This window comes from Helianthus annuus, chromosome 4, assembly GCF_002127325.2.
Source record: "Helianthus annuus cultivar XRQ/B chromosome 4, HanXRQr2.0-SUNRISE, whole genome shotgun sequence".
Classification (NCBI taxonomy): Eukaryota; Viridiplantae; Streptophyta; class Magnoliopsida; order Asterales; family Asteraceae; genus Helianthus; species Helianthus annuus.
Window position 1 is genome coordinate 119,276,057 of NC_035436.2, and position 71,129 is coordinate 119,347,185.

A 71,129-nucleotide genomic window follows, 5' to 3' on the forward strand; every position below is an offset into this window, starting at 1 on the left:
TAAAAACATGATAAAATTACTCTTAACATGTATGTAATCATAAAAATACATATAATAAATGATAAAAGTACCCTAAATATAAAAATATATAGCTAAAAATATTGGTTATTAAGAGCTCTAAAAGTTCTGCAATTATTTAGAGTTCTGAAATGAACCCAACCCATATATGTATACACACACACACTAGTGTGAGGTTCAATGGGAAACATTAAAAAAGTGGGGAACCAGGGAACAGTGCATTTAACATGTTAAATATATCATAATAATTCAATTTAAAAAATCATTTTTTGTAATTTTTTAAACCTTTTTAACTGTTATTAAGCATTTTTTATCGTTTTAGTTTTTGAATTTTTATTAAAAAGGCTTCTACTTGTATTTATATGCAAAAGATATGATTTTTTTCGAAAAAAATAATTTTTAACATGTTAGATTGAAAAACCTCCCAAGAGTGAACTACGTGAACAGATCTTGACTGCTGATTAATATGATCTTGATATTTTAAAGGGGTGGCATGATTGTAATTAATAGGTTAGATTTTATTTGTTTTATTAAAATCAAAAGGGTAAAAGTGTAATTATATTAATTACTTATTTAAAAACCGGAAAGAAGATTATTTCCAATAATAAGAGAGTAAATCCCGTAAACATGCGTGATTAGGGTTTACCCCATGCGTGATTTCTGATTTTGTTCATGCGTGACTAGGGTTTGATTTTTATAACATGCGTGATTTTTATAATACCGTACGTTAACCTTCCCCTATATATATATATATATATATATATATATATAGGTAGAGGATCCTGTAAAAAGTGCTCAAAGTGTGAGAAGTGTAAGAAGTGTATTATAACACTATATATAATACTATATAACACCATATAAACACCGTATAACAATATGTAACAACATATAATACCATATAACACTATGTTACACTATATATCATTATATAACAAATATAACACTATACATCTATCATAGACATGCTATCAGACAACCTATAGTGTTATATTTGTTATATAATGATATATAGTGTTACATAGTGTTATATGGTATTATATGGTGTTACATGTTGTTATACGGTGTTTATATGGTGTTATATAGTATTATATATAGTGTTATAATACACTTCTTACACTTCTCACACTTTAGGCCCTTTTTACACTATCTTTACCCTATATATATATATATATATATATATATATATATATATATATATAATTGAACTTTATAATTAACGTTATTGAACTTTATAGTTGAGATAAACCATTTAAATTTACTGTCTTTAACCATAAAAATAGAATACTTTAGTTGAAAGTGAAACAAACTAATGTGTAAATCAATATCTACCAAGTATGAAAGAACTGTGTAATAGGGGTGTTCAGAATTCGTTTCAAATTCGAAAAATTCGAAATTCGATTCGATTATCAAGAATTCGTTTCGCTTATAAGAATTCGAATTCGATTCAATTCGAGTCAAGTAAATCGAATACGAATCGAATACGGATTTATAATTTCAAATTCGAATAAAAATTATACATTTTTATATAATACATATATAACTTCTATTGGGCTATACTATAATTTATTTCAAAATTTATTCCAAGTATTAAAATTACCCATTACCAAACCAACTACATGGCCATAACTAAAACCTAAGCAACAAATCTATCAATAGATTTTTAACCCTAAAAATATAAACTTGTAATTGAGGAGTGGTTAGTCCCTACTTCTTGTTTTGAATTTAATTCTTATGGTACTTTATTTGGAACTTTTTAATATGATATCGTGCTTTATGGTTGCTTTAAATTTATGTTTCATCTTAATAGTTTTTTACATGTTTTAAAAGAATTTGAATCAAATCGAATTTATTAGAATTCGAATATTTAATCGAATACGAATTGGGTTTTTATTCGAATACGAATTCGAATCGAATTCGGTATGTTTTAAGCGAATTCGAATCAAACACGAATTCAAGGGAAAACAAAAATTATTGGAATATTCGATTCGAATAATTCGAAAATTCGATGTACACACACCCCTACTGTGTAATAACTGGGGATAACCATACTCCAAAAAGATGCTCTTTTTTACACCAAAATAGTGTGAATTTTGGTGTATACATCTAAGTAATTTTGGTGTAACAAAAAATTACTTACTCGCACAAAAATGCATCAGCTTCATCGATAAAAAGCAACAGTCCCCTATTAGATTTTTTGGCCCAATCAAATAATTGATGTATTTTTGTAACAGCTTGAGAACCTAACGGTGCCACATCTCCACCAGTCATCAGCGCATAATCAAGCCCCTAAGACATTTCAAATCGTATCGTATAAGATATATAGAAGAACAAAAATAATAGATGCAGAAAAGGCTGAAAATTCATACAGATTTTTTTGCTAATTCTCGGGCTGCCATTGTTTTTCCGGTTCCTGGGGGGCCATAAAAGAGCATATTCCTGAACGGTGCCTGATGAGCTTTTGTATTGGCGGTTGCACCAGCCAATTGTTGAATTCGCTTCTGCAGAGACGGATTAAGAATCACATCACCAAATGCATTTTGGGACTTTGACCCGTGTTGTCCACCATGTGATAGAGTGCTCAACCCACGTGAAAAAACGCCGGACCATGGATATCTCCCTCTAGAAGATTCCCTAATCAGTGATGGTTGTCCCAATATTCTGTCTACGTAGCTCCACACCACCCTAGCACCTTCTCTGCATTATAAAAAAAAATAATACTTTTATCAATATGAAATTAGACCAACAGTGCATATAATGAAATTAATATGAACCATGAAAATATCGGAGTGTATACCTTGTTGTGTAGATCCCTGCAGCAAGAGCTGTGACACCACCAACAGCTACTACCAGCTTGTTTTGATCAGTTAATATTGTACGCAACCCCCCTAAAAACAAATTATTTACTTGCCTCGTTAATCAATAAGCATACAATCAATAAATATAGAGTTCTGACCAGAGGCCAGGCAGAAACATTCTTGTCATCTACTTTTTTAAGAGTAAATGCCATTTTTGGTCCCTGAGGTTTGGCCACTTTTGTAACTTCCGTCCAAACGCTTTGTTTTTTCGCATCTGAATCCAAAAGGTTCGAAATCTTGCCATTTTCATCCGACTCGTTAACTCCATCCATTTTTAACGACAAGTCAGGGGTATTTCCGTCATTTAATCTTGCCATTTTGATTTAAATAAACAAAACAAATAGCTAAAATGACGAAAATGCCCCTGAATTGACGTAAAAAAAATGGATGAAGTTAACAAGTCGGATGATAATGGCAAAATTTTAAACCTTTTGGATCCAGATGCGGAAAACAAACCTTTGAACGAAAGTCGCAAAAGTGGCCAAACCTCAAGGACGAAAATGGCATTTTACTCTTTTTTTAAAACAATTACCTAGTAAATAAAAATAAAATAACTACATACTATCAATAATAATCAAATTTTTTGAACAAAATGATTTATAAGTGTTTATGCATGAAAAAATATACTTTGAAGGACTATCGACCCGTAAACTGCTTCCTTTTGAGTCAATTATTTGGTTTTGACCCGTTTGACACCATTCATAAGAAAACGGGTTAAAATGTCACCGCTTCATCTTTTTAAATCCTTTTAACGCATCAATACATGAAGCCAGTTCTTTTTAAAGAATAAAAAAAGTACCTCCAATGTGCTCAAATGTAGTGTTAATTGCAGAGACCCATTTCTCTCTTTCTGCATTTGCACGTTCTACCAGCATCCGTTTGTTCACGTCTTCTGCCAATTTAGCTTCATGAGCTCTTCCTTCAGCTTCAGCCATAGCCCTGATTCTAATTGTTTCTCTCTCAATTTCAGCTTTCTCTCTTTCCGTTTGTCTTTTTTGTGCTTGAATTTGTTCTTCTGTTGCTCGTCTGGCTTGTTCTTGCCTAACTGATGATTCTTCTTGCATTTTTACCAGCTCTTGATTTCTTGTTCTGTGATGCTCGTTTTCTGTCTGCAGGTTAATTGTCAGTTATTCCGTGCTGATATAGTAATATGAGTGAGTTACTTGAAAAATAAACCAAAATATCACAAAGGCAACGTGCCTGCATTCTTTTCCTTGCCAGCTCATCCTCATAGCGAGCCATCTGGGATTTTATTTGTGCTTGTTGCTGAGCTAGCTTTTTCTGTTCATCATATATTACCTTTTGTCTCTCCTAGCAAACAATAATAGAAAAATGATCATTCAAAACAAAGTGTTTACATGAAAACTTATGTGTAACATGTCAAAGATGAAAATATAACAAAAAATGATCAACCTTTAAGTTGTTCTTTGTAACTAGATTGCTATAAGACCATCGTTATACATGTTATAAAATCACTAAAAAAACCAATTCTAAAGTCAAGTTTGTAAACGGCCTAAAATTACATTAAAAGTTCATAACTATATCTTAAATGTTTACCAAATCAACAAACAAAGAAACAAATCCATAAATCATCACCAAAGCTATTTGCCAAGGTCCTAGTTCTACGCAAGATCCTTGGTTGTAGAAATCGTTAGTCGCTAGTCGGCCGGTGGGGTGGGGACTAGCGATTAATCGGGATTAATTATAATTAATCAGGATTTTTAAAACCATCCTTAGAGCATCTCAGCTTCTTACGGGACAAGCTTTAAAGCTGGATAAGTGTTACCTATAAGATATCCTCAAGCATGTATTCTGTCTCACATTAGTATTAAAGATTCTTATACTAGATTCAAGAAAGATGAAAAAACTATTAACATGCACACTTTAAGTAACATCCACAGTGCACATAAATATTAGAATTACAAAAAAACTGTATAAAATATTAGATTATACTTCACATTCATGTATCATAACTTACAGTTTCTGACTGAGCTTGCATCGCTTTAAACTCGGCCATCTTGGTCGCTAAATCCGCCTGTCTAGTCTCTTCCTGCTTCTTCATCAATTCAAAAACCTAAAAAACACCACCAACCACATATTACTACAAAAGCTAATCTAAAATCATCATGTAAGAAGCTCAATCACTATTAAACATTGTACAAACAGATCAAAACAATAAGAATTTGAAAATTAGGTCAAGAAATAAACCTTTTTGGCATCCTTAGATGCGGCAATTGTTTTAACAGCTGCGGCACCTCTTTCCAAGGCCTCCGGATCAAATCCGGCCGAAGTTGTTCTCGGATTGTTGTTACGAACACGCGGTGCTGCCTCTGCCGGTGAATCATTCTGCGGCGGAGATGATTTCGGATCAACGGCCGGCGACGGTGACGGTGACGGTGAAGAAGAGAAGTAGGGGATGTTAAAGAGGCCTGCTGTAGAGGTTTTTGCCATTGCTGTATATGTGTGGTTTTGTTTAAGCGTATGGGTTTTAACGGTGGATTGAAGCTTGAAGAAGAAGAAATGTTGATGGAGGATTTTTTCTTTTTATGGTGTTTCTAACAAACCGCTGGCGGAATATATTGTTAGGGGTTTATGTAGGGTTTCGGATTTTTTTCAATTTTCTTTTTTTTTTTTTTTTTTAATGAAAGCCAGCTTTTAGTTAGACCAAATTATTCCACATGAGGCTTGGAGAATTCACATTTCTTCCATCTTTTTTTACTCTATGATTTTACTAAAAACAACTATATTTTCTCTCTTTTCTCAATTAAATAATATTCTTTTAAGAAAAGGATCAAATAGAAAGTTTATTTTGGCTAGGAACTCAACATCAGTTCCATTCTCCATGATCGTACTCTCGAACTCAACAATCACGTCTTCCCGATCGATCTTATTCCTATGCGACTTGGTAGTTTCGATATCATAGTAGGCATGGTTTTCTTTGTGAGAATCGTGCTGAAGTCGTTTGTTTCGAAAAGATAATTCGTTTCTCTCTTTCGAACGGTGATCAATTATGTGTTTATGGCGAGGTATCCTCGAAGGAACTAAAACTTATGTCGTGCATTCAAGCAAGCAAGTATCTCCGCAAGGAATACTTGGCTTTCTTAGCCCACATTGTAGTAGCGGAGGAGGAAAAGAAGCCGATGGAAAAGGTACTTGTGGTTCGTGATTTTCCTAATGTCTTTCCTGACGATTTACCTGGTCTACCCCTACTCGTTTTTTTTAACGTCCAACATAAGAATCGCCGGGTACTCCGTACGTGGCACCCATTGGCCGAAAGGTAGCCCGCGGCAGCCCAACCTGCACGCACGGAGCCCCTAGCCCACCATGCCACCAGTTTCAGGGAAAACCCGACCTTGCACCCGCCCGAGGGCACGACAATGCAGAGCCGGTAAAACCCGGGTGGATCAGGAATCGAACTCGAGACCATTCAGCCAAGAGTCTTTCCCTCATTTCCATAACCACTACGCTATAAGCCCAGGGTCGGTCTACCCCTACTCGTGATATCGACTTTCAAATCGACCTTATTCCTGGAGCTAACCATGTTGCTAAAGCCCCTTATCACCTCGTACCCTCCGAAATGCGTGAACTTTCTAGCCAACTCCAAGAGTTACTTGATAAAGGCTTCATACGCCCTAGGACATTTCCTTGGGGCGCACCTGTCCTTTTTATGAAAAAGAAGGACGGATCGTTCTGAATGTGCATCGATTATAACAAGCCTACCATCAAGAATCGCTACCCTCTGCCCCGAATCGACGACTTATTTGATCAACTACAAGGCGTTACGTGCTTCTCAAAGATCGATCTACGCTCTGGTTATCATCAATTGCGTATTCAAGAGCAAGACATTCCGAAAACCGCTTTTCATACCCGTTATGGCCATTATGAATTCGTGGTCATGCCTTTTGGTCTCACCAACGCACCCGCGGTCTTCATGGATTTGATGAACCGTGTGTGTAAACCCTTCTTGGATCGTTTCGTCATCGTGTTTATCGATGATATCCTTATCTACTCGAAGTCTAGAGCCGAACATGCACAGCATCTCCGTTTAGTTCTCGAGCTTCTCCAGGGGAATCGCCTCTACGCCAAGTTCTCCAAGTGTGAATTTTGGCTCGAGGAGGTTCAATTCCTCGGTTACGTCGTTAATAGTCAAGGAATTCATGTCGATACCGCAAAGATAGAAACTGTCAAGAGTTGGACCACACCGAAAACCCTGTAACAACCCTCACTAAAAATTAATATTTAGTATGATAATTATGCAATAAGGAAACCCTAATTAAGTTTAGTATGATTAATTAATCAGTTAATCAATATTAATTAAGCTAACAAGATTAATTAAGCTAAGTAAGGTCTATTAAAAATAGATATATATAAGGTTGTATAAGAACGTTTAATATTAATAATAAAATATATTATTTTATTTTCCTTACTCCGTTTTTAATGAAACTTAGGTTAAAACGTAGATAAAAATATGCTCGTTCTATTGACATATTCGTCGTTTTATAAAACGTTATATTTTAAAAGTTATACAAGAAAAACGAGTTAAGCAGCTGAAATAAAATAACTAAGCTAGCTAGCTAGCACGTCAAGCTAGCTAGCAAGCACGTCACTATCCCACATCGACGAAATTATGTTGAGGTGCCTGCCTGCTTGCTTACTATAAATAGGAAGCTTAGGATTCATTTTTCTTTGCTCATTTCTCTTCTTCTCTCTATACGTTGGTGTTCTAACCAATAATCACTCGATCGCTATTACGATTAAGTTTCCGAGCGATCAATATATCCAAAGGATGTTTAAGTGCCGCCCACATTGGGTTATGCTTTATCTATCGTCGGTAATCCGATGACTGAGCCGAAGCATTGTACTTTATCGTTGTCGATAATTCGATAATGAGCCGAAGTATTATACTTTATCGTTTGTCATTATTGATAAATGAGCCGAAGTATTGCACTTAGACATTCATTAGAAATTGATCTCGGGAAATTATCGTAACTGCTGTATTGATCATTAACCCGGTTTTTATGAAATTCGTTAAGGTTCGAATCTCATGACTACCGTTAAGGTTTGATTTAGGTTTTTACACCAATACGTATTCTATTCTGTTAAACTACCAAAAATACTCCCAACTACACCCTTACAATCAAACAAACTATAAAATCATCAGAAGATCCGGAATAATAAAGTGCATGCCTAATTATCGGAAGAAGTAGAATCAGGAAGTTTGTTAATTAAATCCTGCATGTTGATTTGTGAGTTATTCCTCTTTTGTAAATTCTTTTCTCACAGTTTGTGAGTTATTCTCTTTTTATAAATTCTTTTATCACCGTTTGTGATTGTTTACAATACTCCAAATTATTTTCAGAATTATAACTTACAGTGATTAAGTTTATGTGAATCACCAAATTACAGCCGGTATGTGGGGTATTGTATACATTACTTGATAATCGTCACCATTGGGGCAGCCATTGGGTGATATGACCATAATCACAGATACCATTGGACGTATGGGCCAATGGATCGAGTGGTAAAGTACTGTGGGTAGTTGGTTGATATCAGGATACATTGTAAAAGATCTTATCACTGTGAATTATAACAAATGTGTCGTTTTCAGTAAAATGAATAATTCACTCAGTATTTCCCGCTGACAAAATCTTTTTAAAACGCGTTTCAGGTAATTACAGTAGATTGGAGTAATGATTGGATCCGGCACTAAAAGACTTCAAGAAGTGGCTTATTTTATTAATTAAATCGAATTAAGAAATATTGTTTTTATTAAAAGCTACCTTTGTAAAACATGGAATTTATTCCATCTTTTTAAATAAAATCCGGTGTTTCTAAACTCTGATATTTTTCCTAACTCACGGTCCTGATGAAATTTCCGCTGCAATGTTTTTCAAAATAATCACCGGTACCACTGGACTGCTCACGACACCGATTCCGGCTAGATGGGGTCGGGGGTCGTGACAGAAGGTGGTATCAGAGCTAAGCCACTGCTTTAAGCCTATAAGTGTTGTGATAACAATACTTAAGCTTAAATATAAGAGTTAGGAAATTGCTATTAACTTAACTGGTAGCACATCTGATAATATTTAGACTTGAACATAAGAAAAGATGCCTTAGTATAAGCTAAGCCACTTGTTTACGCAAATAGGTGTTATAATAATACCTAAGCTTAAAACGGAAAAGTTAGAAACTTAATATTGTTTAATAGCACTCTGAATGATATTTAGACTCGAACTTAAGAATTTTGTCTTAATATAAGCTTCAAGATAAAATTTCTTATATGAGTATAAAGAAGTATAATTGGTATTTAATAAGAATAACGACTAGCAGGCAATAACATTTAATTGCTATTTATTCTTGTGTATTGGTATTACTTGGTCAAGAATAAAGATATATTATGGAAATACAAATTTCCTTGATTCTGGATAAAAGCCCTAATAAAAGAGGCACTTTTAAAATTTTGAAAAGATACTATTTATGGGAAATAGAAAATTTTCTCCGGCAAAAACTGGGTATAGAGTAGCAGACTCTCCAGCTTGTCCGGATATACTGAAATTACCGCTCCGGCGCGAACCGGATAAGACGGGATAAATGGTATGTCAAACCAGTAACAAGATTTCCCTAAATACTATCATGACCAAATATCTGACTGGTTTTTGGAAATATGAATCTATTATATACATTTAACCCTATGAAAGGTATGTATATTACAACATGTGAAATATATAATATAGATATGTATATCTATAAGGAATTCCAAAAAGTTAATTAAGAATAAAGCACAAGCATATGTATATAGATTTCTTTATCAGGAATCTTTCGCATATATCTTTAATTTTGATGTCAAACATTCTTTCGTTTGATCATCTACCTCGTAACTCGTGCAACAAAATAATACTGGAAACCCATTAAGTTGGGACACCATCAAAAATATAAGAATTTCCAATACGTTACCATAAACTACTAACGCCAGTAAGAAGCTGGTAAAGTTAATGCACAAGAAAACATATGAAACTTAAATTATACATCCACAGATGTCGAAGTTTATCACACATGACTTCCAAAGGCAAGATCTTTGAAAAATATAAATTAGGCACGATGATACCTACACTAATTCCATCAGTAAAAGAACTCCTAAATCAAAAAATCGGCACTTTGCCACATGATCTTACAAACGATCAAAATGTCGCTGAGGTACGTTGGAACAATATTTCACAAACATCGGTGCATAGTCTAACCTAAGTCATAATTATTAGCACTACAAAAGAAGTCATATATTTTTGCAAATCCCTGATTTCATTTCATTTCATTCGACATTCTCTGATAATGTTATTTAACAAATAGTTATCACACAAAATTTCAGATAAGAAGTTCTTATATTTCTTTCGTTGCAATTCTAACTTCTGCCTATAATAAGTTGACTTTCGTGTTCTTTTAATGGTCATCATACCATAAAGAATTCTTTCATAATAGCAAATATTGATCCATTTCGTTTCTTGGTAAATCCACACGATACACATGCACTATTTGTTGCGCATGTGGTTCATTTGAGTTATAAGACCCTAGGAAGGCATCCTTTCAATTTGTTGTTTTATCAAAAGTTCAAATATCGTTCCGCTATACTTGATCTTTGCATTATAAACCGCGTTTTTACAAAGCAATGACTCTTTAATATCGAATCAATGAATTTATTGAAAAACTCGATTTTCTTTTGAAAGGGATACATGGTTTCTTTGTGATCATGTTTGAACTTTCTTATTAAAACTCGTTTTATCCAAACCCAGTTAACTTGCTCGCAATACGTACTCAATTCAAAGTCCCATATGATGGATTGAAGTTATCATATTCAAAATAGTCCTAACAAGCACTTCAATTCTCTTAAACCATAATATGCTTGTTTAGTCTTCGAATTCATCAAATCATCTCTTTGATCACGATCACTTTGTGATGACATTTTCACAAAATTGAAGATTGCGTTAATCTAAGATTTAATTATTTATTTATATTGAATCCGCTTTATTGATTTATTTTATAAAAGCAATCTTAACACAATTATGTGCTAAAATAATGATCCACCATTTCATGTCCTAAATTCCGTAGTCCTTACAACCAATCGAGCCTTTCGTAATATTTCTTACCTTATCATCATTAATCGAAAAACATTGTATAAAGTTAATTAATTATATATAAAAAACTTACAATATAGTATTTCTGTAATTAAAATTTTGTTAAAACCATTAAGGTAAAGAAATTATATTTTTACGTATAAAATTTTGTTTAAAGTATATTCTCATTTAAGTTTATGCCTTTATCATTGGTAATTAATATTAGTTTTACTATTAGTAATAATATATTAATAGTAATAGTGTTAGTATTATTTTCAGATACTAGGATTATTATCAAGGGCAAGTATTGGATAGCCTAGCCTTAGTTAGGCATGGACTGGCCACCTATGCTTAAACAAGGCAGCGCTATCCAATATCCGCCATGATAATGACTAGTTAATTAAGTCATCATACTTATTTAGTAAATCTTAATTATATATTTTACTTTGTACTGTAAAGAGAAAACATATTTTTCATAAAACGATACCAAAATTAAAGGGACAAATAAAATAATTATGTATCACATATTTTGTGATAACTATGTACCATAACACTCTAATAAAGAAAATAACCATATAAGAATAATATAGTAGTCAGCGACTACATTGGGTTAGAAGAACATTGTAATACATAAAGAATAGTCACCACAACATTTGTAACTACCTTTTTCAACGCTATATGTTTTCAAAATAAAAATAAGTAATCACATAGAATTGACCCAGTATTATATAAAATATTTTACAAATACTTTTACCCCTGTTATTCATAACTTTCATTTAAAAGTTATAAATAATAGTGATTCTTTTACAAAATCATAATACTAAAATATTTTGTAAATGGAATAACTTTACTACAGTATTTTGTAAATATAAGTTATTTTACATAGTATAATAAAAACTAAAATAATATTTATTTGAAAATGGTAACTATTTTGTGAAACAAATAATATATATTACACTTGCTTTAGTAATATAATATAATAGTTGGTCATGCCAAAATAACTTGTTCTTATTATCTTTCCATCTCTATGGCATAGTATGAAAAATATAGTTACTAATAATATACTATCACATTATTTCACAATTTAAAACAACTTGGAACTCTAAACAATAATACACTAACTCTATTGTTCTTTGGTTTATCTTTGAAATTCACTCATCTCAGCACATTGATTTTCTCATATCATAAATATTTGACAAATCATTTTTCATGCTTTTTCCCGTCAATTCTAAGTCTTCCTCAGTTGTCAATCAAGTAAGATTTCTTTTAATAAATTTTAGTGATTCCAAAAATCCTACACATTTATTTTAAAATCTATTTATCATATATCTTTTGGCTTAAACCCAATTACCTTAAAAAACTATACCATTTCATCTCATTCGTTTAAACATTTCATCTTTTGAAATATCTAGATTCGCTTCCTTGAAACTCACAATTTCGAAAACGGTGAATTTATTCGGTCATCATTATTGAATTCTTTCAATCACTACAAACGCTTTGTAGCATCCGAATAGAGCTGTAGCCTGTGTTAAACCCTATTCATAAGTCGTTCGTTTGATTTGTCATATTCTTGGTACAATTATGTACTTAGATTACAATACACTAAATCCTGTTGTCCATTACCATTTAAGTAAACAATACTGATTTTCGGATAATCATTAACAAATTATTTTCCATACTCCCATTTACCAATAGATATTTATCGAATCAGAATCTCCCTCAATTGATTAAAGTAAGTTCATTTTGAATATTAAATCCAACTGTTTCTATAAATTATTTTTATTTTTAAAATGTTCATACCCCTCAAAATATCTTTTGACTCCATTCCACGATACATTGCTTCTCCTAATTAAAAAACAAAATTCCAAGAAAATGTCATCGTCCAAATCTCGAGGACGAGATTTTTATTAAGGTGGGGAGGATGTAACAACCCTCACTAAAAATTAATATTTAGTATGATAATTATGCAATAAGGAAACCCTAATTAAGTTTAGTATGATTAATTAATCAGTTAATCAATATTAATTAAGCTAACAAGATTAATTAAGCTAAGTAAGGTCTATTAAAAATAGATATATATAAGGTTGTATAAGAACGTTTAATATTAATAATAAAATATATTATTTTATTTTCCTTACTCCGTTTTTAATGAAACTTAGGTTAAAACGTAGATAAAAATATGCTCGTTCTATTGACATATTCGTCGTTTTATAAAACGTTATATTTTAAAAGTTATACAAGAAAAACGAGTTAAGCAGCTGAAATAAAATAACTAAGCTAGCTAGCTAGCACGTCAAGCTAGCTAGCAAGCACGTCACTATCCCACATCGACGAAATTATGTTGAGGTGCCTGCCTGCTTGCTTACTATAAATAGGAAGCTTAGGATTCATTTTTCTTTGCTCATTTCTCTTCTTCTCTCTATACGTTGGTGTTCTAACCAATAATCACTCGATCGCTATTACGATTAAGTTTCCGAGCGATCAATATATCCAAAGGATGTTTAAGTGCCGCCCACATTGGGTTATGCTTTATCTATCGTCGGTAATCCGATGACTGAGCCGAAGCATTGTACTTTATCGTTGTCGATAATTCGATAATGAGCCGAAGTATTATACTTTATCGTTTGTCATTATTGATAAATGAGCCGAAGTATTGCACTTAGACATTCATTAGAAATTGATCTCGGGAAATTATCGTAACTGCTGTATTGATCATTAACCCGGTTTTTATGAAATTCGTTAAGGTTCGAATCTCATGACTACCGTTAAGGTTTGATTTAGGTTTTTACACCAATACGTATTCTATTCTGTTAAACTACCAAAAATACTCCCAACTACACCCTTACAATCAAACAAACTATAAAATCATCAGAAGATCCGGAATAATAAAGTGCATGCCTAATTATCGGAAGAAGTAGAATCAGGAAGTTTGTTAATTAAATCCTGCATGTTGATTTGTGAGTTATTCCTCTTTTGTAAATTCTTTTCTCACAGTTTGTGAGTTATTCTCTTTTTATAAATTCTTTTATCACCGTTTGTGATTGTTTACAATACTCCAAATTATTTTCAGAATTATAACTTACAGTGATTAAGTTTATGTGAATCACCAAATTACAGCCGGTATGTGGGGTATTGTATACATTACTTGATAATCGTCACCATTGGGGCAGCCATTGGGTGATATGACCATAATCACAGATACCATTGGACGTATGGGCCAATGGATCGAGTGGTAAAGTACTGTGGGTAGTTGGTTGATATCAGGATACATTGTAAAAGATCTTATCACTGTGAATTATAACAAATGTGTCGTTTTCAGTAAAATGAATAATTCACTCAGTATTTCCCGCTGACAAAATCTTTTTAAAACGCGTTTCAGGTAATTACAGTAGATTGGAGTAATGATTGGATCCGGCACTAAAAGACTTCAAGAAGTGGCTTATTTTATTAATTAAATCGAATTAAGAAATATTGTTTTTATTAAAAGCTACCTTTGTAAAACATGGAATTTATTCCATCTTTTTAAATAAAATCCGGTGTTTCTAAACTCTGATATTTTTCCTAACTCACGGTCCTGATGAAATTTCCGCTGCAATGTTTTTCAAAATAATCACCGGTACCACTGGACTGCTCACGACACCGATTCCGGCTAGATGGGGTCGGGGGTCGTGACAAACCCCGTCTGAAGTTCATTCTTTTCTCGGTTTGGCGGGTTACTACCGCCGATTTATCGCTGATTTCTCTAAACTCGTTGTTCCTCTCACTGTCTTAACACATAAAGACAAAGCTTTTGTTTGGGGAACCGAACAAGAGGATACCTTTCAAACTCTCAAGCTTATGCTTTGTAACGCTCCCGTTCTCGCCCTACCCAACGAAAACGACGACTTTGTTGTTTATTGCGATGCCTCTAACCTAGGTCTTGGTTGTGTTCTTATGCAATGAGACAAGGTTATCGCGTATGCGTCTCGACAACTCAAGGTCCATGAGAAGAACTACACAACCCACGGCCTCGAACTCAGTGCAGTTGTTTTTGCGTTAAAGATTTGGCGATGCTACATGTACGGTACCAAGTTTACGGTCTTCACCGACCATAAGAGCCTACAACATATCTTGAACCAGAAAGAGCTGAATATGCGCCAATGCAGATGGGTTGAACTTCTCAACGACTACGATTGTGAGATACGTTACCACCCAGGCAAGGCAAATGTCGTTGCTGAGGCTCTTAGCCGACGAAGCTATTTACATACTGTTCGCGACTTTCAAGCCCAACACGAACTCGAAGCCCTCATTCGCGACACTCAGCACGCCTGTTTTCTCGAAAACACTTTGAAGAAAGAGAGAATATGCGGAACCGAAAATCAGCTGGTGAATAAACCGAATGGTATATTTCACTATCTCGACCGCATTTGGATCCTCAGTCGCAATAACCTTCGGGAGATATTGATGACTGAAGCCCACAGATCCCGATATTCCATTCACCCTGGTGCTGACAAGATGTACCAGGACCTTCGTTCCAGGTATTGATGGCCGGGAATGAAAAAGGACATCGCGCTGTACGTTTCGAAATGCCTAACTTGCTGGAAAGTTAAGGCCGGACATCAACGACTCTCTGGCTTACTCGAACAACCCGAGATCCCGATGTGGAAATGGGAGAGTATTGCCACGGATTTCATTACGAAACTCCCTCGCACGCTATCTAGTCACGATAGCATTTGGGTTATCATTGATCGTCTTACGAAATCTGCTCACTTTTTACTGATACGAGAAGACTTCAAGGTAGAACGATTAGCACGAATCTATACCGACGAAGTCATTTATCGACATAGGACACCTCGTGACATCATCTCTGACCGCGATGGTCGTTTTACCTCGCGTCTCTGGGAGACATTCCAAGCCGCTATCGGTACGACTCTTAACCTCAGTACCACATTCCATCCCCAGACCAACGGTCAGACTGAGCGCACGATCCGCACCCTTGAAGATATGCTTCGTTCGTACATTATAGATTTTGGTGGTAATTAGGATTCACATTTACCTTTAGTAGAATTCTCGTACAATAACAGTTATCACGCTAGTATTCAAATGGCACCCTTTGAGGCATTATGTGGTAGAAAATGTCGATCGCCAATTATATGGCACGAGATCAGAGACGCACAAATCACTGCTCCCGAGTTACTGCAAGAGACGACAGACAAGATCCACCAAATAAGGGACAATCTCTTGAAATATTGGAGTCGTCAAAAGAGCTACGCCGATAATCGCCGCAAGCCCCTTGAGTTTGAAGTTGGTGATCACGTATACCGAGAGGTTTCACCTTGGAAGGGGGTGATCCAATTCAGCAAGAAAGGGAAACTAGCGCCACGATACGTGGGTCCTTTTAAAATTCTGGAAAGAATTGGCAAAGTGGCCTATCGACTCGAGTTACCGGAGGAACTCAGCAACGTACATCCGACTTTCCACGTCTCGAACTCAAAAAGTGCCTAGCTGAAGAAAATCTTCACGTACCTCTCGAAGATTTGCAAATAAACGAGACTCTACACTGTGTGGAACAGCCTGTAGAAATCAGGGACCGAGAGACCAAGAAACATCGACGCACTCGCATTCCCATAGTGAAGGTTCGCTAGAAAGGCAAACGCGGCACCGAGTTCACTTGGGAACTCGAAAGTGATTTGAAAGCTAAATATCGGCAACTCTTTGTTACGTCTACTACTTAATTTCGGGACGAAATTCCCTAAAGTAGGGGAGACTGTAACAACCCGTACTTTGGATATTCCCACTTTTATCGTATTTTCTTCGTAAACGCTTGTACTATTGGGATTCGATTAACGCTATGGGTTAAACAATATTTTCAACACATTTTAAACGCATATTACAACGCTTACTTAATCACAATTGTCGCATTTAAACGCTATCTATAACGCTTATCACCTAGACGCTTATCGCAACACAAACTCAAAACGCAGATTTGGTTATGAATTTACATTATTATGTGTGTTATTTGTGTGATTATTTGCTTAGAATGTTATATGATTATCAACGCAACGCTTATACGCTCAAACGCTCACTCGCAACTCGATAAAACGCAACACAACGCTTAACAAACGAACCAAAGTTGAAAAACTAACAAACGCAAACCCGGCCGTCCGAATGGTCATCCGCCCGGATGGAGCCATCCGGACACCTCCACTTGCACACCGACTTAATCCCTCGCCCTCCTCTATAAATACCTGCCGTACACCCTCATTTCAACACTTTGACACTCCCATCCGCTCCCAACTCTCAGACGCGATTCAAGGCCTTTTTGTAAGCATTTTCTTTCAAATCTTCGTTAATCTCCACCTCTATTCACTTCTAGTCCATCTTCTTCATCAAAATCACACTCACACAAACGCACACTTTAACTTTTTCTCAAAAACCCTTGATTCCAGCCATTTCGAATACGGTTTCCACTCATTTTGCTTAGGTAAACTGTGGTGGAGCATCATTAACTCGAGATGGGATCAAGTATGAAAGATTTCAACGTTTCTTAACTTATTTCTAAACTTCTTTTCAGTTTTTACACAATATTGGAGGAATCAGGACCCTGTCAGACTCTCGACTCATTCCATAGTCGAAAGTCGGCTTGAAAACTGGTTTCCACCAAAGAGACGGACCGATTAACGGGTCGAACATGAATCTTCATCAAGAACAGAACATTCGATCGCATGGGCGAGGCCCATCCGTCCGAATGGACTGAGCCTGGTGTTTTCTGTTGTTCGAATCCGTCAACACGTCCGATTCCGTTTACCAAAACCGTTGATTAAGAAAACTTTTACAAAAGCTTCAGCTTAGCCATCCGCCCGAATGGCCATCCGTCCGGATGGAACCCGTCTGGATGACCTAACCCTGATAAATATCCATTGTTTATTTTTGTTGCCACGGCTGTTAAAACATTTTTAATCAAAACTTCGAAAATTTTAATGGTTCACAAACAACCACGGACTATCCGCCCGAATGGCCATTCGCCCGAATGGCCACCCGTCCAGATGGAACCCATCCGCCTGGATGGACTAGACCCATCCGTTCAGATAGCCTGTTGAACACTTAACCTACTTTTACCCCACTCGACATTCTGATTTCGACCGTGTCAGCACTTGGAAGACTTATGCTTCTGTTCCCATACACAGGCTGACCCAGCGCTCCCTTTATTCCAACCCAGATTGTGTTTACTTGCTAAACACACACTGTGAATATACTCGAACCCTTTTTCATTTAACACATTTTTGGGTGTTACATACGTTCTCTATCAATACACAACACACAACGCAAACACTTTATAAACGCTAACCGCTCCCGCATGTTATACGTGATTTGTTGAATGCTTGTTACTATGCTTATACGGTGTTACACTAGACCGCCCTGTGTGACAGGGGTTGCTAGGGATCACATTACTTTACTTCACGTCTTCGCTTCGGTGAACATGTGTCGCGCATACTCTACAACGCAGTCTCGTGGTTATGTTGTATCATTGTTGATAGTTACATGCTTCGCCCGTTACGTGTTACATGCTAGTTATGCGTAAACGCTTTTCATACTATTATCTATGGTAAAATTGTGTACTCACCTTTACTTTATGTATTGACTTTTATTTTAAAGTATGTGACAGGTTGATTGGATGTTATGCTGCAAACAAGTTAGGAAGTCTAGAAACTCACCAAATAAAATCTGAGTTGTAGGAATGGAATTTGTTTTTGAGATTGAATATATGTAATGACTGTTATGAATTATTTGTTTAATAGTATGGGATATTGAACCTTATAAATATTGTCATTTAATAGTTGTTATGGATTCTCTTAAACTGTAACACCCCAAAAACCTACAAGTATGTATATTATGTAGTTAAATAAAAATATAAACCTAGTTAGAATGTAATTTGAAAGAATAACCCAAAAGAGAAGGTTTAGTTAATTAAAGACGAATTGTATAAACTTGAGGGACCAAATAAGGGAAAAGGGGAAAGTGATTTTCTTAAAATCAAATATTAACACACACCACACACACTTCAGTGTGTGTGTGTGTCGACTGAACCAAGGGGAAACAAACCCCAAGCCCTCAAGTTCTACAAATTCAGTAAATTGAAGCAGAATTCTTGGTCCAAATCAATGCATGTTTGCATAGAAACGATCATCTAAGCTAGACAAACGATTGGTAAGTCGAATTCCATGATTTGGTAATTTTTCATGAATGGGTTTTGATTTAGTATGAAGCTTTCTTTGAAATTGATTATGAATGTATGTTGGAATTACCTTATAGAGGGCCAAATCATGTTTAATTTCTGATTTAGTTAAAGATTTGTATAAAACCCACTTGCAAATGTGATGATAAGAAGAATCATAAAAGTTCTATGTTAATTGGTATGATGACTAGAATTGGTAGTGTTCATATCAACGGATTGTTAGTTAGAAACAATTTATGAATGAAAGTTGCATAGAAAATTATTAGAATTTGATGTTCTTGATGAAGTTGATATGAAATAGTTAAGTTATGCTCATAATACTTGTACTCTATGCTTGATAGGTAGTACGCACGCCAAGTGTTTGTTAAAATGCTTGAAAGAAATAAGTCTCATATTGATGCATTGTTACATTGATTAGGACCTAGACAACCTTGAATGATAATGCATATCTTAAGAACGGATTTCAAATATGACATGAGATTAAAGTATGTGAATTCGGAATGTAGGAATAAAAGAAGAAAGTTCAAATCAATCCGGGTCGCAAGCGAAGGACGGCAAAGGTAAGTTCTTGCTTACATTGTGTTTTAGCATGTAATGTGGTTATATCCTATTGTTCAATGGTTGGAATTGTTTTAATTGGGACATGTTGATGTGAGCCGTATATGTAAATTATATAAGAGTCGAATGAGTTAAAAAGGGTAGGATGAGAAGTTTAGAGGAGCTTATGTCCGAAAGAAGGTTTAAAAGGCTTACTTGTGGTCTATACTTGTAATTGATGTCGTATGAATTTTGTAATGAGAATGTCTAACGGTTTGCTTGTATGTAGGTAAATCTACTTGTTAAATGGCGTCACTCGGATCGAACACACTCATGAAGCACGCTTCCGCAAGGATATTAGCTTTGGTCAAAACTTTGTTAAATGTACTTTTTGGTAAAATGGGTCTTTTTGTAAGTAACAAAACTTGTTTGTTGTTAGATGTCGAACTCGTAGTCGAAGACAATGTTAGTTGTTTATGAATGTTGGGTTGTAAGTTAATTTAACATCTTCTAGTTAGTCATGCTATGGTTAAAATGCAGAAGTTTTGCTTATGAATTATTTGACCCGTTCGGTAATTTTGTCGAATGAAGCTCGTTAGTGTCTTTTATGTTTTGGCCCTTACAAGTTGGTATCAGAGCCTAGGTTTGAGAGATTCGAGTAGGCTGTGGTGCTCGAACTCAAACCGAAAGCTCTGGTGAAAGTGTGTTCGATCCAAAGCGCCACGCAAGTAAGTGATTTAAAGATTTTATGCTTATAGATAGAAATGGGATTGGGTTATGGTTTAGTTGCTAGTATAATATGGTTGGGAATGTTAAGGTGCTCTATGGAAGGTTTCGGGGCTGCCCGGGACCATTTCGGGTTGGAAATAGGGGCTGGGAATGAGAATTTTGGTTTTTCAGCGCCTGCACATCAGAAAGGCCGTCGGCGACGGACCCCTATACCGTCGGCGACGGTACCCCTTCACCCGACGGCTTATGTTCCTGCCTACGGGCTAAAGTCAGCGACGCAACTTTCTGGGGACCGTCGGCGACGCACACCTGTGCCGTCGGCGACGGCCCCTCCCTGTCTGCTTTTCCTGAATTGTTTGTTTGTTATGTAAGGACCTTTAATTCAGTCTTAAATCTTCGTTTAACCTAAAGAACACCTCAAATTGTTCATGAAGCTAAGAATTTAAGATAATTCACATGTTTTAATGACGAATGTGTAAAAGAACGGAAGTCATGTATATAAAAGAATGAAGTAACTAATGTCTTAGAATGTTGTAAGGAAAGATTTAAGAAGTTTATGACTTATGAGGATGAGTTATTAAGAATGAATAGTATATAGAACGATGAGGAGAATGAATGTGATAATACTTGACACGAATGTTTATTTGTAGATGGCAAGTGGAGGAAATACGCATACTACCGAACGTATAACTCGAGATGAGTTAAACAAGATGATTTCCGATGAAGTAACGAAGGCAATTGATTCAAATGTTTCAAGGCTAGCACAAGAAGTGGAGGGTCAAGTATTAAGTACAGTGGAGAACATGGTCACTAGCAAAGTAGAGGAGTTGAAAGAGATGATAACGGGGATTCAAGGCAAGAAGGAAGTAAGACGGTGCACCTACAAAGATTTCATGGCATGTAAGCCTACGACTTTTAACGGGGAAATTGATCCCATCGAATGCCAAAGATGGATAGCCAACATGGAAGGGGTGTTCATTCGAAGCCATTGCGACAAGGAAGACCAAGTCATGTTTGCCACGGGGCAACTCATGCGAAGGGCTAAAGATTGGTGGGACTCGTATAGTAAGGAGATTGGAGAAAATCGAGTTCAAACCTTGACTTGGCAAGAATTCAAACAGCCTTTTATCAAGTACCATTGTCCACAATCAGCTGTGGATCGGATTCAAGAAGATTTTCTCCGATTGCGACAAAGGGATGAATCAGTTAATGAAATCACGAACACTTTCCTCGATCAGCTGAAGTTTTGTGAAGAGATAGTTGGGACAGAAAGGAAGAAGATCATTCGTTATCATGGCATGCTCAAAGCTGAAATTCGGGAGTTCATAACTCCTTCAAAATGTGAAACCTTGGACGAGATCATTGATTTAGCAAGGGATAGAGAAATCGAGATAAAGAGGCAAGATGAACGTGGGGAGAAAAGGCAAGTTGAGAAGGGGTCAACTCAGGGCTCATTCAAGAAACCCAAAACGCAAGATCAAGGAAAGAAGGAGGCTTCCAAAGGCGGGTTCCCACGATGCAAAACATGTGGAAAACCCCATTCTGGTGAATGCTTATTGGGAAGGAAGGGGTGTTACAATTGCGGGCAAGAAGGGCATCCGTACTATAACTGTCCGAATCCTAAGAGGGTGTGCTACAATTGTAATGAATCGGGCCATGTGAAAGCTGATTGCCCAAAGCTCAAACAAGGGTCGAAGAAGGAAGGAAAGAAAGAAGAAACCACGAAAGCGAAGGGAAGAATGTTTCAAATCTCCACGGAAGAAGCAAGAGCTCACCCGAATGTGGTCTCAGGTATCTATATGATAAACTCTATACCCACGTATATATTATTTGATACCGGAGCTAGTAGGTCATTCATTTCTAGTGAGCTTGTATGTTCCCCTTTATTCACGATAGAAAGAATGTGTACACCTCTCGAAGTAGAAATTGCCGATTGTAAGAGTTACCTCTTGCACGAAATATGTAGAGGTTGTAAAATCACCTTAGATGATGAAGATTTTGATATTGATTTGATTCCCATGGTTTTGGGAGAATTTAAAGTAGTGGTAGGTATGGATTGGTTATCCCGTTATCACGCGGAAATTTTGTGCGAAAACAAAATTATTCATGTGACATCCCCTAAGGGGAAACGGGTAACCATTCATGGGGAAAGGGAAGTAGGAGCAAAATTTTGCACTATCCTAGAAGCAATTAAATACGTGAGGAATGGAAGTAAAGCATTTTTAGCCTATGTAGTCGATACCAAATTAGGAGCTTTAAAACTTGAAGATACTAAGGTAGTGAATGAATACCCGGATGTATTTCCGGATGAATTGCCGGGACTTCCACCCGAGCGGGAAGTCGAGTTTCGTATCGAATTAGAACCGAATGCCAAACCAGTAGCCAAAGCCCCTTACCGGTTGGCACCCGCGGAAGTACGGGAATTAATGATCCAATTACAAGAACTTCTTGACAAGGGTTTCATACGCCCTAGCGTATCCCCGTGGGGAGCGCCTGTTTTGTTTGTTAAAAAGAAAGATGGGTCGATGAGAATGTGCATCGACTACCGTGAACTTAACAAACTCACGGTGAAGAACCGATACCCACTTCCGAGAATAGATGATCTCTTTGATCAACTACAAGGGGCGAGTTGGTTCTCAAAAATCGACTTGCGATCGGGCTACCATCAAGTACGAGTAAGGGAAGAGGATGTACCTAAGACTGCGTTCAGAACTCGCTACGGACATTACGAATTCCTGGTAATGTCATTCGGGTTAACTAACGCTCCGGCCACTTTTATGGATCTAATGAATAGGGTATGCCGAAATATGTTAGACCGTTTTGTCATAGTGTTTATTGATGATATTTTAGTATACTCTCGTAGCGAGTCTGAACATGCAAGTCATTTACGTCAGGTACTCGAGACGCTTCGAAAAGAAAGATTATATGCTAAGTTTTCTAAGTGTGCGTTTTGGCTTAGGGAAGTGCAGTTTTTAGGACATGTAATTAACGAAAAAGGGATTTTAGTGGATCCCTCTAAGGTAGAAGCCGTGATGAAATGGGTACCTCCGAAGAATGTAGGTGAGGTAAGAAGTTTCCTAGGTCTAGCCGGCTATTATCGGAGATTTATCCAAGACTTCTCCAAAATAGCCCTCCCTTTAACTAAACTAACAAAGAAAGAAGAAAGGTTCGAATGGAATGATGATCAGCAGAAAGCTTTCCGAATGTTAAAGGAGAAATTGTCAAGTTCCCCCGTTCTAACGCTGCCAGAAGGAACGGAAGACTTAGTGGTTTATGCAGATGCATCTCATCAAGGGTTGGGTTGTGTCTTGATGCAACGGGGCAAGGTCATTGCCTATGCATCAAGACAACTAAAGCAACATGAAATTAACTATCCAACCCACGATCTCGAACTGGCGGCGGTAGTGTTTGCCTTAAAAATTTGGAGGCATTATTTGTATGGAACGAGATGCACCATTTATTCGGACCACAAAAGCCTTAAATACTTCTTTGAGCAGAAAGATCTCAATATGAGGCAACGAAGGTGGCTAGAGTTGATCAAAGATTACGACTGCGACATTCTTTACCATCCGGGAAAAGCTAATGTTGTAGCGGATGCGTTAAGCCGGAAGGAGTACCCACCACCCATTCGAGTGAAATCGATGAGAATGATAGTTACACCAACCCTTCTTGAAACGATACGAAAGGAGCAAGACGAATCCTTGAATAAAGGCGATCCGAAAGGTGAAAGAACGAAAGGGTTTGAAAGTGAACTTGAAACAAACACGAGCGGATTAAGAACAAGGTTTGGGCGAGTTTGGATACCGCGATACTGTGAAGCAAAGACCTTATTATTGGAAGAAGCACACAAGTCCCGTTACTCAGTTCATCCGGGAGCCACTAAAATGTACCAAGATTTGAAAGAAAATTTTTGGTGGCCGGGAATGAAACGCGACATTGTCAAGTATGTATCTAAATGCTTGACATGTTCTCAAGTTAAGGCGGAACATCAAAAACCTTACGGGAAATTACAACCCTTAGAAATTCCGGTGTGGAAATGGGAGAATGTGGCTATGGATCTTGTGACCAAACTTCCAAGAACCAAGAAAGGGCATGATGCAATATGGGTCGTTGTTGACCGCCTCACCAAAAGCGCCCATTTTCTACCCATTCGAGAGACCTATTCCTCGGAGAGGTTAGCGGAAGTTTATGTGAATGAGATCGTTTCCCGCCATGGTGTGCCGGTGTCTATCGTCTCAGATCGAGATACGCGATTCACCTCCCGCTATTGGCGGAAATTTCATGAAGGAATGGGTACTCAATTGCATCTAAGTACCGCATACCACCCGCAAACGGATGGCCAATCCGAACGAACGATTCAGACTCTCATAGACATGTTGAGAGCATGCGTGATGGATTTCGGGGGAAATTGGGATGAACATTTACCGCTAGTAGAATTTTCATATAATAATAGCTACCAAAGTAGCATACAAATGGCGCCGTATGAAATGCTGTATGGAAGAAGGTGTAGAACCCCGGTTTGTTGGGGAGAAGTAGGGCAAAGGGAGCTCGCACCGAATGATGTGGTGGCGATAACCAACGAAAAGATCGACGTCGTACGGGCTCGGTTAAAAGCGGCGCAAGACCGACAAAAGTCCTATGCGGATAGAAGGAGTCGCCCTATCGAGTTCCAAGTGGGGGACCGAGTATTTTTGAAGGTGTCTCCGTGGAAAGGTATAATTCGTTTTCGTAAGCGAGGAAAGCTGGGTCCCCGATATATCGGACCGTTCGAGATTCTAGCTCGAGTTGGAAAGGTGGCCTACCGGTTGAATCTACCATCTTCTTTGGAAGGGATTCATAATACCTTTCACGTGTCGCAATTACGTAAATGCTTAGCGGATGAAACGGCCCATGTACCAATTGAAGACATTGAGATCGATGAGAAAATGAATTATATAGAAAGACCGGTAGCTATAAAAGATTCCAAAGTAAAGACGCTTCATAACAAGGAAATCAAGCAAGTCTTAGTCCAATGGCAACACAGAAAGGGATCGGATCTCACTTGGGAGTCGGAGGATGAGATGAAGAAGTTCTACCCGTTTTTATTTGGTACGTTAGCCGGGTTTCGAGGACGAAACCTCTTTTAAGGGGGGTGGACTTGTAACACCCCAAAAACCTACAAGTATGTATATTATGTAGTTAAATAAAAATATAAACCTAGTTAGAATGTAATTTGAAAGAATAACCCAAAAGAGAAGGTTTAGTTAATTAAAGACGAATTGTATAAACTTGAGGGACCAAATAAGGGAAAAGGGGAAAGTGATTTTCTTAAAATCAAATATTAACACACACCACACACACTTCAGTGTGTGTGTGTGTCGACTGAACCAAGGGGAAACAAACCCCAAGCCCTCAAGTTCTACAAATTCAGTAAATTGAAGCAGAATTCTTGGTCCAAATCAATGCATGTTTGCATAGAAACGATCATCTAAGCTAGACAAACGATTGGTAAGTCGAATTCCATGATTTGGTAATTTTTCATGAATGGGTTTTGATTTAGTATGAAGCTTTCTTTGAAATTGATTATGAATGTATGTTGGAATTACCTTATAGAGGGCCAAATCATGTTTAATTTCTGATTTAGTTAAAGATTTGTATAAAACCCACTTGCAAATGTGATGATAAGAAGAATCATAAAAGTTCTATGTTAATTGGTATGATGACTAGAATTGGTAGTGTTCATATCAACGGATTGTTAGTTAGAAACAATTTATGAATGAAAGTTGCATAGAAAATTATTAGAATTTGATGTTCTTGATGAAGTTGATATGAAATAGTTAAGTTATGCTCATAATACTTGTACTCTATGCTTGATAGGTAGTACGCACGCCAAGTGTTTGTTAAAATGCTTGAAAGAAATAAGTCTCATATTGATGCATTGTTACATTGATTAGGACCTAGACAACCTTGAATGATAATGCATATCTTAAGAACGGATTTCAAATATGACATGAGATTAAAGTATGTGAATTCGGAATGTAGGAATAAAAGAAGAAAGTTCAAATCAATCCGGGTCGCAAGCGAAGGACGGCAAAGGTAAGTTCTTGCTTACATTGTGTTTTAGCATGTAATGTGGTTATATCCTATTGTTCAATGGTTGGAATTGTTTTAATTGGGACATGTTGATGTGAGCCGTATATGTAAATTATATAAGAGTCGAATGAGTTAAAAAGGGTAGGATGAGAAGTTTAGAGGAGCTTATGTCCGAAAGAAGGTTTAAAAGGCTTACTTGTGGTCTATACTTGTAATTGATGTCGTATGAATTTTGTAATGAGAATGTCTAACGGTTTGCTTGTATGTAGGTAAATCTACTTGTTAAATGGCGTCACTCGGATCGAACACACTCATGAAGCACGCTTCCGCAAGGATATTAGCTTTGGTCAAAACTTTGTTAAATGTACTTTTTGGTAAAATGGGTCTTTTTGTAAGTAACAAAACTTGTTTGTTGTTAGATGTCGAACTCGTAGTCGAAGACAATGTTAGTTGTTTATGAATGTTGGGTTGTAAGTTAATTTAACATCTTCTAGTTAGTCATGCTATGGTTAAAATGCAGAAGTTTTGCTTATGAATTATTTGACCCGTTCGGTAATTTTGTCGAATGAAGCTCGTTAGTGTCTTTTATGTTTTGGCCCTTACATAAACAATCTGTTTCACTCAGTGCCACGCCCCGATGATTCCGCCATCGGTTGGGGTGTGACACTACCAACACACACCCAACACCATTCAACATTCAATATTCAACCACCACCATTATCAAAACAACATTCAACAACCACCAATTTCATGAGTTTAAGAGTATTCAGATTTTATGATTCAACGTTAACGGCGACAGAGGTGGTGTAGCAGTCGGGTGGTGAGGTAGGTTTGGAGGTGGTTGTTAATGAAATCGATTGGAGTTTAACCGCAGCTACTAGATCTGTTTTACTGGTGGGTTTTTTTCCAGCAGCTTATTTTGGTGGACATGTTTTTTTTTTACCGATTGGAAAAATTGATTGGAGTTTACCTGGGGGCGGGTGGTTATGGTGGTGGACAGGTTATTCTTGGCAGAGAGGGGAACGGGGGGGGGGGGGGGGGGGGAAGGGTTTGCGATGGTGGTTCGTCTTTTTCCGGCGTGGAGGTTGGGTTTGCGGTGGTGGTTCTGGCGTGGAGGTGGGTTTGCGGCGGTGGTTCGCTTTTTGGAGTGGAGGGTGAGGAATCCGTCAGCAATAAGGTTTGTAGAGCAGCGGTGGTGATGGTGGGTTGCAGGTTGGAGGTGGTACCTATAGGTGTTTGTATTCGGAGAAGACAGTGGGCGGTGGCGTGAAGGTGGGGGATGATGGTTGTTGGCAGTCATGAAGATGGTGTCTGCGGTGGGCTAGGGTGGTCTGGTGGTGAGAGAGAGTTGCAGGTGAGAGGTGAACGATGGTGGTTAAGTAATTTTTTTAGTGTTTTAACAGTTTTTTTAAGGAAAGGTATTTAGGTCATTTCAAACCCACTTAACTGAGAAAACTAACCTCCATCTGCTTTAGGGACTATTCAAGACCGAATGTGTAAAAGTTGGGGACTATAGCTGTAATTTTAAAAGTGTAGGGACTATAGGTGACAATGAAGCAAACCATAGGGACTATCCGGGCATTTTTTTTCTTCTTATTTTGTTTTATTTTTAACCTTAGGGGTGTAATCTAGTCATTTCACACACACTTAACTAAGAAATTTAATATTGGTTAGTGATAAGGATCACTCGAGTGCAAAATTGCAAGCACCGGTATCACGTGTGTAATTATTGAAGCCTCGAGACCAACTCTGAAATTTTTGCAAACCAGCGACCAACAACGCATTTAACTCCAACAATTAAGTATTCACTAATTCCCTTTTCAGGATGTGAATTATGAAACGAGGATTCGTTGAGCGTTCAAAAAAATATTAAATGTTTTGTAAAAAAATATTTAATAACTAGAAAAAGAAGCTCTCTTTGAGTATTAAATTAAATTAAATTATAATAATAATACAAGTAAAAAAAAATAAAATAAACAAATGATGAATCATCAAGGGAACTGAAAGGAGCCCCCAATCTGGTTCTGACCCTGTGGAGGATTAATCGCAACCCAGAGAAGTGAAATGGTAATGGCAATAAGGCCAGACCAGACAAACACAATAGTGGGCGTCCTCCCTCTTCTCCCCATCAAGCCTTTAGCAAAGGGGTACAAATGGGCCAAAACCCAAAAACTAAAAAACACCCCACCAAGCAGACGACTCCACTGAGGTATTGTACTATAAATCGTCCTGCTAAACCCAACAGCTATAGCAATCAAATTCACCATCATTATAGTCAACGGTGGGATCATGAGTGAAGTCCATTTCACCACATACAGATCTGCAAACTCATCATCTTCATCGTCACCCCCGGATTTTGATGTTAATGTGAATGAGATTTCGATACCCGCAACCACTTTTAACAGTCCTTGAAGCACTGCTGCTAAATGTGCACTTGTTCCTCCTATTAACCAAAACTGTTCGTTTCTCCACCATTCTTCTAGTTCTATTCCGGACCATTTTACTTCCAGAACTGCTAGCATCACGATCGTCAGTGTCATGATTAGTAAGTAGACTAGAAATGTCACGTTTAACGTTTGTACGATGAACTGCCCCGAGAAGAGGGAGAGTGCAGGGAGAAAACAGTAAACGATCAGGAAGATTGAAGTGAATGGGTAGATTCCCACGTTCAAGTACGCCATTCGTTGCAACAGTTTCATTCTTGAGCTTGCTAACAGTGCATTGTTACGCGAAAAGAAGATTTCCACTGATCCCGTCGCCCACCGGAGGACTTGATGAAGTCTGTCTGTTAGATTGATCGGAGCTGTTCCGCGGAAAGCGTCTCGTTTTGTTACGCAGTAGATGGATTTCCAGCCTCGGTTGTGCATACGGTATCCGGTTACCACGTCTTCCGTGACTGACCCGTAAATCCACCCGACCCGTTGGCCCCACTCGGTTTTGTCCTCGTACCAGCATGAGATGACGCTTATGGCTTCTGCGACGGTGGATGCGTCGAGAAGCTCGCGAGGAATGGTTAGAGCGCCTGGGGGTCGTCCGTTTTTGACCGCTGGATGGTCGGCTAGCGGGCGGCCTTGGAACTCCGCTACGGGGATAGAATCGATTAAAAGAGTCGAGTTTCCGAATTTTTTAGGTGCAAGAGAAAGATTCATGTCTTCGTCGTCAGAATCGCCCATTCTTAAAGCCCGATTTTCTTCCGGTGTGCTAAATTTGGCCTTGTTGCGGCCAGTAAAGCAGCAGCTGCAGCAGCTCGGGTGGCGTTCTTTGGTTCGTGGCGGGTCGAATCCGTAAAGCGCGATTCTTCTGAACAGACAACCCGTTCCGACGTAAACGGGCCCTTGGAGCCCGTCAAGTGCCCGCATGTTTCCGTCGAAGAAAACTGTGTTGTGGTTGGCGTAACGGTCAGACGGGTCAATACCCTCGAACCTTTGAGGAAACTGGACATAACAAATTCGGTCACCGCCTCTATCCATCATGAAACACATGCCTTCCCTCATGGCTTGTGAGTTGTAGATGTAATGATCACAGTCGAGATTGAGAATGAATGGCCCGTTTGACATGATCGCTGAGGCCCGAACCAGTGCGTTCATGGCTCCTGCCTTTTTGTTGTGGTCATAACCGGGTCGCTTTTCACGCGATACATATACGAGCATCGGTAGACGAATGTCGACATCACTAAAATCAAGCATTCCGGAATCCTCTTCCGTGCCGTGTAATGGATCTTCACTTGGAGGTTTTAACATCACCTGTATTAGTCATAAATACATGATTAACGAATCTTTCAAAGTTCATTGATTAACAACAAAATTAGACGTTAGTACATTAAGTGCTTACCTGAATAATACCAGAATGATCTCCTTTTGAGTGTTCGGGTGCGGGAGTTAACCAAGTTCCAGGCCAATGGGTCCCATCAGCCATCCATGTAGCTTTCTGAACCTTAACCATCTCTGCCGGTTCATCATCTGTCTTTTGTCTCTGTTGTTTCATAGCCTTGATTTCCTCACGTGCATGATACGCATCAGAGCGTCTACGTATCGAATCCGGAAGACCGTTAATTCTAACTTTGAACTCATCAAATTCCCGTTTTACCCTTCTCCGGTCCTTCACAAAGTCCGACTTCACCTTATTTTTATAAGGATCCCTCTTTAGATTAAAATAAGATTCAGGGTTCCTGGGTTCAATATTATGTTTTCTACAAAACGGGACCCACATGTTAGCGAAACTTGCAGCTTCTGCCATGGCTTCAAAGGTTAAAAGTGCACCACCATCATCAGAAACGTAACATGCAAGCTTTTCGACAGGATAATCAGCAGCTAAAATTGATAGAATGGTGTTTGCTGTAACAAGTACAGGTTCTTTTTCTGGATCTGCCGTTGAAACAAAAATATCAATTCCTGGTAAATCGGATTTTCCGGTCGGGTTGTTTAAGGTTGGTAACTCGAATTTTTCTTTTAGAACGTTGAGATCGGTGGCACGGTTGACTGGGTTGACTTTGGGTAATTGGTCAAGGATCCAAGAAAAGGCGAACCACAGTTCACAGACGATTGACATTCCCCATAGCCAGATTGCGTCATTGTTTGGATGGTTGATTCTCCAAGCCAAGAATAGTACAAGAACAACCATCCGAATAAGAATAAGAAGCCTGCATATCAAATAAACAGAATATTACGACTCGTCAACATGCATGAAGACACATACCGCAAAAGAATAGTTTTGGATATTGCGAAATAGAGGGATGACAAAACAATATCTGTTTGGAATGGATTATGTGATATTGTATAATCAAAATCAGATAAGGAGCTATAATATACTTGTTTGGATGTGGTTTTGCTGATTGAATTTGTAATGAGTTTAAGTGTTTGGCAACTTCAAATTGTTTTAGTAATCAATGCATGCAATCTTGGTTTGAAAACGCACGCCTTAGGCATGGGGTGATGGATGCGATGTGGGTTTGACTTGTGTCGCCAAATTAACAAGTTAGAAAATGTGTTTAAAAGAACGGGTCATTAATTAAGTCTCCCCGTTTGATAATCAGTTTATTTGTCCTTAACAGGGAACTAACTATCCAAAACTAATTATTTGACCATGTCAAATGTGTTTATCCAAAGTACTAACTGATTACATTAAAATCTTCTACTACCAAATATCTTAAACAATTGACAAATAAGAAACATCAAAACGAAGATAAAAGAAATACATGTACCTATATGGGCTCAGAACAGCAGCCGGGATCCTTAACTTGCGGGTCAGCGGTCTCCAAGGTTTGTTCATCAGCTCCAAAGATTCAACATGATCATTATCTTTACCGTTCTCCATCACTCCCTCTTTTGGCCAAATAGCATTACCATAGCCATAGGTCCCACTGGTTTCAAACAGCCATCTGTTATGATCAAAGTCTCCGGTTTGACTTCTTATAAGCGACTTGGTCGATTTCATCAACGACAACCTCCTCTCCATTTTCGACATTCCAGCAGGTGGCGGCAATTGAAGCGGCCTGCCACCACCAGCACCAGCGTTATTCTCCAATTCATCCACATCAGTCGTCTTATATGGCTCCTTACAACCTGGACAGATACCATCACCTGTCTTGATAGCATCCAGATAACAATCCCTACAAATCTTAAAATCACATTCACAAGGAAGAATATCTTCTCCCCTTTCATCACTCATAACTTTAGCATCACATCCAGGAACAGAACACGAAGATCCTTTGGCTCCCGCCATCTGAGGATGATTAATCTCAGAATCAATCACCTTATCCATGAGATGAGCTCGAGTAACCGCGTTAAACCCACCAGTGAAAAGCGAACTGGAAACATACTGCTCCTCAACCTTCTGCGAGATTGCATCCATCGGCTGATTATCTGGAGTGGGTGGTAGGTGAACCGTGTAGTTCATGAAATCCTGACTACTAAGCTCACTGTCGAGATCATCCCGCGAATAATTAACATATCTCCCTGACGAAGTACGACGAGCGAAGGTGACAGTTGGCGGTAACGGAGGTTTGTTATGCTGTGAGTCCGTTGCATCGGAGCTTATAGACAGATTAGATCGAGTAGCTTTAAACGACGACATATTTCACTAACAACTGGACAGTAAACAGACACAGATTTGAGCACAAATTTGTACGATTATAAATGCAAACAGAAGAATAGAATTAGAAAGAACAATCATTGATTGATTGATTGATAATACCTGTTAGTTAGTGGCACATGCATGCAGATGGTGATGAATATTTAGGGTAACGAAAAACAAAATTCAGTAGATCTGTAACGATTACAGAGTAAAGGAAAGGGAGTGTTAATAACACACAGAACCGATTTGTACTAGTAAAGGTGCAAACAGTAGAATTACAAGATCTGTAATGATAATTAGACAGTAAACACATAATAATAATAATAATAGATTTAACTACACATTTGTTGCCTGCAAACAATAGAATTAGAAAGAATAGATGATATGATACCTTAGAAGAAGGAAGAGCAGGTGTTGTGTTGAAGAATTAGGGTTTGAATGGAGGCAATTATAGTTGTACTAGGAGTAGTAGTAGATAGATCTAACGAGTTGTTTGAAGTCAAGCTGGCATCTATGGATTCCGACATGACATGTGAACGTGAAGCCGTGTATTTTTCCTTCTTTCATCCCACGATCACCGCCATATTTCTTTATTCAAATTCCACTATACAAAACCTTTTTTTTTTCTATTTTAATTATTATCAATTTAAAAAAAAAAAAATTGTTCAAAGTTTGAGATCCGAAAGTCATTTTGTGTTGGTGGTTTTGTCATTTTCTAGCTTCTTGCTAGTTCTGTCTTTTAAATCAAATCATTTTTATTGTTCAAAAGAAAGAAAAAAAAACGGTTATATAAAGGTTTATATCACTTGTTTTCGATTTTTTTATATATACGGAATATCTTGTACAATTGCAATACAGATTTAGAAAATAATTTACTTGATATTGATTATGTCTTGACGTGTTATATATGTTCACCGATTATAGCCAATAATTTAATTAATGTATATGTAATTGTAACTTTTAAACTGCGTATTTCATATCAACCAGTTAATTACTTAACTATAAACAAGTTTGTTTTTGCTCAAAAGCTTAAGAATTCGTATGAGTTATACGAAAAAATTAATAAATAATTCCAAAGAATTTTATTAATTACCATAAACTAATTGTTAAGTATCCAAATAATATTGTATCGTATATTTTATTAATAGAAAGGATTGTGTAACATAAAATCTTAGAATAATTATAATATTATAATAATATTTATTAAAAAATAAAAAGGAAGTATGAAAGTGATGTTTTCAATCATGGAATGCATATGCGTTGCACGTCCCATGATACTTCCTCACACCCCTCTTTGATATATCATGTGATTCTTATTTCCCACAAATTCAGCATCATCATTTCTATAACTCTTGTAGTACAAACACATCTATGATTTGAAAAAAAAAAAAAAATCAAAATAAAATTGGAAAGCAAACGTTTAGATATGGAACAACAATGTGAAGAATTTCTAGACAACCTTATCGGGGATTCACCGGAAAAGTAGTGTTGGGACGCCTGCAGTCACAGAGACAGATGCTTCTTGACTCTTTCACGACCCGTTGTGATCTTCGTGTGTGAAGTTTGATGTTTATTAATTTACCCGCCATCTGTTAGCACGCCACAAAAAAAAAAAAAAAATCAGAGTTGCAAATGAATAGAATTATAAAAGTAGAGGTGTAATTTGCTCCCTTTTACACCTTCAAAACTTACCTCATACACCAAAATGTCTTCTAGTATTCTTTTATGGATAAAAACCTCTCAAAAGTAAAAAAAAAAAGGGGGGGGGGGGGATTGGCCTGTAATAATCCTAATTAGACGTCATTGGCCATTTCCAGTCCCACCTTTGAATATTCCATATGCCAGTCTCACCTTTCACCTATTTTTCCTCCACAGGTCCTCAGTTTAAAAAAATTAACGGAGTTAAGTTTTTTTCCGAATTACAAACTGGCATACTAAGGCTTTTGATCAGAACGAGAATACGAGTCTTTTGATGTAAAACTTACCTCGAAGGTGCTTGTAATACAGAAAAAAAACTAAACTCCGTGAAGTTTTTTTAACTGAGGACCGGTGGAGGAAAAATAAGTGAAAGGTGGGACTGGCATGGGGAATATTCAAAGATGGGATTGGCAATGGCCAATGATGTCTAGTTGAGATTATTACAGGCCAATTCCCCAGAAAAAAAAAGTACTATAAAATAAATACAGATTTTGTGATCATATTCGACACTCCAGTTATTCATTCAAAAATCTAAACTTCTTGGGAAAAATGTTTCGAGTAAGCCCAACGACCCAACCTGTTTAACTTGTTTCACGCCCACTGACCCACCCATTTTGCCAACACTAAGTATAAAAGTTCAGGTCTAGTCTCACTAAGAGATATATATACACATACATATATATATAGAGAGAGAGGGAGAGAGAGAGAGAGAGAGAGAGAGAGAGAGAGAGGCACACCATTCTCCAAACTAAGTCTTCTGGCCCCAACGGTTGAGCAGGATGGGAGTACAAGAAATGCCGAACGTACTGTCACATACACAGAAATATACACGCATCAAGAGTCAGGAACATAGAAACATATATACATATGTTCAAAAATGTTTTTCTTAAGGAAAAATGACCTGAAATGATCTATTTTGCAATTATAAGATGACACTAGCACAACCATACAAACCTTGGCTAAATTATCTTGCATTTCTCTTATCTGCGTAGGTTTAATGCTTCTCAGGTATGTCAAAAGCCAACCTGGCTGCACAGCATCACTTGAAGAAACAAATAAAGCAATCTGCAACATATGATTGGATTGAAGCATCAGTAACATGTTTGACCAAAACAATATCAAATTAAAGATCCAATGATGATGAATCAAAATGTAAATTTATAGTATTATCAAAGCGATTGCACTTAATTTACATTAATCTTGAAATCTATGTTACCTTACGATAATCAAGTATTCCTTCGAAAGGAAGCTCAAGTTCATCACTAACTATAACGGGTATGCAGCCACTAACAATGGCATCAAACAGTCTAGCAGATGATGGTGTATCGCCAGCTGGACTCAGGCAAAACACAGACCTGCTTGTCAAAGAAAAACAAACTTAAAAAAACGGGTCGTGAAAGTGATGTGCAATTTAAAAGTGATTCGTGTAATAATGAATAGTAAAAATTAGATAAAACGAGTCTGTGAAGATAGTGTTTGGCTCTGTTTCGGTTGCTTGGAGTTGTAATAGATAATCAGTCACAATAATCAGATTATCAGTTTCAAAACACAAGTCCAAACATCGTGTAAAGGATTCAGAAATAGAAATTTACTTGCGCATGCCGGTTTGTGCTGCTATTTTCCCTGCCTCTCCAGCACTTCCCTCTTCGATGATGACATCATCAGCATTACCAAGTTCGGCCCCAAGTTTAGAACGTATTTTTCCTCCCTGAAATTAGGATATTATATTCGAACTTCACATGTAAACCTTTTCGCAATTAAAAATGGACAATTTCATATATACTCTTCCAATCCTTCCTTCAAATTTTATAATATCACATCCCTTTTAAAACACTAAAATTATCATATTTCCGCATTCCATATTAATAAACGAATAACATAAGACCAATTACTTGTAACAGCCTGCTACCCTCGATAAACGAAGAGAACATAATCCGCTGAGACAATTCACAGTAATAACATTGTTGTCATATTCGTTCATTGACTGAAACAGACTGTTAAAAGTAACGCCTTTTAAAATTTTGTTAAAAAACATACAGCGTTTCTTTTAAGCCTCCCACGAAAGTACAGCAGTGTAGTTCTTTTTGAAGCACTTTCTGATAAGCATTTGGCGTCACATAAATCAAGATTTGGAACATAAGGAAGTATCAAATCTTTTTCAAGTGAAACTTGGCCCGGCTTGTACCTGAAATTATTAACATAATTAAAGATAGAAAATGTAAAGTCACAGGTTAAATGGCATTTTGGAAGTTGTTAAGATTGAAAAAGATACCAGTTTCCTGTGGAGTCCATATCTGGTAACAACCATATTGCGTTTTTCACAAACTTACGGACAGTTTTGAAAGACCACGGATGATGAATTGGAAATATATGATCTCTTCCTTCAGACCGCTTCCATGCGGGCTGATCAGTAACCCACTTCAATGCTTCCTGAAATCACACAGAAAAAATGTCTTAATAAACTGACTGTTTATGTAGAGTTGCAGGATCATTCTATTGCTGATTTTACTAGGTAATACAACTTGCAGTCCCATTATGTATGTAAATGAGTATTCAAAGAATGAATGTGTACGGGTAACTTTTTTAACTATATGTAATGGGGTTAGTTATACCAAAATGCAACTTCCTTTTCAATGTATGTAATATACCTCCATTTTGAATACATGTATTCTTATCATTTTGGTACAAAAAACATTATTTTAATGAAATAAAGTGAAAGTAAGTTACATTTTGGTGTAATCAGTGGCGAAGTATAGAAGGGGCGGGGAGGGGCGCCCGACCCCCCGAACTTTTCGCTCAGTAGTGTTCGTATAGAAATTTTTGGGTATATACGTTTTCGACCCCCCGGTTCTATAGAATTTTTTTGGTATACGTTTTCGACCCCCCCCCCCCCCTCATTCGGGTCAAGCTTCGCCACTGGGTGTAATAAACCAACATGTTATGCATGCCCACAAGAAATTTTATAGAAAGTAAACATTGGTATCCACTCACACCCTGTAAAGCGCCTTGCATTGTTGTTTCTCCAACAAGAAGAAGCTAATCGTTGTGAAAAACGGAACATAGAAAAGGTCAGCCTCCTCTTGCCGATGAACTCGTACAACACTTTTCACAAGTCTTTCCGATTCCGGAGCAATCAAATCTGCCCACAGCCAGTAGTCAACTGAATGCTGCAAGAAAAATAAAATAAATCAATTTGTCAGATAGCACACAGGATCTTTTCCATTGTGTTTTCAAAGTGCCAAAATATAATCAAAACCAGACAATCAATTGTAACAAAACAAACTGCAATAAATAGTGTTTGGAAGTGCTTATGCTGTTTGAAGTTACATAACCAACTGTAAAGTGAACCCTAAACATTCAAGAAGCAATGGCAAACACTCGTAATTTAAGATCACCAAGTTTAACCTACCTGTTGAATAAGGCGGTGAACAGGGCTGCCATTAGATGTGAGATTAAGCGTTTCTCTATACGTATTCTGGAACAACCAGAGCATATCATAAGTAAACTTATCTGGCATCTGATAAACGTAAACCCTAACAGGCGAATTCACAAACACTTGCTCATACAGCCTCGCACTCTCTGTTCTCCACACAAGATCATCCAGCTTCCTCACTTTCTCCTGATCTTCAACCGCAACAGTATCGTCGTGAATGTTACGAGATCCAGTGTTTTCCAAGAACTGTTGGAGTGAATTGACGAAGGAATAGTGAATGATAGGGTTAGGATTAGGGTTTGGAATGAGTTGATTTGGGGGAGAAGAGGAGAAGGTGTAGAAGAGGAGAATAAGGCAGGAGACGGAGATGATGAATAGGAGCAATGGAGATCTGGTTAATGGTGTTTTGAAATTAGGGTTCATTGAGGGAGATGAGCAGTATTGTCTTGCAGTAGCAGTTTTGCCCATCAGATGTTCAAGTCGATCTTGTGATTCAGAGACTGTGATTTACTTGGTAGGTAGGTAGGTTCCTCACTCTTGTACTTCATTTAGATGAATCAAACATTTAACATCTCTTAGGGGATCCAGAGTGGAGTTGGCAAAGTCTAGTAAAGTGAGTTTACCACTCGGTAAACATCACCACCAACACTAGTTTACCGCTTAAACTTTACTAAATCGGTGGTGGATTGTCGATGCGGTAAAGAGTGTGTGTGGTGGGGTGGGATCCATGCAATCTCTCAACCAATCACACCCTTTTCCTTTTTTAAAAAAAAAAAAAAGTTTACCACTTCAGCAAGTGTCTAAACCATTGCCAACACTTTTCAGCAAAGTTTAAACACTTTTCACTGATTGATGTGACGCACTCTGATTGGTTGATTTTTTAGTTTGCCACTCTCAAGTGTTTAATCACTCATTACACCCTTATTGACTGAATTTCAAGGATTGTCCTTTATCTTTATACTCATTTTCAGACGTTGTTCTTTATGTTTAAAATTGACGAGTTTTGTACTTTATGTTTTCAAATCATACACGTTTTGTCCTTTAAGCCAAACTCAGTTATTTTTTCCTGTGAAATCTGATCACTCAAGGGCAATTTGGTCTTTTTACCAATTACTTTAAAAATAAGTTAATAATTAAAATATTTTAAAAAATAATATAATATATAATATGAGTAGGAGTTGGGTAGAAAGTGTATTTTAACTAGAAAGTCTAGGAAGCAATGAGAATTAGACATGTGGCATTGAGTTATTTTAACTAAAAGGGCAACTATGTAATTTCACTTTTTAATTTTATTTTTGGAATTTATTTTTCATTAACTAACATTCCATGATTTTCGGAATTTTTGTTGTTTTCGAATTCAAATCTGGAAGTCAATGTGTTTATCTGGAAAACTATCAGCATGTTCTTGGTGATGTGTTTTACCAGTCAGAGAGGTTGAAGTCAGTGTGTTTTAACACTCTGAAGTCAATATATAATCAGGTTCTTGGTGATGTGTTTTAATGATTTACTAGTAAGAGAGGTTGAAGTCAGTGTGTTTTAACACTCTGAAGTCAGTGTGTTTTAACACTCTGAAATCAGCATATTCTTGGTGATGTGTTTTACCAGTCAGAGAGGTTGAAGTCAATGTGTTTTAACACTCTGAAGTCAGTGTGTTTTAACACTCAACATGTTCTTGGTGATGTGTTTTACCAGTCAGAGAGGTTGAAGTCAGTATGTTTTAACACTCTGAAGTCAGTGTGTTAACACCCGTAATCACTTTATAAAACATGTAGAACAATGATAGCTTGATCTTACGTATATAGAACAAGGAAAATCTCTTATCTTCATCCATGATTTTAGGTATATATGGTATGATTTTGGGGGTTTCCAAATGTGGGTTTTAGAGAGAGAAAGAAATTCGCGTGAAAATAGGAGTTGTGATTGCCTGACAGTTTTTTTGATTGATTTAAAATCCGGTCATTGACAAAATTGCCCCTACTCATTTAAAACAATCAATTAATTAAACTCAAATATTACAAGATTGTCATTGATTTAATCTCAACCCTTAAACACACCCACTGGATGGACCAGATCGCTTTCTAGACTTTCTAGGAAAGACACACTTTCCGCAGGATCCCCACTCTATAATATATATGTATATATTTATATATAAAGAAACAACCTCCCCTCCCTCTCTCTCTCTCTCTCTCTAGCTCTATCTCTACCTCTCCTCAGCCACCACCAACCACCTCCTCCGGCCACCACCGTCAACCACCTCCAGCCACCACTGAACAATTAACAACCACCTCCGGCCACCACCCTCAACCACCTCCGGCCATCACTACACCGTTGTGAAACCCCACAACCACCAATGATACTTGATTAGTATGCAGTTGTAATTGGCCTAACGGGTAACTGACAAAAACAAAAGTGCTTTAAAATTAAACATCGTCAACTAAACCGACAATGATACTTGATTAAATTGAAACCGACGATGATACTTGATTAAACCGACAGTGAAGTAAAAACATTTATGCAGTTGTAAGTGATTTAAAATTAAACAAAAACAAAAGTATCCCCAAAAGCTGCAAGTGATTTAAAATCAATGATACTTGATTATTATAGTCATAACTCACTTTAATTGGCCTAACTGGTAATTGACAAAAATGAAAGTATCCTAAAAACCTGATCTTTCAATAACCATCATCAACATAAACGACAATTTTTGACATTAAATTGGCAAAGTTTCTCCATTTCATTTGTAACCGGTTGCCCGGTTTTGCGTCTACAATCGTCTAAACTTTGAAGGATTCACCCTCGTTACTTGTAGCCGCTGTGATTTGGTCTGAAAACCCCTAATCGTCGTCTCACCACCCTTGACTGGGTGGTGATTGGAGTGTTGCGGTGGGTGGGGGGTTGTTTGGCAGGTGGAGAGCAGTGGGTGGTGGTTGTACTCGATAGTGGTGTGGGGTGGATAATGGTGGTGGTGTGAGAGAGAGAGAGAGAGAGGTGTGGTGTGAGAGAAACAGGTGAGAAATATGAAAGATGGACATATAGTATTAGAGAGAAAGAGAGCGCACTTTATTTACTGAAACTTTTTTAAAGTATTTTTTTTTTAAAAAAGGTTGGTTATTTATATTAACTATACAATTAGTCCTTTTGAATATGAATTTACAAAAATGCCATCATCTGCAAAGCACATGACCAAAATTAACTGAAAAAACTAACTGGGTTAGGCCTAAAGGACAAAACGTGTATGATTTGAAAACATAAAGTACAAAACTCGTCAATTTTAAACATAAAGGACATCGCTTGAAAATTAGTATAAAGATAAAGGACAATTCTTGAAATTCACTCTCTATTATTTAAGTTTCTTTTAAGAATATAAAAATAGACAAACTAGTGTAGATACAAAAAGTATTTACCTATTTGTGTACTTTGAAAAATATTTACCTATTTGGGTACTTTTTTATATCCCTTTATTTTTTTACCTAATTTATACTTTTCTTTTTATTTTTCTACCCAAAGTAAAATTAGATTACTCACAGAATTAGAATCAGCAAAAATATGGGTAATTATTTTTTGTAAAAAAAAAATAAAAAATTCTGCAATATTCAAAAAAAATCTGCAAAAATTCTACAAAAAAAAAAAATATGTGAAAAATCCACAAAAAATCTGCAAAAATATATTAAAAATTCTACGATAATTCTACAAAATTAAAAAAATCTGCAAAAAATATTACAAAACAATAACTTTCCAATAATCTCAACCACAAAATTAAAATAATTGTCTTTTCAACCAATCAAATACAAATAAAATACCAAATAAAGTCATTTCGTTCATAATATCAATATCAAATACAAATTAAAATGTCAAAAAGACTCGACATGTTTAGGCGTCCATTCTTCTAGGCTTCGAGGGCACGTTGCTCGACTATGACCACGTTGTTTACAAATTCCACAAAGGTTCACCTTTTTCCTTTCTTTAATGTCCATTCCATTCTGTAGTCTTGTTGAGCAAGGGCGGCCCTTTTTATCCTGTTTTAGCTCCGAATTGGGAAGTAACTCTCTAATAGATGATGAGTTAGGCCAATATGCTTCATGAGGAAGTGGACTAAACTCAGATGACCAAGTAGCACAATAATCAAGAATTGAGTAATATTTATCAACATATTGCCAATTGTTCAAAGAAAGTTTGGCGCATGCACTCAAAACATGAGAATAAGGATACTTATATATCAACCACTTACCACACGTGCAAGTTTTTTTTATCCAAATCAACTACTTGCACATTTTTTCCCCTTTGAGTTATCACCTCAAATATACCTTTCTGGCGGTTAAAAGACCTCAAAGAATGTGCACCAGCTTTTGACATTGAAGCTGCTTGTTTGGCCAAAATATGGGAAGTGTACACATCTCCATTAGCTTGAGCATTAGATCCCATGGGACGTCTCACATCAAAATAGTGTACTAGTCTATAAAATGTAAGTTGAACACATGATGTAATGGTAAGAAACGAGCACCTTTAAGTACACTATTAAAAATCTCTGACAAATTTGTTGTGAGTAGCTCATAACGCTTTCCACCATCATGTGCAAGCGTCCATTTGTCAAATGCATGTTGCTCAAGCCATTGGCAAGCTTTTCGGTTTATTTTTCCAATTTCCTCCATAATAGAGTTGGCTTTCAATTGAGAGTTGCGAAACTTATCATTAAAGTTGTTGATAAAATGCCTTAAGCAATACCTATGACAAAATGATGAATGTTATTGACATAAAAAGAAAACAAAATCAATATGAATTTTATAAATAATACCTGCGAAAACCATGTGGCCAAGGAGATCCTTGTTCATTAACTGCCTTTAGAATTCCAGCAGATGATCAGAAATTAGACATATCCCTTTAGTATCTTTCACCACATGTTTCTTAACATGAGAAAGAAACCAACTCCAACTAGCATAATATTCATTTTCAACAATAGCAAATGCAAGTGGCAATATCTGATTATTACCACCAACTCCCATTGCAATGATCAACTTACCTTTATACTTGCCATACAAATGTGTGGCATCAATGCTAATCATTGTCCGACAATGCTTAAATCCAAGGATAGAAGGATTAAATGTCCAAAACACACGTCTAAATTCAACCTGCTCTACACCAGTCCGTCTCAAAACACACCATTCAACTATGGTCCCTGGATTGAACTTTTTAAGTGCCTCCATAAACTTAGGTAAGATAATATAAGATTCATCCCAATCCCCAAAGACATGTTCAATTGCCTTTTGTTTTCCTAACCAAACCTTCTTGTATGGAGTATAGCCCAACTTATCAATTACTTCGGCTCTCAAAGCACTAATGCTAATAGAAGGTTGCTCTTTTATAAGGTGTTGTACTTCTAGGGCGATCAACTTGCATCTAGGTTTGGATGGTCTTGGGTAATCTTAGAATGCAAACAAGTATATGGACCAGTATACTTTGTGATGTCAAAACATCCACTACGTTTACGTTTACATGCATGAAGTTTCCATTTACATCCTTATTTATGTAACTTACATTTGATAGACCAAATGTATGGACGTGATTCAACAACCTCAAAATGTTTGTGTGTTTTGATATTGCAGAGCTTGACAGCTCTAACAAATTCTTCCTTGTCATTGAAAGAATCAATTCCCAACTCACGCATAAAATCATTTTTACTATTAGAATGTGGTGTCATCCAATTGTCATCAATTGTTATATTAGTTTCCTCTAAATTGGTATATGTTGAAGGTACTTGAACATTACCATATGAAGTTCCATCTCCATCTATTTGAGTTTCATCTCCAATTCCATCTTCTAACTCATCATCCGTTTCACTTTCAATGCAGTCTACAGGCTCTTCTTCTAACACTTCTTCCACATCTTCTGTGACAACTGTCACTTTTCCGTACATTCCATACACTAACTGAACAGTAATCTGTGCTTTAATAACTGTGCATGATCTAGTTTACAAGACAAATAAATTTCTGATTACTGTTATATACATACAATGGCATTTCATGTTGCAAGACTTTTATCGTTGCTACATGCAACACGATCTAGTTCTAATAATGCACAAAACAGAATTGGCACCATTATCAGACAAACTAAAAATGCTGACGAAGTTCAGTACATAGACAGACTGTGTTTTGAGGCCCAATATGAGCCAGAATCTACGTGTTACACTAGTATAGTGTGTAGAGAAGTAAGGACCATAAAATTGCGTTACTAGGTGACAGTTTAAGTGCTGGAAAGTGCCTAAAACCTACTACAAATACAGAATTCTGCATATTTCAGCAAAAATTCAGCTTTTTAACAAGCTAGTAATGTGCAAAAATATGGCAAAATGGTCCTGTATGCTTTCCTAAGTGTCAGGAATTAAAAGTGTCACAAAAGGGTACTTAAAGAACACTAAACAGAATAACTTGACACTTTAACGAACCGGTATCTACCCGAACAACCAGACATTATCCGGAACACCAAAATATTGCTAAAAGCATTGTTTTATTATTTTTGAGCTAGTTATGATCCCCGAACACCCTAACATACTATAGAACATAATATACACATAAATACTAAACTTTACACTTGAAATCTAACCTAGACACTTAACTAACATTTGAAACCCAACTAGATACCCCCCCCCCTTTTGGGACGGTCACATGTGGCCCCCACTTGTGATCTCCTTAATTTCCATAAGATCACACTTGATCTTGCTTGATTTAGTGGAAGATTATGTTGGTACTTCTAGAAACATAAGGACCATTGGACAAAACCACTAAGTGGTTATAAGAAGGAGTAGAGCTTTCATGATCATCACCACTTCACCTCTCTCCCTCTCCTTCTTCATCTCGGCCGTGTACCCCCACCACCACCACCATCATCATCCAACTTCATTCATCTATTCCCAAGTGCATTCAAGGTGTAAGAAGGTCATTAAAGAAGCTTGGTGGTCTCGGATCTTGAAGGACCTCTCCCGATTGCTTTTATCCATCACTTTTGTCATCACCATCTTCAAGTGTTCTTCCCTAGCTTAGAGCTAGTAGTAAGACTCTCATAACCTTTAATTTTGATTGGTTAAAAGATATATTACGTTGTAAATCACAAGAACATTAAAAGACATATTCATGAATCTTGAACATAAGCTTATGTATGATAAAATCTTGATGAAATAGTGTTGTTTAGTATATGTATGATACTTGCTTGTGGTTTACTTGAGATTATGATGTTGATCATCATAAGGAGCTTGCTAGATTGTGATTAAACACATGATCTAGCAAGTTAGAGGATGAATATGTGTTAACACAAGAAGATCATCCTCATATATAAGCATGAACTTGAATAAAAAAGATGATTTCTTGAAAATAATAAACAAAGTAAGCTAGTAATCTTATGAATGGTTTTCCAAAAGAACCAAGTTTAAAATGTGATTTTTAGAAGATCTTGGTTTTTACTTAAATATACACTATTTTTAGTGGTAAAGCAAGTGTATAAACACTTATGAAACAAGATCTCACAAAGAAACGTTTTTGTAAAATATGTTTACAAGTTATAAACACCTAAATTCTTTAAGAATGAGATTTTTAAAGAAATAAACACACTTTAAAGAATAACTAGACCTACTAAAAACATTACCAAGTTACTACAAGTTTTCGTGAAAGATCAAGTTCATGTTGTTATGTAAATTGAATAGTTTTTGCACTTGGTAAGTGTAAGTTGTTTACGGATTGATTGTTGGTTGTTTGTGATGATTGTTGAAAAGAAAATGATACGCTTTAATAGCATGGACACCTCCATTTTTAGGGGAAACTATGGTAAAATTTTCTAAAAATACAAACACTTAGAAAAATATTCTCTAAACAAGTATTTACAAGTGAGTTTTAACTATGGTTTTTTTCAATACAAACTTTGCCATAGATTTTGTTACAAAAATACAAGTATTGGAGGTTGGTTTTTATAAATCAAAATGGATAAATATGTATTTAGAATATATATTTACACATTGTGTGTGATTATTTGTATACTTTGTGAAATAGTTATATTATTTTATGGTAAAATAATGAATTTACAATCCAAAAATATTACCAAAAATCACAAGGAATAAATATAAGTTACACACTTAATATTGTGAAATCAAACGCAAGAACGTAACTTACAAAATATTCCAGAAAATACTGTTATAAATATGTTTTTGGTAAATATTATTTTGGACACAAGTAGTGAAAATATGATTTTCGTTATTATTACAAAGTATATCATATTTTCGATAAGGAGAAAATATATTATTTTTGGAAGTAAAAATATATTTTCTTAGAATATTTAGAAGATATATGGTTGTTGGGAAAAACGTATATTTTCTTGAAATACATTATTTTTGGGACAAAACAAGTTTAAATATATTTTCTAAAGTAAAACTTGAAAATATATTATTTTGGAAACTACAAATACGAGAATACAAATACACATGTATGAAATACTCCCATCCTTGGGAAGAAAATACGAAAATAAATACTTGAGAAGTATTGTCACGAAAATATTGTTTAACAATTATTCCAAAAATTGAATATAATTTAAAGTTAAAATAATTATTATTTTAACAAGTAATTATAACTTGGAGTATCATTGAAGACATAAAAGAAACGTAACTCAAAAACGTAAATACTAAGGCAAGGCACGACCCATTTGTCTAATAGACCCTAGTACATTTTAGGGAGTCGTGTTCGCTAAGGAGATTTGAGTTACGAGTATCGAAGACACAAAACAGTGAGTTCATGCTCCCCCTTTTCTCTTAACTGTTTTTGGTTTTATAACTCTCTGGGGTGGAATACAGGTTACGAATACTTAAACGGTATGAATTGCCTATGAAATGAAATACTAGATCATGTGAGCATAGACTAAATATTGAAATGCCATTAATACTTAATTAGGGACGGAGGTTAGATCTAACGGGTACGGCCGAGCCCCACTCATGGTCCTCATGTGATCACTTGAGTGCTTCGGTGTCCCAGTCGAGGGAAATCGACATAGTCGAGGTAAATCGACATAGTCGAGGTAAATCGACATAGTCAAGGTAAATTGACATAGTCGAGGGAAATCGATAAGGGTATAAGCCTACTCATTACGAGTGCTCCCTATGTCCTCACATGCCTTAATATCCTTGTAAAACATTTATTTGATATGTTCATAAATGCTTTTCATACCTGTTTTTCAAAGGAGTCTCTCAAAGGTTTACAAGATTGCTAGCACTCACACAAAACGCATGAGCTCGCTCAACTTTTGTTGATGTTTTTCAAAATTACATGTATTTCAGGTAACAGGTTGGATCTTGGGCGCAGGTGTTGTTTCTAGAAGTAAATTTCAAGTTTAGATGTCATCCACTTTTGTTGGTTTGTGACCTAGTCGAAGGTTGTGTTTTAAAACTTAAATAACCAGTGTTGTAATACTCAAATTTTATGAATGGATGAACATCGTTTTAATCATGTAGTTGTTTATTATGATTGAATGCAATGATATTAAACCAGTCACACATCATACGCTTCCGCAAAAGTCAGGGTGTGACATCTTCATTGTTTGCAATAGCAATCCGAGACATCGAGTTAAAATCCTCATTTTGAATCATGTCTGATATTGCATTAACCCTATTCATCCTGAATGATAACACAATAACTTTAGATACAATACAAGCATGATAAACAACATGATAAATATGATAATTCAAGAATTTATATTTGAAAAATATGACATGCTACAAGTTTTATATATAACCCTAATAATTTGAATATAATAAAACTGGACTGCATTGAAAATCAAACTATAGAAACTGGATTTGAATATAATAAAACTATAATTTGAATATAATAAAACTGTAATTTGAATATAATCTGCATCATGTTAAACTATAATTTGAATATAATATAACTGGACTACATATAAAAATATGGCATGATAAACTATAGTTCAGTTCTTTAATAGAAAAACTAATAGAAACCTAACATCAAAGGAAATCTGGTTCTAAAACTGGAATTTGTGAAAGTGCAAACTAATAGAAAAATAGGATTCTGTTTTTTTTTTCATCGTAGTATACTTTTAATTTTCGTTACTCGTTGGTATAGATTCTTGTCCTTGTCATCATATTCATATCCATTACTTTGTAGTACGGATGTTTTCGTTAGATGTTTCGGTTCGTATTGTTATATGATTAGTATTTATTGTAGCGTGCAATAGACCTTAGAATTTGTGTTCGTTATTGCATGTTCCCTTTAGAGTTATGTCAATATATACATTTATTTCTCATACGCTTTGTACTCTGTCACCCGAGCAATTATAAGTTACTTGTCGTTGGGGCGTCAACGACATGGCACTCATCGTGACGGTGCGTAACTAAAGTTCACGGCGTCTCTAGTTTGTGCTTGTGTAGCATCTGGCCTCTAAAGGCGAATAGATCGATCTTAGCTCTGACTCCTGACTCCTGTTGAGATGGAATAATGGGTGTACGCCTACACGCACCATCTCGGCGCATGGACTATAGCCATGTATGCCTCAGTTTAGGCTCGTGGGTGCTTCTATATTACGTGACTTGTTTTACTGTTATATGTTGTCACGTATGTCCTGTCTCTGTTATGATATGTTTGATATGTTTATATGCATCAGATTCAGTATCTGTTATCTGTTCAGTATAAGGTTTGGGATTCAAGTTATAAAAGTATTTGTTTCAGTGCCAGGATTTCAGTCTCTGTTAGCATTTGTCCGGTGTCCGCCTCAGTATTTGTTTTAGAACTGTTTTGTTTCCAGTATCGGGTTGCATAATCTTTACAAGTATTAGATTACTATGTTTTCAAAACTCATGTTATCTAAACTATTTTGTTAATTAAATATATATTTTTTTCAAATTAGAAGTTGTTTTGACTAAATAATGATTTGTTATGAAATTCGAGTTATCATTAGATTTTGATTTAAATCTAAATATTTATTCACAATATAGTAATTTCGATAATTTCCTTGTTTTAAAGGAATTGGGTTTTTTTTTAAACAATATTATATTATAAGTAAAACTATTTGAGAGAAGGAAAACTATTTTAGGTTCAAATGTGGTTCAATGTTAGTCTCAGTTCAGCTTCCATTATGTGGTGTTTCGTTCTCATTTGTTCGTCTTTACATGTACTGCTGATTTCTCCGTTACTGAGCAACTTTTTGGCCCTCAACCGTAGTTTCTTTCTTGTGTTTGTCTTATTTGTTTGACAGGTAATTTGGGAAACATGGGGAATAAGTGAAGAGTGTCGTGAAGATAAAGATTTACTTTTATTTCGGTAATGTAATGAAAATGTAATTAGGATCTTTTGTTTTCAACGTTATGGATTGGTTTTAGTTTTGATATCTGTATGAGTGACACGTCAGCCTGTTCAGATTGGGGTGTTACAACTTGTTTACCCCTTTGAATTAATTTAGATTGAGGACACATGTCATCTCCACAATATTTCTCACACTTCTCACACTTTTGAATTAAAGTACAGGATCTTCAATATGTATATGTATATATATACTAATTAAAAATAATAATTCGAGCTGAACCGAGCCGAGCGGAGCTTTGCTCATGCTTGGCTCGTTTACAAACCGAACCGAGCAGAGCGGCTCGTTTACAACCGAGCGTCAAATCGAACGAGCAATTTCCGAACGAGCGTCGAGCGAGCGACGTGTGGCGAGCAATTTGAACGGCGTTATTTACAACCTACCTTAGTATATAGTAATCAATATAATTATCTAGACAACAGAAGCAATTTAGCGGTTTTCAAGGTCACTAGTCATATGTGAGAAGGTATGGGATTTCGTATACTATTTGTATCGTTAACCCAATAAGCAAAGCATTTGTATAATCGTACATTTCTAGAAGGTAAACTATTAATTACATTTTTGAAGGTTAATGTTGAAAAAGGAGCAAACCTCAAACCTTATGAGCCACACGTTTTCAATGGTTCATGGGAAGTCAATAGTTAAGCAAGTAATGTCTCAAACCAGCTAAAAGACACAGTTAAATGTTAACCATCCTACATATATGTCTGACATTTTTTTTTCAAGATTTTCAATTGCATCCATACTAGTTCTATGCTGCCTTTCATTTAAGACACACATAATATAAAAGGTTCAAATATCATAAAAGCATGTCAAGGGCAATAAGAGTTGCACAAACATACAAAATATGTACTTCTAATCAATTTCAGTAAAAAAAATAATAATAAAAAGCATCAATCTTTTCTGCCAAAATATCATCATCCCACACCCAAAAAGCTCAAAAGAAGAAGAACATAAAAAAGTGTCAAGATTTATGTTCATCACAATCCAAGTAAAGTCCTAAAAACTAATAAGATCATAGTTAGATAATTTATCTTTTTTGGGTTCAGATGAGCTACTACTTTTCTTCCCAAATACCATCTCATCATCATTGTGGTTGCTGCCAACCACCTTTCTGATCAATGACTCTTCTTTCCTGGCTTGTGGTGGTTCATCAGGCTCTTCTGCAGTCACGGCTATCATAGCCGGTTCTGGCTTGCACCGCACCTGACTACACTTCTTCATTTCTTCATACTTTGATACAACTTTCTGGAGTTCATCATTCACACTCAAGGCCTCAAACAGCATCACTTCATCGTCTCCACATGTCTCCACTACTCTCTGAACAGTCAGCTGGGACTGGCGGCATTGCTGTACAAGCGTCGAGGTCAAGTCATCCTGTAATGAATACAAAAGCAATCTAGTTTTTAACCTGTTTGTGCTGATCAACCCATTTGACATTTTATTTGGCGCGTTTGAGATAAGCCAACCCAAATTGACCAATTCATATGCAAGTGGATCAAAATTGACACCTCTAACCGACGAATCTTTCAATATAGTAAAAAAACCTGTAAAGCATCCTGTTGGGGTGAAGAGGATAAAACAGTTGATAAAAGCTCAAGACTGTTCCTTGCCACATCAAAGGCTTCTTTTGTTTGTGGTGCTGACATGCGCCTAACCGGAACTGGAATCCGAATATTCTGTGGATGAACAGAATAATATACTTCTGAAGGTGGAACCGAACGAGACGGCGTGAATATAGGAGCCAGACTCTCAGAATCATGACCCGGGAAACATATTCCTCTTGATTTTAAACTCTGTAAGTATAAATAAAAATAGGTATCATAACCAAAAACAAGACTAACCAAGTGTAAAACAAATAAACAAGGGAAAATCACCAAAATAACCTTTGGCCAACCCAGTTTACGAACAAAACATAGTTTGCGTCTGGGGTAGACACAATCACGGAAATAAATAAATGCAACTTTTGCCTCTGAGACGCAGTGTTTATTGTTTCATGGGTTTCCGCGTCAACTTTTTTCTTTTCCACCATGATTTTTAAACGAGCATCACTTTTTCATACGATAGTATTCTAGAAAAATAATAATACACCAAATTAAAGATAATAAAATTCTTTTTAATTTGGTGTAAACTTTTTAAAAAATTATTAACGTATGAAAAAGTTATGCTCGTTTAAAAATCGTGTTGGAAAAGTTAAAAAACCTAAAGATGATGACACGTGTCAAGTTTCTATTGGCTGAAAAGTATGAGTCTTTGCCGGACGCAAAGATCAGGGATAGACACAATCCATGTTCATTTTCGTAAAGTGGGTTTGGTCAAAGGTTATTTTGGTGATTTTCCCAATAAACAATACCTTGTATGTCTCTTCATAAGCAGGCAGATACCGAAGCTCGTTAGATTCGCCCCAAGCTTCAATCATAATAAGGGCTTTATTACGATTATATTCAACCGTTTGAGGATCACCAATCATTTTAACCATTTCATCAAGCACTCTATCGGCAGCAACTTCCGAAAAACCTTTCACACAGTTGTTAACTACAGTCTGAAGCAATACCAACGTCAAGTACCGAACCCTAGCGTTCTTCATCCCGAGTCTATTCTTTATCGCACGAATCACGTCGACGCTACTAATCCTTTCATGGTTAATCATATCACACAATTCAACATTTGTGGCCCAGTCAGGCCCGTCTAGGGTTTCCGCAGTCGCTTCATCCACAAGATTATCAGCTTGATTACCTTGAAACAATTCTTTCATTTTGAAACTCATGGAGCTCATGCCTGCAGAGATTTTTTGACCGACTTTCGATCCCATCATCCGGTCACCGAGATCATTAACTTTGTCCATTAGATCATCAACCTTTTCCATTAGATTATCACCAATGTTTCTTTGATTATTATTCATGTTTCTCTATATCAATTCTTGTTTAACCCTAGCTAGGTTTGAGAACACATGAACCGGATCAATAAAAAAATAAATAACACAACAATGAATGATTTTAGATGAGTTATTATAAAAAAAAAATAACAATTAAAACATGGTGATTGGGGATCCAGGAATACCTTTAATGCTAAAATTGAGCGACCTGTAGACGGTTTTGGAAGTTGGAGCAAAGTTTTCTTTTCTTTTATACCTTTGGGTCAAGTTACAAGAACAGTCCCTAAGCTTTGTGTGTTCATATTGATTCTGGTCGAATCGGGACTTTAAATACTTCTAGACGTAAATATACGTAGATAGCAATCTTCTTTTTAGAAAGAAACCGTATGGGTCCAACTGGCAAAGCCATTGGAGTTAAGGTGTTGATCCCCTTGAGGTCAAGGGTTCGAGCTCTGTCAAAGACGGAGCCGTTAAAAATAATATAACAGTTAACATCACTATATAGAAACAACTTAAATATATGAGAAACATACAAAGGAACGATATTGTAACACGCTAACCAAACCTCAAATTAGTCAAGGATAAGGGAAATGTTGCTTTCATAAGATATGTATATATTATGAACAATTTTTAGAGCATTAGTTGCGCGGATGAGAGGAGAAAGGAGAACATCGTTTGTAGATGAGAGGAGAAATGACAACCTTCGTTCTTTCTCAAACACCACCATACACCGGTACTAGTCCCAAAAGCATATCGTGCACGGTATTGAGTTTGAACCTATGTCGTAATGGGTTTTGCTTTGGATTTAAGCTTCTCACTAGTTTGTTTTCAGAAGTAACACATGATGTAAAGTTATGTATTGTTTGACATGATAACAAAAGATAACACACACCAAAGAAGCCTCCAGTGAAGTGACCAGGGAAACAAAGGCAATTTTCTTATTGACTCACACTACTTAATGTGAATGACCTCAAGCACACACTGAGTAATTTACTATACTTACACACTAACCATACGTACAGACTACTTATTGATCAATATGTAATTTACTATACTTACACACTATGTAATTTACTATACTTACACACTAACCATCATACAAATCTATTCATGTCTTCCACCCAACCCTATATTAGTTATTCGTGTCCAAAACTAACTTTTAACAACCTACACATTATTAATGTAGATGAACCTTACCGGAATCATGATTCTTAACAAAAAAAGAAGTACATATATTTTGCATAAAGCACACAAATTTGAACCATCTAACAATATTCAACATATTAAAGAGCAAACAAAGCCATTGCTCACTCAACTCAACACTCCCGTGTTGCCAGCCAAATTGCAATTGACCTTGGACAAAACATCAAATTCAAACCATTGTTTTCAAGTGTGATCTAGGAAGGACGAAACCAGCTCTTCGTTCTTCAAAAGAGTATTCAATAACCACCTCTTCTTCATGAACCATTGTTTTCACAGGTGTCATTGTTGTTTGCATTTGAGCACAAGGGGTGAAGGCTAGTATTGGAATTATGTTTTTCTGGGGAATTCGGTTTTCTTCCTCTGTTGTAGTTGGTTTCGGTTTTGAAGGAGTTATAAACGGTGACGTGTTGGTTTGGAATGTTTTTTGCAACATTTCGTGTTTCATGTCAGTTTCTGTCACTTTAACCTTTGATGAAATAGGTGAAAATGGCTTCCGGAATGTCGGTTCTAACTCATTCGGATTATGTTTCTTGTTTCCAGCTGTTTCTAAACCTCTCCTCCCTAAAATCAAATCAGAAGAATCAGGGAAAAAATGAGTATTTTGTAAAGTATTTTAAACGGGTCAAAGCCGTGTAATATCCTTTAATAAATTTTAAAAAATCAGGACAGAAAGTGATTCTAGATGACCCAACCCGCCAATTTGTCTTTAAATAACACTATTAGATATAAAACGAAATTACAGTTTGAAAACTATACCAGTGAGCTGAGACCCGAAACCGTCATCTTTGTTACTTAACTGACGATCGAGTTTTTTGGCAGGACGGGTATTGGGAGTAGCAGCAGCTCTTGTAGAATGAACATCCGATTTTGGAGTTGCATGGGCCCCACCCAATGATAATCTTCTGTTGCTTACACCACCCATTGACAATCTTCCTCCTTTTTTAGCACTCTGTGGCTTTATCGGGCTCGGTTTTGATCCAAAAAGTGCTTCCTGTTCAGCCATTAACTGTCCCTGAAGTTTCTTCTGGTCCTAAAACACCAATAAAACATTATTTTTTTAATCACATTTTGCTCTTTTAGAAAAAGCCATTATATCATATATCAGTTTGTATACCCTCTGTCTCTTTCTTTCCTCCTCCTTTTGTTGTCTTAAGATTTTATAGTCTTCAAGCATTGTAAGAAGCCGAACCTGGACGTGACATATTAGAATTTTAAGAAACCTTCAGCCCCGTAAAATACAAGTTGAAAAAAGAGGTGCTAATTTTGACCCAACGGATCAATTCCTGTCACTTTTTTTTTCTCAAAAGTTGTGTTATTTGAATTATGAGTAGATTACTTTTTGAGTCCCTGTGTTTTAGTGGTTATAACCCACTTGAGTCCAAAATCAAAAAGTTTAACACTCCGAGCTGTATGGAAATAGTAAGATTTCAAACCTTTCGACGAAAGTCGCAAAGCTGGCCAAACCTCAAGGACAAAAATGGCATTATACTCTCATATTTATGTTTAAAAAGCCTGTTTTTGACCCGTTACATGACCTGCCCAATTTGCAATCTCAATAAAAAACCAATCATAAGTGAGCTGGAAACAAGTTATTACCCCATCATAAGTAAATTCAACGCCTCTTTCATTCTCCCATGTTATCGTTTTCACAGCTAAAGCTTCCACAAGTCCTGTTTCCAATGATGCATGAAAATAGTTATACATAGATAGGATAAGAAATTACTTTTCAGATTTTTGCTAGCTAAACGATACTTAGGGGCTCGTTTCAAACCATTTTAATTTTCTTGATCAAGTGTGTATGTAAGAATTACCTGGAAGTTTATTTACCAACGCACGCGCTTTCTCTGCACGCTTCAAAGTAAGATGAGCACCTCTTCCGGCATTATATCTATTATCATCCTACAACAAGAGGGTTGACCCATTAGATATAAAAAATAACGTGTATTCCATTCATTCATTTGTAAAGGGGTACAAATATGCCATCCGGCGGGAAGTTCGTTTGTGTTCGTTCGTTTATTAAACAAATGAACACGAACAGAGGCCCCATTCATTCATTTATGTTCGTGTGTTCGCTTCGGATCGTGTTCAATAGTTCAGTGGTGTTTTTAGTTTGTATATTTTATTTAAAATCTTCAAAATTCCAACAAATAAAATATTTAATAAGGGTCAGTGTATCATATATTCTGTTCATAAACACTTATTTGTATTCGTTTGTTTCCATTTGTATTCATGAATGTTAGTTTGTGTTCATTTGTATTCATTGCCTAAAATTAACAAACGAACAGAAACACGTTCTTTTCTTAACAAACAAACACGAACATAAAATCTCGTTCGGTAAGTGTTCTTGAACACTTATAAATCTTAACAAACGGATCGTTTGCAGCCCTAGGCATTTACAATATAAGAGCATAATAATATAAACATACCCTGTTATACTCCTCTAGCCAGCATTCTTCTTCACATGCACCCATCCATTTCTCCACTTTTTCTAATATTTCTTTTCTACTAAACGCTTCCTCTTTCACTTTTCCAATTAAAATCTCTATTTGTTCAAGAAGACTACCAGCATCAACAGCTCCTTTATTTATAGATACGATAGAAAAAACACATATCAGTCAACAATTCATACTAAACAACTTCAAGAGATCACATTTCAATAAATTATCACACACACACACACACACACACACCGGATTCGATTGCTTCAATAGCAACTTCTAGTGACGTATCAGACTCCGGAAGTATATGTGTCTTCCTGCATATATCTTCTAGTTCTGATCTCTTCTTGAAAACAAGTTCTTTCATTTTGCTTGACTTCAAAGTTTCGAGCCTGGACACTTCTGCCTCAACCTTTGATGTAACACACACATATTTTATTTTAACAAATTAATTGTGTTCTGAACAATAATGACAAGTATAACGAAAAACTAAAACTTACATAGTTTATGAATTCCAAAGATAGCATGTTGGGCTCGGTTATTTCCTGCTCTGAAGCAGCTATCTTACAGGTAACACTTTGAAACATTTGTTGTTCTTCAACTGGTGTATCCATTAAATTCCACAGCTCTATCAAAGATGTTGCAAGATCTTGGATCTAACGTAAAAATTTTTACATCATAAAGTCAGAAGTTTTGACTCAAACCGACCCGTTAATAAGTAAATGGGCTGATATTTCCAGTTTTTAACTTACTCTTTGCATTCGCTGTATTTTAACCTCCAGTAATCCTTCTATGGCAGACGCAAGCCTCAAAATCGTATCATTACTGATGCTTTTTGTTGCTTCTGTTTCAGATAAACTAGGATGAACTTCATGAACCGTTTGCTTAAAATCCATACCCAACACCAAACAGAGTGAATTCAAGGAATTCAAATGCTCTAAAACTTGCTTCAAACGGTCACTCTGGATATTAAGAAGAAGATTATTAGCATCAAATCCTAGTACATGTTACATTAGAATATAAAATTTACCTTTTCCCTTTGAAGTGTTTGCAGCTTTGTATGAAGTTCTTCAAGCTTTCTTAAAGAAAGATCAGTTTCATCCAATACTATGTTGGAAGAAGTTGCATTAATTTCTTTTTCTATTTTCTGTATTTGTTCCAAGACTTCAAGAAATTGATTTCTTCTATCCGATTTTCTCTTTTTCATCTCTTCGAGTTCTGGAAGAATAGCTCTCAGTTCTGCCTTCAAGCTTCTTCTAGGGGTTTGATCAGACTGAAAAGTAATACATATTTAAAACACAAATATGTCAAAACAGTTTTTAACCAATTCTTTTTATAAAAGTAATTTGTAACCGTTATCATGGTTACACAAGATTCTTTTATTTTGCCTTTGTATGAAAAATAGTAAAATGATTTCCTTAAACTACATAATAAACCTTTGCAATTTTCACAGAATAAAGTTGCAAATTTGACAGTTAATAAATCACATAAATGAATAAGCATATTAGAGACTTAGTAGGGTTAAAACTAAATAAATAGTAAAATGGCTACATAAACCTTTGCAGTTTTCACAGAACAAAGTTGCAATTTTGACAGTTATAAACTTAAGAGATTACATACATAAATTAACAAGCATATATTACAGATTTAGGATTGAAATTTAAGGAACAGCATCCATCTAGAGATGTATTCAAATACCTGTCTAATGTGGACAGGTCTTTCGCCCATAGCAGAACAAATGGCTGCTAATTCTGCTTCCGAATCAGCAATCGCATGTCGTAATTGAGCTCTACACTTATTTGCCAAATCTACTTTCCTTCTGTACACTTCAAGACATTCGCGTTCTAGCTCTAGCAGCATCTTATCTCTTTCAGCATCCCCCTCACCGACTTCATCCCATATAATCTGTTTTCCCCCAATTTTTTATTAGTTGTACAAAAACAAGCAAACCGAATCATAAATAACATACTATATTATCCAAAACTTTGAAATAAAAGGATTAATGGGGGGTACCTTAAGTTCGTATAGAAGGGATCCACATGTTGTTTCCACTTGTGAAAGTGAATCTTTTGAGGGAGTAGACATTATGAGTGCAACTTTACCTGAAAATTGAACTATTTAACTCAATTCAGACATTATTATTATATTTGAATTTTGGAATCACATTTATTGAAGTTGTGTCATAATCAAGACAGGAATTTAAACTTTAGAAAATCAAAATCATAGTAACTTATTTCTCTAAACTGATATGTGTTTTGGTACTAACAACAGATCCAAATTGATGAAACATATAAATTTATAGTCATCAAATTCGTCCATGAACAGATCGATCTAGCTCATTCTGAACATAATTAAAACCTGATACCGATCTGAGTACCAAAACACACGTAATCAATTAAACAACATATTCAAATTCGTAAAAACCTAAAACAAACACTAAGAGAAATTAGATCAGACCTGAATAGCTTTCGCCGGATGAAGAAGATCACGATTTGTTGTTTATGAGAAGAGAAGAAGATTTGAGAGAGATTTGAGTTACCGTTTTGAAGAATCCGACCGTTGAAGAGATTTATATAAAGAAACCTAGCTAGCGACGATTTGAATTTTAAAATGATAGTCCGAGCCCACTGGGTTTTTTTCTTTTCTTTTTTTTTTTAATCAGCCTCATACGCGGCCCAATATCAGGTGGACCCTCATTTGGACCAATTTTTATTTCCATTACTCACCACCTAAGATGGTATATTTTATATGTCAACTCGGGTGGTATTAGATTAGATTACGGATTTAGGACGCTTGCTTCATTATCCGAATTTGTTCACCCAAAAGTAAGACAGACTCGGGGCTGTTGACAACTTTTGAATGGTTAAGTGCTGAACCAGTAAGAGGTCGGAACCATTAAGAGTCAATATAATGCTTAACAGTTCAGATGCAAATGTCTGAACCATTCCGACATCTGCTCCCGAAACAAACAGTTTAAACCATTAAGTGCTGAACCAGTAAAAGGTTGAACCATTAAGAGCTTCATTAAGAACTAAACAAACAACCCCTCAACCTTATAGAAATGAAACGCTTTTGAAAGTGTTTGATAAACAAACATGGGACTTTTATTTTATTTCTTCTGTTTGTAAATTCTGAAAAATAGAAAAACAGAACAGATTGTACTTTTGACAATGTAATTAACAATTCAAAGTTTACAACCTTCAGCTTGAAAAATACCTAATACTGATTATTGGTGTATTTAGATATTTTTTTACGATTAGTTAGTTACTTCTTTTATGTTATTTTTTATTTGTTAATCAAGATAAACTATGTCTATAAATCTGACACTCGTATGAGACCAATCATCCAATTTTCTGGATCTATTCATCCAACACACCTGAACAATGTGTATTGTTTTAACCGATCTTTATAGCCTAAGTAGACCTCTAGGGTTTGGTTTCACCGGTTGTCGTAGGTTTTATTTCATCTGAGGTTCCTCTTACTTTATGTCTTTATGTACATGCATGGATTCGCTACTCTATATTTTGGTATTTGTTGATGACATAGTTGCATGAAATTTATTTGATAAAGTGGAGTGACTTATATTTACGCTAAGTGCCGATTTTTCAATGAAATACTAAGAGCATTAGAAATGGGGGTGTTGACCCTAACAAACAAAAACGTTAAAGATAGAGGGAGGGGGAGTCAGGGGCGGACTTATTAAGAAACTACGAGTTCCCGGGAACCCATTCGGTTTTTAATTTTTAGTGTAAATATATATATAACAAACTGAAAAGGAACCCATAAGTAAAATTTAAAGGGAAACCATGAACAAAAAAAGCCTTGGTTCCACTGGTTATGTCCGCCTTATTCTCTTAAGTTACTTGGGTTCGAATCTTGTATGAGCCATAAATAATGGTTTTTGTTCCTTTTTTTAAAATTTTTTTTATATTTTTTTCTTTAATGTAATAAAACCCATTTAGGGTTATAACCCAAAACAACCCGCCGTAGACAGAACAAGAACGAAGAAATATCAACAACTCCACCTTCAGGGCTCACTCGATCAGTCACCTTCTCCGCCGATTGCTGCCGAACCGGCGTTCTTCCTCTCCGGCCTCCGCTGCTCCACCTCCGCCGACGACAGCGTAACGCCCAACGTCCCTGAACTTTAGACTCTTGTCAATAATAGTCCCTGAAGTTTAAACTTATTAGCACCTAGCCCCTAGTCTATGTGGATTGCGTATTTTCTTGAAATATCTAAAGACTATGCTGGAAATGCCTAATTTTGTATGATTAAATGCCTAAATCTATGATTTGAATGTCTATTTGGAATGCCTAATGTTGAAATGCCTAAATGAAGAATGTCTATATATGGGATTGTCTAATTCTATATGATTAAAATGCCTATTCGGAATGTCTATACACTTGGATTGTCTAAATCACAATACTTGGAATGCCTAAATGTCTATATACTTGGAATGTCTAAATCCACGTTGGAATGCCTAAATCTATTTGGTGCTTGACTCTTTAGACTCGTGAGACTTGATTCTTGGTTAAAACGAGAGACTGGAGCCTTGTCACTGGCGGAACCTATTTAATCTTGAAAACTTTCGATGTGTATGCTATAATCTAGTTATTCTATTACTCAACAATACGCAACATGTAATCTAACTCGCAAATCGAGGAAAAGGCAGAAACGCGGAAAGATTGGACTGGCCAGAGTGGCTGTCCGATCGGACAGCCGTCCGATCGGACTACCACCCGATCGGACAGAGGGGCTGACCGATCGGACAGCCGTCCGATCGGACTGCAGTCCGATCGGACCACCAGTCGACCCAAGCGCTGCCTCACCTCCCCTTCACCCTCACACTATAAATAGGGGCTGTCACATCAGTCCTTCACTGATGTGACAGTTCTGCTCGACTCAGACGCACAAGCACGCTATTCCTTCATTTTCTCATCAATTTCGGTACGTTTCAAGCTAGATTCTTGTACTTTCTTACCCTACACATCATTCTCTACGTGATTCTCACTTGAAATCACACTTTTCACCGTGGAATTCTCAGATCTGAGTTCTTGAGGGTGATGTCATCATGGTGGTTTGTACAAACTACCATGTGATGTCATTCTGAGCAAGATCTAGCTCAGATCTAAGGTATTTCATGCATTTTTACATTAAAATCTAAGCTAAATCTATGCTTTCCATATAAAATTTGGGTTATTCTTCATCTTTCTTATAAAACTTGAGTATCTTCTTCTTCTTTCTTAAACTTTACCTTAATCAGTGGGAAATCGGTCTTAAACCGACTGTAGACCTGATGTTTGGCCTAGAGTTGGTGGAGATCCGAGTCCTTGCTGAAAAGATGAGCAAAGCATGCATTCCGACATAAACCCGTCAAAGACATACGACTGATCGGACAGGGGTGGTTCCCACCCGATCAGGACGCTTGTGTGCTGATGAGGTTTACCGTTGTCTCAATACGTGCCGTACCGTCACTGTTGAATCAGAAACTTAAAAACTTTTTCTGAAAATTGAAAAGCATTGGGAATCGGATGACCACCCGACCAGACAGCAGTCCAATCGGACAACCATGCGTTCCTCTCCTCTCAATAGGTCATCCGATCGGACAGGTCGTCCGATCAGACAGCCTTTCTTCACACTAGGCTAGCCGATTGGATAGCCGTCCGATCGAGTGACCTTTTCCGACACATTATGCGATCTCGTATTCTGCCCACGCTTATCCTATTGTAATCCAATCAGGCTAATCTCAAAAGAGCTCCCTTTGATCCAATAACATTTGCGACTGTTAAGCAATCACTGTGAGTATACTCGATCCCCTTTTTACTTTAAACTTTTAGGGTGTAACATGTATTCTATTAAACTAAATACTTTTGGCAATCTATACTCTATCCTGTGTGTTGGTGAAAACTTGTGTATTCTAGTATTCTATTTGTGCTATGTGACGTTTAATCCAGGGTGTTTAGTTCCGCCTTAACAATAGTAGCGATATAGGGGGTGCACTTCTCCCATTATTCTTCGGGGGTATTGTTAGGAGGATTCTAGTTTACCTTGAGTCTTGGGTAAACACTAAAGCATCGGGATACTTGGGCTGTCACTGCGTGGATTGCGACACTAGCACGGCTGAAACTATTTTTATTGCTTACACTGTGGATATGAGTTGTTTTAATCTATTATTCTATTATCAAACTTGTATACTCGCCAATACTTTTGTATTGATATTTTAATATATGTTGCAGGCTGATAGGTTGCTGAGGAACATGGAAAACAAGCTAGGATGATGCTCTAGAAACGTCGCCTAGTTAACTAAGAATTTGAAACAATTTGAACAATTTATGTATGGTTTGTAATGAGACAATTGTGATGATGTTTTAGACTACTTGCATGAAATCTATTAATCTTTATCGAAACAAATAGTGTTGTGGAAATCTCATGAATAATCTGAACGCTTAGTGCTCGCACCCCGATGTTTCCGCCATCGGTTGGGGTGTGACAGATTGGTATCAGAGCCATAACTACAGGGAATTAGGATAAGTAGGAATACTTGCCCTAGTCTATAGTTTTAGGAACTTGATTCTTATTTGTCGTTTAAAACTTATGCATTCTACCGTATCTGCTTCCTAACAGCGCATGTTCCTATTAAACTTACACGCCTTCCCTAAGGCTGCTATAATATACACTTTATACTATGAAGACACTGTTACACAGTGTTTATTTTAGCACGAGATTTGCCCACAGGATAGGAATGACATCCGAACCTTGAGGGGAAATCTCCATATTATTCTAGTCGGTCTTGTATGCGGATAAAAGCCGACAACATTTAGGGTATGATGTTGTCAAGTTAGAGGTGAAACTCAGACCTTGATAACTAGTCCCACTCCTTGATGATTTCATGTCTCGCCAAAGTCTCGTGACTTACAATCAATTGAGTGCGTGAAATGATGATGCTCGAGTTCTGTCCTCCCCATGAAAGAAACATCCGTACTAATGAGGCAGCCTATGCTCTCCCGTGAGCCGAGGTACGAGAACTCATGATGCTCGAGTTCTGTCCTCCCCATGAGCAGCTCAAGCTCGAAGAAGAATTCTGGCACTTAAAGCAAGTTGGTGATGACAACATGGCGTATACTACCCGGTTCAAGCAGCTAAGCTTTATCGTTCCTCACTTGGTATCGACCCCTAAGCGGATGATAACCAAGTATATCAGTGGTCTGCCTCCTGCTATGCGTGATTCCATCGAAGCAGCTCAGCTAGGATCTATTGACGAAGTCTACCGTCTCGCAGCTAGTCTCAACAACAATCGTGTGCGTGACAAGCAGTTTGCTACCCCTGCTCCTTCAAAGTCTGCAAATCAAGTCACTCAGCAGCCAAGTGACAGCAAGAACAAGAAACGGAAAGCTCAGGGCTCGGGATGTAATGCTATTACTCCTGCTGCTAACCCTGCAGCAAAACTTGCTCCTACTCCTGCTGCTGCTAACCCTGCTGCTCCCGAAGCAAGGAAGCAATACACTGGGTCCTATCCCAAGTGTGCGAAATGCAACTTTCATCATCCTGCTACTTCTGCATGCCAATTGTGCACTAATTGTAACCGTTATGGTCACACGGCTCCATAATGTCATCAAGCTAATCCTGCTCCTCAAGCTCAGCAAGCTCCTGCTCCACCAGCTCAAGCAGCTCTTCCGGCTCCTCCTCTGCAGAACCCAGGGACGATTAATGCCGTTCGTGCATGTTTTCAGTGTGGAGATACTACTCATCTCCGTAACCGTTGCCCCCAGCTGAACCAAGAGCAACAAGCAGCCGCTCGTTGACGAGCGTTCAATCTCAATGCTAACTAGGCTCGCAACAACGACGACGTGGTGAATGGTATGTTTCTCGTTAATAATCTCTATGCTTCGATTCTATTTGATACTGGTGCCGATAAGAGTTTTGTATCCGTGGAATTCGAGTCTTTGATAAATTGTACATGCTCTAAATTACCTGAGTCGTTCTCCGTTGAGGTCGCCAATGGTAAGTCGATCCTCGTGAATTTTATCGTGCGTGATTGTTCCTTGATACTTAACGATCACGTATTCGCTATTGATCTTATCCCAATGCGGTTGGGTAGTTTTGATGTCATTATCGGTATGGATTGGTTGCGTAAGAACCATGTCGAAATCTTGTGTCATGAAAAGCTAGTCCATCTCCCTCTTCCGTCTGGTGATCTTCTACATGTTTATGGGGACCGACCTTCGAAAGGACTAAGGCTGATGTCATGCACACAAGCGAGCAGAAGTTTACGTAAATGGAACCCTGCTTTCTTGGCCCACATGGTGGAACAAAAGAGCATGGGGAAGAACATAAACGAAGTTCCTGTTGTGTGTGATTTCCCTGATGTCTTTCCCAAGGATTTACCCGGTCTTCCTCCTCCCAGATCCGTCGATTTTCGTATTGATCTCGTACCTGGTGCAACTCCTGTCGCTAGGGCTCCTTACCCTCTTGCACCTTCCGAGATGCAAGAGTTATCCAGCCAGCTACAGGAACTGCTCGATAAAGGTTTTATTCGTCCAAGTACCTCCCCGTGGGGTGCTCCCGTATTATTTGTCAAGAAGAAGGATGGTTCGTTTCGTATGTGTATTGACTACCGTGAACTTAATAAGCTTACCGTGAAGAACCGTTACCCTTTGCCCCGTATTGATGACCTCTTTGACCAACTATAAGGCGCGTCCTGTTTCTCTAAGATTGACCTACATTCCGGATATCATCAACTACGTGTTCTCGAAGATGATATTCCTAAAACCGCGTTTCATACTCGGTATGGACACTACGAGTCCGTGGTCATGCCTTTTGGTTTGATTAACGCACCCGCCGTGTTCATGGACCTTATGAGCCGTGTTTGCAAACCCTATTTGGATTGTTTTATTATAGTCTTCATTGATGATATTCTGATTTATTCTAAATCTAAAGTTGATCATGCTCGCCATCTATGTCTTATGCTTGAACTTTTGCGGGGTGAACGTCCATATTCTAAGTTTTCTAAATGTGAATTCTGGATTGATGAAGTGCAGTTTCTAGGGCATATTGTTAGTAGTCAGGGTATTCATGTTGACCCTTCGAAAATTGAGGTAGTAAAGAATTGGTGTACGCCTAAATCCGTGTCTGAGATTCGTTCCTTTCTAGGATTGGCGGGTCGGTTCATCGCGGATTTCTCTAAAATCACTGTTCCTCTTACTACTCTGACCCAGAAGGAGAAACCTTTTGTTTGGGGTCCCGAACAAGAGGAGTCCTTTCTGATCCTTAAGAGCCTTTTGTGTAATGCTCCTGTTTTAACCCTACCTGATGGAAATGACTAGGAATGGCAATGGGCCGGGCTTGGGCCGGGTATTGGTAATCCCAGGCCCGTACCCGGTTGTAATTCTTTGGCCCATACCCGGCCCGTTACCCGTCGGGTATTTTTCGGGTAATTACCCGTCGGGTATCGGGCATACCCGCGGGTATCGGGTATACCCGTTAATTTCTTAAAAATACATGTTAGGACAGATATACATTTTTTACTTTCATGTTTATATAATTTACTATTTTAATGACTATAATAAATGAAAATATGACTAATAACTTACATATCATAATCAGACCACATATACTAAACTAAATTAAAACGATTACTTAATTAAATAATTGTATCAGGACCACCTATTTGCATAAAACATCCACATAATAAAGGGCGATAGCTTCCATATCCAATATACATGCTTAAAAATAAGTTATATGTTAACTAAACACTTGCCAAATAAATAACCACATATGACTATAGAGGAGGTAATAAATACATTTACTAAGTTTATATATATGGAAATCTATAATTCGGGTATTATTCGGGTAAATGGGCCGGGTATCGGGCGGGTATCACTAAATCCCATACCCGTACCCATACCCGAATTTTTTCTATTTTTAAGCCCGTACCCGGCCCATACCCATTGGGCTTCGGGTATACCCGACCCGTATGTTTCGGGTTTCGGGTATACCCATCGGGCTTGTACTTTTTTGCCATCCCTAGAAATGACGATTTTGTGGTGTACTGTGACGCCTCGAACCGTGGATTGGGCTGTGTGCTCATGCAGCAGGACAAGGTTATCGCTTATGCCTCTCGTCAACTCAAAGTACATGAGAAAAACTATACTACTCACGATCTGGAGCTTGGTGCGGTTGTTTTTGCGTTAAAGATTTGGCGACACTACCTTTATGGTACTAAGTGTGTGGTCTTCACCGACCATAGGAGCCTTCAACATATCTTTGACCAAAAAGAACTAAACATGCGACAGAGGCGTTGGGTGGAATTGCTTAACGACTACGACTGCGAAATTCGCTACCATCCTGGTAAGGCGAACGTAGTGGCCGACGCTCTTAGTCGTAAGGCTCATGTCCAGGCTATCCGTATATCTAGTGATTTGCATGCTTGTATTCGCGAAGCTCAGTATTCGTCTGCTAATGAGGGAAGTCTATCTGTTGAAGTTCTTGGTGCTAACATTGATCAGCTTGAAACCAAATCTGATGGTCTTCAGTACTATCTAAATCGCATCTGGGTGCCAGATCGCGATAATCTTCGTGAGCTCATTATGAATGAGGCTCACAAATCTCGTTACTCTATCCATCCAGGCGCCGATAAGATGTACCAGGATCTGCGTATAACTTATTGGTGGCCCGGCATGAAGAAGGACATTGCTGTGTATGTTTCTAAGTGCCTCACCTGTCTGAAGGTGAAAGGTGAACACCAGCGTCCCTCCGGACTTTTAGAGCAACCAAAAATCCCAGTTTGGAAATGGGATAGTCTTGCTATGGACTTTATTACCAAGTTACCCCGTACACCTGCCGGTCATGACAGTATTTGGGTGATCATTGACCGTCTAACTAAATCCGCCCACTTTCTTCCTATTCGTGAATATTATAAAGTGGAGAAACTTGCTAGGATCTATACCGATGAGATTATAAGTCGCCATGGCGTACCTTTAGACATAATCACTGACCGTGATGGTCGCTTTACTTCTCATCTTTGGCAAACCTTTCAGTCCGCTATGGGTTCGCACTTGAATTTTAGCAAGGCCTTTCATCCTCAGACGGATGGACAGACCGAGCGCACTATTCAAACCCTAGAGGACATGCTCCGTTCTTGTGTCATCAACTTTGGTGGTAACTGGGATGCACATTTACCATTGATAGAATTTTCGTACAACAATAGCTATCATTCCAGTATTCAAATGGCTCCTTTCGAAGCTTTGTATGGACGAAAATGCCGATCTCCTCTCAGCTGGCAAGAGGTTGGGGAAGAGCAGTTCACTGGCCCTGAGATTATTCAAGAGACAACGGATAAGATTCTTCAGATCCGCGATAACTTGATCAAGGCTAGAAGCAGACAAAAGAGCTATGTTGATAGAAGACGCAAGCCTCTGGAATTTGCTGTTGGAGATCGAGTTCTTCTCAAGGTATCTCCCTGGAAGGGAGTAGTTCGCTTTGGTAAAAAGGGAAAGCTCGCTCCTCGCTTTGTGGGTCCTTTCGTGATACTTGAAAAGATTGGCAAGGTGGCGTACAAACTCGATTTGCCACAGGAGCTAAACAACGTGCATCCGGTGTTCCACGTATCCAACCTACGGAAATGTCTAGCCAATGAGGAACTGCAAGTTCCTCTGGAAGACTTGCAAATAAACGAAGCTGTTCAATTTGTGGAGAAACCGGTCGAAATCATGGATCAAGCTGTCAAGCGTCTGAGGCGCAACAAAATTCCCATTGTCAAGGTTCGATGGGAAGGAAAGCGTGGTGCTGAATTCACTTGGGAGTTGAAAAGTGATATGAAGGCCAAGTACCCGCACCTCTTTGAACAATCCTCTTCTAAGATTTCGGGGATGAAATCTCCTAAAGGTTGTAATCATATTCAGATGATCATTTTGTTTTATCAACTCTTTAATCTGTTTTTATTTTTCAAAACATGCAATATCGTTTTCAAAACCTTTAGTGCAGATGTGCTTTTGTTTTAAAATTTCTTCCTTTTCAGCTAGCTCTGCAACTTTCTGTTTTAAGATTTCATCTTTTTCAGTTATTCATTTTTGTTTTAAAACTTCTTCTTTTTCAGCAAGTTCTGTGCATTTTTGTTTCAAAAATTCTTCTTTTTCAGCACAGAACTCGCATGGTTCAGTGCATTTCTTACACTTAGAATCATTTTTCTCATCATCTTCTTCACTTTCAGCTTTTCCACTTTCTTCTTTTTCAATCTTTTCACTCTTATCTTGTTCTTCAACTGATTCATCTTTCTTTTCTGTCTCAACTCTTTTCTTTTCCTCTTCAACCTGAGCCATCATAGTTTTTTCTTCTATGTGGACCACATTCTCTTCATTCATCACTCTTGATACTTTAACCATCTCCTCCACAATTTCTATCTTTTCTTCTTCTCTCTGCACTCCACTAGATCCTGAGATGCTTTCGAAGTAACCTGCAGACATATTAAACATTTCAGGAGACATCATAGATCTTAAACATTCTTGCATTCTTTCTTCAGTAGAAGAATAAACTCTATCAGAATTTTCAGGAGTTTCCTTAAAATAAATATCTTCTTCATCTGTTTGTTCAGGTTCTTTGATTATCTCAGCAAGCATTGCAAACCCGTCATTATTTGGACTATATTTATTCCAATTAAATCCTTCATCTTCCTGATGTACTACCAATGCCTTTTTCCTTTCTTTAGGTGAACTACCTTCGATCTGAAGCTTTGTCGTATTTGACTGCGACAATGTTTTATGGTATATTGCTTGTTTATAGTAATCATTATGGAAAGGATTGATATTGCCCTGATTTGGGATTCTCTGTTAAAATGTCTATGTTGTTTACATTTGAAACAAGTGACTTTTGATTTGTCAAAGCCAAGCTTTGAGTCAGAACCCAACATACAATCTATTCCTGTGATTTCCATAAATCTATGCATTCGTCTCATAATGCTTGCCATGTTCCACATGATATCCATCAACTCTAACTCTTCTTGATCAATCTGGTCATAGTCTTCTCTTGTCATCTCAGAATTCCCAATTCTTCCTACAATCAGGCTGTCATATGACTCTAGAACTGATGCCGGAAATCCCATATGTTGTTTGATTGTGGATTCACTTAAACCTTGAGCATTCTGCAGATTAATCGCTATATTGCATTGTAACACTTGAGAACTTGAATTGCTTTGATTTGAATATGAATTTGAGCCTTGTGATAATTTTGAACTCGGGGTTGAAGAATTTGATTCAAAACTTGAAAATGTCGAAAACCCACTGCTATTGTTTGAGCTGTTGGAAGAGAATCCAGAAAATCCAGTCGAGTTATCTGCATTGTATGTTGTCTGAATCTTCGGGCTTTGAATATTAGATACACTATTGTTCTTGTAATACAGACTCACATCTTGCTGCGTGCTAGAGCTCTGCATTTTAGCTGTCTTTCTGAACTCTAATTCATGTCCTTCCAGCTTTTCGATAAACATTTCAAGAGTAAAACCATAATACTCTCCACTATTTTTCAACACTATCAGGTATGTTGTCCAATCACCATCCTAAGGCAATGCATTAGCCAATCTATCAACTAATTCTTCATTACCTTTTTCAATCCCCAATCTTTTCAAAGCTTTCACCAAATAACAGTATCTCTCGATTAACTATTTCATTTATTCACCCTTCAAGCTTGCAAAAATTTCAAACTCTTTTGTCACACCCGAACATAGGCGAAAGCACGAGGTTTGATCGTGATTGATTCTCATTGCATACGAATTAGCAAACATACTATATGATTTAAAATAAACTCCAATGCCATTCATAAGTTCAAACATCAACAAGAGTTAACCAAGTGTTTACATCACTTCAAAATAAAATAAGTTTCAAAAGTCTACATCATAATTCAAGTTCTTAAAAGATAAAGGAATTGTTCCTCATATCCGCAAGGAGGCGAGATATGATGAACAATCCAACAAAAGAGGCATGGAGTTAGGACTCTTGACATCTTGAAGCGAAAACCCGCAAAGCTTTCAACTAATTTCCTGAAACACTTGTAAGTTTGAAAACGTCAACAAAGTTGGTGTGAATTCATGCAGTTGTTTTGTAATAAGTTACGCACTTGTAAGATGCATTTGTATGAAAAGTGGTATGTTACTGTGAAAATAAGATGTAAGATAAGATGTGAAATGTAAGGAAAACGAGATCATTAATGTTTTGCAAGGACATTAATATGTGTGACGACATAAGAAACATCCAAACCTAGAGAGTACATGTCTTTTTATGATCTATTAACTTTGACATATAAATTTCAGAGACGTTGACTTTTGTACATGTGAAATGAACTCACATATTCAATATCCCGAGGGTTACTGGGAATGAGAATGGGAATATTTAGTTATTTATGTATTATATTAAAGATTAGATATTAAATTGATATATAGCTTAACTTCTTAAGAATGAAAATTTGTTTCATTTATTTATATTTATATATATTAAAAGAAAGTCTCAATGAATAGAAATCTAAAGTACCCATGGCTTAATAGCCTAGTGGTATCTTGGGGGGGGGGGGGGGGGATAAGGCTTTGGGACCAATAGGTTCTCGGTTCGATTCCCACAAAGGGGGGTTTTTCCCATATTTATTGGGTTTCCTCCTGAATTGGTGTATAGGCAATATGCCTAGTGGAGATGGATATGATCGGGTGGTTCCGCTGGTGGCACGATAATACTTTAGTGGTCCGTCAGTGATCCAAAATTTGCCGTTCAAAAAAAAAAAAAAAATAGAAATCTAAAGTTTTAATATTATCCTTATTTTAATTTTTATTGGAAATGGATATCATGCCACTATCGTAGTAAATCGAACTGAGACCGATAGTGAATAGTAATTTATTTATTTATTTTATCGCAAACTATACGAGTGCCTGTAACAATTTTAAAAGTTCGCATTTTTTAATCGTAAACTAAACGAGTATCGATACGTGATGAACCTAAGATTTCAACCGAATATCGTTACCAATATTGATAGTATCAGAATCGATATTTTTATGGTTTTCGATTGATATAAAACACGGGTCAATATCCTTTTACGCATATCACGACTTTCTTTTTTTTGTTTCCTCTTTCAACTATTATAACGAGTACCGGTACAGGAACAAACTGAACCGATACCAACCGAATTCTCGTTGGATGGGGGAAAACCACTAGTTATTATTGTAATAACATGCTTTTTTATCATATTTGACACCAGAGCTACCCGTTTTGATAGTTAAAAAAGCTGGTCCAAAACCCAAACCGATTTTGCCCCGTTACCCAATAAGCTTGACCCGCCTAATTTCCGGCTAGTTTCCACTCTTACAGCCTTTGCCCCTTAAATTTACTTTCATCAAAAACGGTTTTGGCCGCTTGCATAATGGCACAAATTTTAACCAATTTATTTATCAATGGGTCGGATTTAGGTTCTATTTTATCTTTTAACGAGTCAAATTAGTAAATCAAAATAAATATAATAATCAGGTCAAAAGTCGCCCAAAGTCTGTATTTTATATAGAAAA

At 37.0% G+C, this 71,129-nt stretch overlaps 6 protein-coding genes across 10 annotated transcripts in view; 1 reads left to right on the forward strand and 5 right to left on the reverse strand.

The window, feature by feature from the left end:
• LOC110930625 (ATPase family AAA domain-containing protein 3-B) overlaps positions 1-5,438 on the reverse strand; it is a 6,976-nt gene extending 1,538 nt beyond the window's left edge. The window contains exons 1-7 of the mRNA XM_022173970.2: positions 5,082-5,438; positions 4,852-4,947; positions 4,074-4,184; positions 3,673-3,982; positions 2,813-2,903; positions 2,385-2,712; positions 2,156-2,304 (exon numbers count right to left, since the gene is read on the reverse strand). Coding sequence (XP_022029662.1) covers positions 2,156-2,304; positions 2,385-2,712; positions 2,813-2,903; positions 3,673-3,982; positions 4,074-4,184; positions 4,852-4,947; positions 5,082-5,324 — 1,328 coding nt within the window. The 5' untranslated portion in view covers positions 5,325-5,438. The remainder of the gene's footprint in view (positions 1-2,155; positions 2,305-2,384; positions 2,713-2,812; positions 2,904-3,672; positions 3,983-4,073; positions 4,185-4,851; positions 4,948-5,081) is intronic.
• Positions 5,439-18,971: 13,533 nt separating this feature from the next.
• Positions 18,972-27,087, forward strand: LOC110930626. Of its 3 annotated transcripts, XM_022173971.2 has the most exons (5): positions 18,972-19,165; positions 19,700-19,753; positions 21,110-22,250; positions 26,481-26,534; positions 26,801-27,087. In XM_022173971.2, exons 3-5 carry the CDS (start codon positions 21,110-21,112, stop codon positions 26,815-26,817), a joined length of 1,212 nt encoding a protein of 403 aa, XP_022029663.1. In that variant the 5' UTR covers positions 18,972-19,165; positions 19,700-19,753; the 3' UTR covers positions 26,818-27,087. The 3 variants fall into 3 exon arrangements, 1 of the variants encoding a protein (XP_022029663.1); XR_002587946.2 differs by lacking the exons at positions 21,110-22,250; positions 26,481-26,534; positions 26,801-27,087 and adding an exon at positions 20,020-20,306 and having other exon boundaries at positions 19,004-19,165; XR_004891469.1 differs by lacking the exons at positions 18,972-19,165; positions 19,700-19,753; positions 21,110-22,250 and adding an exon at positions 25,785-25,946.
• Positions 27,088-28,405: 1,318 nt separating this feature from the next.
• LOC110930628 (cellulose synthase-like protein D3) lies at positions 28,406-33,182 on the reverse strand. The gene is made up of 5 exons (XM_022173972.2): positions 32,995-33,182; positions 32,724-32,795; positions 31,732-32,616; positions 30,363-31,170; positions 28,406-30,274 (listed from the first exon to the last, which is right to left on the reverse strand). The coding sequence occupies exons 3-5, from the start codon at positions 32,601-32,603 to the stop codon at positions 28,523-28,525; spliced, it is 3,432 nt and encodes a 1,143-aa protein (XP_022029664.1). The 5' UTR covers positions 32,604-32,616; positions 32,724-32,795; positions 32,995-33,182; the 3' UTR covers positions 28,406-28,522.
• A 543-nt stretch (positions 33,183-33,725) lies between these two features.
• On the reverse strand, positions 33,726-38,311 carry LOC110930629 (probable arabinosyltransferase ARAD1). Of its 2 annotated transcripts, XM_022173974.2 has the most exons (10): positions 37,711-38,311; positions 37,295-37,468; positions 36,574-36,731; positions 36,339-36,486; positions 35,894-36,009; positions 35,518-35,656; positions 35,256-35,366; positions 35,039-35,107; positions 34,063-34,192; positions 33,726-33,972 (listed from the first exon to the last, which is right to left on the reverse strand). In XM_022173974.2, the coding sequence occupies exons 1-9, from the start codon at positions 38,200-38,202 to the stop codon at positions 34,064-34,066; spliced, it is 1,536 nt and encodes a 511-aa protein (XP_022029666.1). In that variant the 5' UTR covers positions 38,203-38,311; the 3' UTR covers positions 33,726-33,972; position 34,063. The 2 variants fall into 2 exon arrangements, with proteins under 2 accessions (XP_022029666.1, XP_022029665.1); XM_022173973.2 differs by having other exon boundaries at positions 33,726-34,192.
• Positions 38,312-49,958: 11,647 nt separating this feature from the next.
• On the reverse strand, positions 49,959-52,131 carry LOC110928302 (TOM1-like protein 1). The gene is made up of 3 exons (XM_022171378.2): positions 51,431-52,131; positions 50,625-50,873; positions 49,959-50,454 (listed from the first exon to the last, which is right to left on the reverse strand). Exons 1-3 carry the CDS (start codon positions 51,977-51,979, stop codon positions 50,077-50,079), a joined length of 1,176 nt encoding a protein of 391 aa, XP_022027070.1. The 5' UTR covers positions 51,980-52,131; the 3' UTR covers positions 49,959-50,076.
• A 1,014-nt stretch (positions 52,132-53,145) lies between these two features.
• On the reverse strand, positions 53,146-58,176 carry LOC110930630 (65-kDa microtubule-associated protein 3). Of its 2 annotated transcripts, none has more exons than XM_022173977.2 (13): positions 58,051-58,176; positions 57,607-57,695; positions 57,292-57,498; positions 56,624-56,866; positions 56,346-56,555; positions 56,094-56,249; positions 55,846-56,005; positions 55,582-55,733; positions 54,967-55,054; positions 54,752-54,825; positions 54,270-54,344; positions 53,912-54,185; positions 53,146-53,716 (listed from the first exon to the last, which is right to left on the reverse strand). In XM_022173977.2, the coding sequence occupies exons 2-13, from the start codon at positions 57,676-57,678 to the stop codon at positions 53,325-53,327; spliced, it is 2,103 nt and encodes a 700-aa protein (XP_022029669.1). In that variant the 5' UTR covers positions 57,679-57,695; positions 58,051-58,176; the 3' UTR covers positions 53,146-53,324. The 2 variants fall into 2 exon arrangements, with proteins under 2 accessions (XP_022029669.1, XP_022029670.1); XM_022173978.2 differs by having other exon boundaries at positions 57,607-57,707; positions 58,051-58,168.
• Between the last annotated feature and the right edge of the window lie 12,953 nt (positions 58,177-71,129).

Bases quoted from the DNA above. Each gene is read 5' to 3' on its own strand.
- LOC110930628 (XM_022173972.2), bottom strand. From the start codon at position 32,603: ATGTCGTCGTTTAAAGCTACTCGATCTAATCTGTCTATAAGCTCCGAT. The intron at 31,171-31,731 runs GTACATGTATTT...TTTGATATGCAG, and splicing joins GCTGTTCTGAGCCCATATAG to GCTTCTTATTCTTATTCGGA. The intron at 30,275-30,362 runs GTAAGCACTTAA...TGACTAATACAG, and splicing joins ATCATTCTGGTATTATTCAG to GTGATGTTAAAACCTCCAAG.
- LOC110928302 (XM_022171378.2), bottom strand. From the start codon at position 51,979: ATGAATAATAATCAAAGAAACATTGGTGATAATCTAATGGAAAAGGTT. The intron at 50,874-51,430 runs GTATTGTTTATT...TTATACTTACAG, and splicing joins CTTATGAAGAGACATACAAG to AGTTTAAAATCAAGAGGAAT. The intron at 50,455-50,624 runs GTTTTTTTACTA...TATTCATTACAG, and splicing joins CCCAACAGGATGCTTTACAG to GATGACTTGACCTCGACGCT.
- LOC110930626 (XM_022173971.2), top strand. From the start codon at position 21,110: ATGGCAAGTGGAGGAAATACGCATACTACCGAACGTATAACTCGAGAT. The intron at 22,251-26,480 runs GTATCTATATGA...TTCGGAATGTAG, and splicing joins TCACCCGAATGTGGTCTCAG to GAATAAAAGAAGAAAGTTCA.
- LOC110930630 (XM_022173977.2), bottom strand. From the start codon at position 57,678: ATGTCTACTCCCTCAAAAGATTCACTTTCACAAGTGGAAACAACATGT. The intron at 57,499-57,606 runs GTACCCCCCATT...GGGGGAAAACAG, and splicing joins CCCTTCTATACGAACTTAAG to ATTATATGGGATGAAGTCGG. The intron at 56,250-56,345 runs GTAAGTTAAAAA...TTTTTACGTTAG, and splicing joins AAATACAGCGAATGCAAAGA to ATCCAAGATCTTGCAACATC.
- LOC110930629 (XM_022173974.2), bottom strand. From the start codon at position 38,202: ATGGGCAAAACTGCTACTGCAAGACAATACTGCTCATCTCCCTCAATG. The intron at 36,487-36,573 runs GTATCTTTTTCA...TAATAATTTCAG, and splicing joins ATGGACTCCACAGGAAACTG to GTACAAGCCGGGCCAAGTTT. The intron at 36,010-36,338 runs GTATGTTTTTTA...TCCTAATTTCAG, and splicing joins GGAGGCTTAAAAGAAACGCT to GGAGGAAAAATACGTTCTAA.